A 72,089-nucleotide genomic window follows, 5' to 3' on the forward strand; every position below is an offset into this window, starting at 1 on the left:
GAAGGCTTGGAGTCTCACAGCCCCAGAGAGTCTACAGCCATCTAGTGGAGAAAAAGGAATACTGACAAGTTAACTCCAAAAAAATGAAGAATTATTTAATTGTTGGGATTTTCCGTACCAAATAAATAATTACATTGTTACTACAAATACTTAAAATGTGATGTGTTTTTTGGCAGTTGTTTGGCAAACAATTTGTAAACTGAGATGCTTTTGTTTTGAAAGTTTACAGGAAGTGTCACTCTGTGGAAGTTGTTGACGCTGGTGTCCTAACAGTTGTCAGGGGCAACACAAGCACCAGACGACGTTGGCAGGCAACGTTAACTCGCCGTTTTATTTTATTTTTATAAAAACGCTAGCTTAATTCCATATTTTGTCTGATACGTTTAGGACTGTTTCTATGTTGTATTAAATGTAGATTATTGTCACTGAGTGGAAATGCCACCAAAAGCTGCTAAAAGGGGTTCAGCTAAAAAGCCTGCTGCGTCTGGAGCAGCAAGTGTCAACAAGAACTGGGAGGCTGGTCTCGCCAAAGCACAGTTTGAAGAGGTTTGTTAGCTCATTAACTTATTTCCTCTGCTAAACTTAACGCTAGTGGTGTGTTAAAAAAAAGTGTCCGTCATCAAACAAAGTGGCTTCTTGAGGCTACACAAGTTAGCCATATTTTACTGTTAACAGTGTAGCTTGCTTATTTAGCTATGCTAATTTAATGTCCTCATTTTAGGTGGAAGAACAGATTTAAAACGGATATTCCTCGCAAAAATGTCGGCTGCGTAAATAAGGTCGCTGGGTCTTCTTGGGAAAAATATGTTGCCAAACATAACTTTACTTTCTTGGAAATTTATCAGATATGTAAAAAAAAAACCCACACACACATTTAAAACCGTAAGCTTTTATTTAGAAGGTCATATGCCGAAACCGGAAGTCTTAGTTTGAAATTCTATTCTTTCCAGTAAACCTTTCTTCACTGCAACTTCACCGTTTATTAGTTGTATTGTGATGTTGCAGCTTCCTCACGCTGCAAAATTGTAAGTTTTTCTGTGAGTAACGTTTAGATAGAAAAAGGGGAGAAGTGATGTGGCTGTTAACCTTGTAAGTGTATTTATATATGCTATCCTGTCATTCTAATGTCTTTTCCAGGAGTCATGGCAAACTTGTGTGTCTTTGGTGGTTGGGAGAAGTCCAGAGGAAGACAGACTGACCCATGCTATGTCTTTAGCCGTACAGAAACCACTACGCAAACTTTTCAACCTCTTGACCTTGGACAGCACTCTTGCTAAGGTGTTCTTAGTTGTGTTCAAGTTGTTTTTACTACTGACTGCTCTTGTATTTTTAGAACTCTAATTGCTGTCATACAGTAGGCTACTTAAATTGTCACAAAACAAACAGAACACTAATGTTGTTTACTTATTCATATCAAATTAAATTAACCTTGTAATGTCATTGAGTTATCACTCCAAACTCTTGTGTGTCTATGTAGCTTTCACATCTTAAAATCTTGTATAATCGGAAAGGTCCCATTTCCCACATTTTCTTCTACAATCATTACTTCCAAATTTGTAAACTGATTTTCGTCAAAATCACGTCATGTGTTGAGTATTCTAAAAATAATCTTCTCTTAGATCCCAGTATTTATTTTCTTATTTTTACTGATCTACTGCATGGAACATCCAAAAATAGTGTCAGTGAAGAACTAACACTTTCTATTGTGTCAAATAAAAATGTTCTCCTGTCCTCCCTTTTTGCAGATCCATGAATTAGGAAATCCTAAAGCAAAAAGGCCTGATGACATTCCCATGTTCTATGAGGTAGGTTTGGGAATCAGAGTTTTTTTAAATGTTGTCAGTCTTCTGATAGCCTTCTGATAGCCTTTAAAAAAACCTTGGTGTTTGTGTGCTTTATTCTTCATGTGCATTTATTTCTTTGTTCTCTGTGTGGTTTTTTTAATCTTGTGTAGGTTACAGAGCATGCTAAGGTTCTGCTGGATGCAGGACAGGAGATACCTTGTGACCTGATGGCAAAAATACTCAAGTTCCAGCTGCTACAGATCAAAGCCAACGATCAGCAGAGGAGGGAAGCCGAGCAGGTGAGTGTTTCTTCTGTGTATAATTCTTTGTGTTAATAATTATAATTAAGTATTTTCCTCAGGGTTCTTTTTGTGCGACTAAGTCATTTATGGGTGTTTAAGGCTGAGGAGAAGAAGGCAAAGGCTGGTCCTCCATCTGCCAGCAAGGAAAAAGGAGGGGCCAAGGTCTCTGATAAAAAGGGAAAGAGTCCACCCTCACCTGTATTACCTTCCAAAGAGAAGACCAAGCTCAAACGCAGGGATGATGTTGAGCCACCAAAGTTCTTAGGTAAAAATTCTAATTTAAACCCTGTGTGTGTGTGGGTTATCCGACTTCAAAAATCTACAATGCTAGGAAAAAACTGTCTTTCGCTGTGTTTTGTGTTATGTGTGTCTGGGCATAGATGACGAACCACAGGATGGTCCTCAACACTACATCCTGCTGCTGGGCTTCTACCAGCCCCACCTCATTGGGGCACTTGATGCTATAGGTGTACATGTAGCAAATGTCATTAAATTGTGTTCCGAGGACACACAAACTTCTGAGGGACCGCAGGGTCAACACGCATGTGAGGGCGGCAGTGAGCAGAGACCAGTTTTGGATGGAGGTAAAAAGGCTTCAGTATACTTAATGTGTACTTAATAAGGCACACATCACATCTTTATGATAGCTTTCACATGGATTCAAACTCAACCTTTATTTATTGTACGTTGCTATCAACATTACATTGTCCTTTCCTTTGTGTTTGCCAGAAGCAGAGGATCATGGTAGTATAGAGCTTGCTGCGCAGGCCAGTAAGTTGGATCTATTCTGGTCAGGTCTGAGACCAGTTTTGGACAGCGGGCCACCACATTCAAAGCTCCATGATGTGGTTCAGCTCAGCTGCACTATCCCAGATCTCTTACCTCCCTTCCACATACAAGAACCTGAGGCTGAGGTGAGTTATAGGCCTTGCAGATATCATGTATCATAGATCTATTCTCATTGAAGCCTACTCTGTGCAATCTAATCTTGCACTGTATTCTGGGACAGGACTGTGTGCATTTATTGAGTGTGGGTGTGTGATGTGTGGTTAGACTGGTATTAGGAGGGTTTGAAATGCGACCCTTATTATTTCATTGTTGATTTTCTTGTGTGTTGATATATATATATTCTGCTGTTTGTACATATTGTCTCACATTTTGGTATTCAGTTTTTGACCATTCTTTTCAACATCTCTGTCTTGTTATGCCTGCTAATCATCCGGCTTCACATTTCCTGTGATTTAATTTTGAATAAGAATCCTAATCTGTGATTTGGTCACTGTGTGTCCAGCTGGAGATAGGAAGCAGAATCTTTGAGTGTGTGGCCAATCTCATGTATGACTGTCTGGACTGGCGCAGGCAACATCAGCACTATCTAAACAGCATCAAACTCATCAGTGTACCTACTGCTGTGTTGGATACTGAGCCTACAGAGGTAACTACACAGAGGCAACCAACATTTATTTTTCATAGTTGAATAATCTGCAGATTCTTTTCCCAATCAATCAACTGATTGTTTTACAAATGTCTCAATTTCTCTCTCTTCCTCTAACATTTCTTGAGCAAAAGATGCTGACATAGCAGAGGATGGTTTCGATCCATCGACCTCTGGGTTATGGGCCCAGCACACTTCCGCTGCGCCACTCTGCTGTTGGCCATGGTTATTGGGCAGTCTGTCGTGATTGTAACATGAACTCTGTAAACCCTTTAAGTTGATCTTGTTTGGATTGGGATTGCAGTGACCATTTCCTTTTGTGAAGTTAAATGTTCATTGTAACCTTCGTTGCAGACTAATTGTCTGGTATCATGGAGACGAAGGAAAAAATAAATTTTATTTGTGAAATTCTTCACCATCATAGAGATTGTTACATTAAATTACAGCATGGTATATTATGACCTATCCCACAACATATACTGAGACCAAAGAATGGTTAGATCTCACCAAGTGTTGGAAAGCCCAGCAGTGACATCTAATGGACTAAAACAAAAGTGCCACATCCAGAATACCTGTCACCCCAGTCCTCTCTCATATACATATATACAAACAAACAAACAAACCAATTAAGCAATATCCTCTCTTTGGAGCCTGATTCTTTTGCTGAATCCTTCCTTATGGGTCGCCTCAACCAAAATAATTTAGAGTGGAAGTATTACCTCCACAATACCCAGTGAACTCAGTATTTTAGTGTCTGAATATTTATTTTTAAATACGTATTACTTTGTATGTGTGTTTCTTGTGCCAGGCTGTACCGACGCCTCTACCCATAACTCCACGTTCAAAGAAGAAATTGGTGCGAGAGGAAAGCCAACAAGATCAAGGTAAAAACGTCTTTAATAATTTATTGTGTGTGTGTGCGTGTGTGTGTGTGTGAGAGAGATTTAAAAGCTTAAGACTAGCAAGACAAACTAACCTTTTTCCTTTGTGTCCTCTTTGTGGACAGAGACCGAGCAGCCTCCTCACTTTACAGATGTTGATATGCGTTACTATAGCAACCTACTTGACCTGGTTCCCCCTGAAGCCTGCTCTGTACCTCTAATCATGCACTGTATGCTGGAACAGGTCTGTGTGCATACTGTGAGTGTGGGTGTATAGTATGTGATCAGACCAAGATTTATAAGGGAGAAATATATTTTGTAACAGATCCCTCATTATGTATGTGTGATATTAGTAATTTGTTTGAAATGTAGTCAGCAGAAGAGTGCTTTTGAGATTTGCATAAAGTTTTACTTAAACCCTCGGATTAAGGCCTATTTTATACAGTCTATGATTAAGGCACACACTTGGAAAGGGTTACTCTTTATATTTTGATTTTAGATATTCATACATCATGTAATGTGATTAAGGCTGATTAAAGGGTCATTTTTTCTTTAAAATGTGTCTACTATGACTGTGTTTGGGTGGTTTAATGCTTTGTGTGCACATTTGTTTGTTTAGGTGCAGTCCACAGTGTCCCGTGAGGCTGAGGAACCCAAACCTCACAGTGGTCCTGGGTTAGACTATCAGCTGCTCAGCTTCATGCTCCAAAGCTTCCTGCCTCTGGTGCACACCGAAGAAGAGAAAAGCCACATGTTAAATTACTTGCTGACTACAGCACAGAATGAAGAAGACAAGAAGGTACAGTAACTATACACTAATGCACATATAACAAAAATGGGATGGAAGTGGTCTTCATGTAAGCATTGGTGGTTCAGTGGTAGAATTCTCGCCTGCCACGCGGGAGGCCCGGGTTCGATTCCCGGCCAATGCAACACTGTTTTTTATGCAGGAGGGGGTGACAAACGGGGGTTGTGTTACTGGGGGCAGGGCCAGTCCTCTTGAACACAAGAGCCAATCAGGACTAGCTCCACTGTCACGTCAGAGTGCTGGTGCTGCAAAATGCACACAGTAGGGTGGGCTTAAATGTGACGTGGCCGGCTGGAGGAGGGTGTAATGCCTGCCTTCAAGAGGAAATGGATCTGCACTTTCTTTATCTGTTTTTGTAGTTCATCAGACAGCCCTAGAATGCATAAAGAGAATGCAACATGCTGTATATTTTATTGAAAAAGTTCCTGATTAACATCATGGTGCCTTTTTATGTTGTTTGCATTTCAAAAGGAAGTTGGTAGTCTAGCACAGAGAAGCCTGAGTAAAAAGAGGATAAGGAGTAGAAAATAGGCAGAGAATTAGAAGGGACATAGAAATAGGAGAGTTAGAGAGATCAAATGCAAAAGATAATTCACAACTTTTGTACGTGCAGTTTCAGTGGAGTTACAGGTCCTGTTAAAGGTTACTTACTATGTGGGCTGACTACAGAAGTAGCTGAAGATTGTTGAGAAATGCATTGAGGAAACCTTTAAAATTAAATTATCTGACTCCAACACAAAGTCCTCATCTGTTTTTCTGCACTGATCGTTTGATGGGGAAAGGATGAACAGGGGACGTCCAAGTTCTCAGTTTTACTTCATTTTATTACAATACGTCAAGAAATGTGCAGTTACAGGGTCTCTGGGTTCAATCTACACGTCCCTGACATCACATTAGGCTGGTCAGTTCATGGAGGTTGGACCAAGTATAATTTGCCTAAAACCCAGTTTTATAGCCTAACAATGTTTACTAAGAATGTAGGTTGAACTCTTCCAGAAGGTGCCGCCTCTCGATGTGTCGATTTGTCAGTTTTAATCAATACTGTGGACATGTCATGTCAAGCAGAGAAGACCGTTATCTTTCTGCTCAGCACACCATTTCCGTGACCTGAGCTGTTACCAAAACATTCAAAACACAACCTCCTGCCTTGTTATGACTTGCAGAGATATTATTGGAGACACATATTTTTCAATGTCTATATAAAATATAAAACATAAAATATATATTTTTGTGATTGTAGAATCTTACTCTAAGTAGGACAGAAAAAGTTAAGCAGATGGAATAAGTGTATTAATTATGGATGTATTTAGAGTAATCACAATTTTAAAACAATGTTAGCACGTGATCATTGTATCAAAGCATCTTGCATGCACAGGGAGGGCACACACAAACACACACACACACACACAGTGAATTATGCATGCATAGATAGTGATGTTCATCACACAGAGACAGACAACAGAGACAGAATCACAGATTATTCTAACAAGATAAGAAAAAAATGTTTGTAAAAGCAGCTCACAAAGGACAGGAGAGACATTTAGAACCTTTTATACCACATGATAGAATCGTCAAGGCTGTTGTCACTGCATTGAGTAGGTTCATGCACAAGCATGAAATGAAAACAAAAAGGCTTATAGAAATATACAATATTTATATTTATTAAAACAAATGTGAGGGTCTGTTTTGGGCTGCAGCTTTTAGTTATAGAACATTATGTAGAGCTCATAGTACATGATATATTAATTAGAAAATGATATATATATTTTTAATTTATAGATGATTTTATTGGCCTGATTTTCATTCATACTACCACATTAATTATTACTGTCCATCATCACTTTTGCTACAAATACATACGGCATAAGGCCAGTAGATGGTGCTATAAGACATTAGAGTAGGTGTACACTGAAATGTGCTGCAAAATGTTGAAAATAAATTACTGTAGAAGCTGGTAAACCATCAGTGAGATTGAACACTGGCTCTTGTGATTTCCTCAATATATTATAATGATATAATTATAGTCGGTTGTGCAGCCAGCACAAACCCCAGTGCCAGGAGTCACAGCAGGTTGGTGGCCAGCTGTAGCAATCACAAAGGACATTGACTTTCTCTGCTAGAGAGCCCACAAAAGTTTCTCAGGAGACTTTGAAAAAAAAAAAAGTCACCCATCTGTTTTTTTCCTTCATGTGTTAAGAAAAGTCTCTATCAATTCAGAGTTTTCTTTTTATTGTCTCTGACTCTGTTTTATTCTCTTTTGTGTCAGAGGCTCTTGGAAAACTTTGGAGCTGAAGAGATGCAAAAGAAGTCTGAGCACCCTCTGGTTATCAGGCATCATAACGAGAGGGCTCTGCGCTTGATGGACACCAGTGTAAGTAGATTTCTTTTTAATTTTTACAGTTGTGTATAATTGATTCTTTCTTGTTGACATATGGAATTTACCATTTTGGTTCTGAATAGACTATAATTTGTGTTATCCTGGTTGCATGCTGACCTTAGTCTTTTTGAAAAATGTTTATATACTGTGTGTTTGTGTGTGTGTATGTGTCCCTCTTAGGTGGTTCAGGGTTTTGATCCTGCCAAGGTGGAGTTGTCAATGCTGAAGCTGTCTCCAGTGTGGAAGCTGATCCACTCTGTGGCTCAGCAGATGAACAGTAACTCCTGCTGGATGGCAATCAAACAGCAGCTACAACACTACTGCACAGATGGTCAGAAACCAACTGTATACCTCAGCTCAGTATATTCATGGCTATTATTAATTTACTTATAGGTCTCAGATTCTTGGCAGTTTATTGTCAAGTTTTATGACTGTATTGATCCAAATAGGGAATTACTTATAGTTGGAAGTTGGCCAGTCTTGGGGGGGAAAAAGCTTCATTAGCTCAAAATGATATTATGATGTTGTGATATCCCACAGATGCTGTGTCATGGATGGAGGTGGAGCGTTTGATTCATCAGAGTGTATTTGAGAGTATGCCACTGACCAGGCTGGACCAAAAGGGTGTACTACTTAATGTTCCTGGACCACTGGGACCAATGGAACTAACAGAGCAGCAGGCATCCATAATAATCCCTTGGGACAACCCACTATCTTTCGCTAAACAGCAGCTTATTAAGCTACAGAATAAAGGTCTGTTACTACTTTGGTTAAATGAGTTACTGTGATGTTGTGACTTTGACTCACATATGGCACATGGTACAACTGACTTAAGAAACTTGCTTGCTTCTCCTAACTAACTGTATGTACAATAAGACACTGTACTCAACTTCAGTGCCATTACTCACAATGTATTTCTCATGTAGGTCCAGCATTTCTCACTGAAAACCCTGGTAACACAGAGGTATTGTTTATATTTTTAGTCCCCCATTTTTATGGCATAGTAAAAAATGAATGGCCATTTATTCTGTTTTTTCTCCCAATAATGTTGCATATTGCTTTTTCTCTAGCAGATCAGTGGGAGAGTGTGTAGTCAGCTGGACTTATCTGACATTCAGAGCTTGAGGCTGAGATCTCTGTTTGACTGGCACTATGCTGAACATCACAGTGCCTCTATCTTCCCACAGGTGACTTGACTAAACACCATGATAATCGTATTTCAGCTTTAAACCGTTGGATTGAAACCAAATATATTTTCAAGTTCTTTTTTTTTGTTTTACACTTACAATACATGGTTGTGCATAAAGTTGGAATAATTTTGTTTTCAGACACATTTCTCTGTTAATTGAGGTTTCATTGTTGATTGTTTCTTTGTGATATGTTTGGAAGAGATTGATTAATAAAGTTTTGAGAAGATATACACTTTATCTGTCAAAAATAAATCACATTTTCGCAAGCATTTCATGGAAAGAGGTAAAAAATATTTTATTCCAACTTTATGGATGGCTGTGTATATAATTTAATTTTTTTTATTTGTAGGTGCTTCAGTTGGCCTCGGAAGAATACCGCTGCCTGGACACCTTCAGAGGAAGTCACAACAACACACTGTACATATTTTGTCACAATCCAATGAGCCCTTCTCGTCAGTGCAAGGAGTTCTGGGATGTGGCCCTTCACACTGATGTCAAATTCAGGTCAGATTGCAAATTCACATTTTTCAGGTGTTTTCTTCCGGCATGACATGAAAATAATGTTTTTTCTGTGTTGGAAAACAAAAGAATATGTTTTTCATAAACAACATAATTAGAATTAGCAAATATGAACATTCTCAGTAGCAGCAAACTAGAGAAGCCAGATCCTCCTGACATTTTTGTTTATCAGCCTATAGCATAACGAGTGAAATAGTGTATATGTGTGGATGTGTTCCAGATACTTTAAATGTCATTGTTACCTTCTGATAGGAAGTACCTGGAGTATGTGGCAGATAACATTTCAGACTGGACAAAAGCAGAAGAATTAAAGAGAGAGGCAGTGAAACTCAGAAATGTCAGCCCTTTGGAGTCTCAGAAAGGTACTGTACCTTGTCAACATAAAGATCTGGTGATATGACTATACCTACCACTATATACATACAATATTTGTTTTGTTTTGGATCAGATGAAAATGCTACAGATTCTGCAGAGGAGGAAGACACTCTGGAACCAGTCATCAGAAAAGGCTCCCTTAAAGTCAGTAGTTCACCTGGTGATTTGGTTTGTGTATCTAAATGCATCCAGTCTTTATCTATAACTGCTTATACTTTGAGGGTCGCAGGGGACTAGAGCTCAGACAGGGTTCAATCTGGAGAGGTCAGCAATGGTACATTGATGACTACAGTGTGTGCATGATGTTATAGGCATGGAAGTTGGAACAGGAGCAGCTAAAGGACGAGGAGATGGCCAAGAATTCAAAGAAGGAGAATGCACCAAAAGGAAAGCAGCCATTAGAGGAAGCGAAGTCAACGGACAGCAAGAAAAGTAAAACTTTGTCTAGTGGCAAGAAGAGCAGAGCAGAGACAGCAGGCAGCTCAGCCAAGACTCCCACAGAGTCCATCACTACCACAGCACCCCCTGTTGAGGACAACAAAGAACTGCATCTGACAGAGGAGCCATTCAATGTAAAGGCACACACACAAAACCATTAATAAAAGAAGCATATGTCAGTTCTGGTATGTTGTTTCCAGTACCCCTAATCAGCCACTTTAGAGGCTAGTGTAGAAGGTAACTTAATCATTTATACCTGCAGATCTGGATGCTGAAAAATATACATAAAATAATAGTTTTGTGTGTCTATGTTTGATGTGAAGGGCTTCACAGGATACAGCATGGATGGAAAGCTGATTCATGTGTCAGGTCAGCTCCAATACCTCTTCCCCTCAGATGGAGGACATATCATTGTGGAGAGTATCAGCTATGTTGAAGGTATTGAGATAAAGTAGAAAATGTAGAAAATACTCTACATCTACATATAAACATAAGTGCAGCTCAGCTATTGTACACTGATACTCAGTGGTGATTTCAAAGTACACCCCTGCATTTTGTACCATTTCTCTCTAGGCTCCAGCCTAATGAAAGTGGCTGTAAAGAAGGATGGTCATCAGTTCTACACACACATCAACCAAGTTGTTGTTGATCCAGCAACACCTGCCTCTCAGCCCCATGACAAAGAAACCAATGGCAGAAAAGAAGATTTTAAAGGTAAAGTTGCTGATAATCCTTCAGACATCATGCCCGTCATTTTAAAATGATTTTATCCAGCCTTGCAAAATTTAAATGTAATTTCATGGATGATACTGATCAAATAACTGAGATGACCTGAGGGTGTATCTGCGTGTCTGTCCTTTTCAGAGACTGTGGAAATGAAAAGAATGAAACAGGGCTCCCTTTCAGCAGTGTTAGACAATGGAATCTACCTCTCATACAGTGTCTATGGCCCCACAGGAGAATACAGAGGTATTGCACTTAGTTAACTAGGTTTTAATTTGTATTTAGATATTTAAACCTTTACCTATATTTGGCACAACAGGTTAAATGTGCTTATGGACTGGTTCAACTGTAGTGCTCTGAATATTCTTATTATTATGTCTGGATTAAACCATGTTAAAATGTCTTCACAGTGCAGGCAGAATTTACTGTGCTTCTCTTTGATGATGTTCTAGTGAATCCCGAGGAAATGGAGCAAAGGGCCCCAGAGACCTCCACTGGTGTCCCCATCCCTCTCTCCTCCTCCACCCACCGTTCCAAGGGGACAGACCTGGATTCAGTTGCCTCCAAAACACACAGCCCAGCCAGCCACACGACTCCCCCAGAGACCCAGGTAACACATAAATTACATGCATGCACAAAAGAATACATACACAACATAGTAACCATGAAGAATTATTGTTGAATTGCTGGCAAACGTTAATATGAAATAGTAAAACCCATCTTGGGCCAAAAATACCTGTAGTTTTGAGCATTTGCTAATTGTGCTGTTAATATTACTGGGATATCATATGTACATTTTTGTTTATGATTATGTGTAGTCAAAGGTGTGTAAAGGCCAGCCTGCATTGCCATCAAGTCCATTCAACAGTCTCAACCTGTCGGTTCCTAATGGCCTGCTGCTGCAATTTCTGCGAGAGGATACACAAGGTCAGTGATGCACTCCTCCACAGATGTGTGTATCCCACACCCAAGCATTAGGGGATCTTGCCACTTTCTTTATAATCTAGCTGCAGACAGGAAGAAATGTTCCCTCTTTAAAATCTGACCAAAATATTCCATAACTGCTAAGACTCGTTCGAAAATATTTATAATCTATGTGTGTTTTTGTGTCCAGGAGTGTCGTCGGAAGAGCAGGGCATGTTAGTGAAACAGAGCTTTCCTCTTCACGGTAGGGAAGTTGTAGGGCAGCTTCCGGACCCTTCCCTCTCCAAAGAACTGTCTCGCATTGTCACCAGCCAGGGAGCTGTGATCCGATACATGAGAGACGGGTCCACAGAGGTGAACATATGAACACTTTTTCATATATTAAAGCATACATACAAACAAATGTATGACCTTTTATGAAAAAATAGAGACTAATTCAAATCACACATGTGCACTGCAGGTTCTGTTTGCAGATGGCTCAGTCAGCTTCAGCCAGGATTCTGGTCCGGTGTGGGTTCCTGACTCTGAAGTTGAGGACGAAAACATCTCTCAAGAAAATGAGGACATTAAGAAAGGTCAGAGTGAAGCACCACTGAATACAAACCGCCTTTTATTGAACATCCTTCACTGACAGACAGTTTCAAACTGTCTGCATATTTTGTGTGTGTGTGTATACAGAGCAGAGCTCAGAGAAGGAGGCTGATGCTCAAAGAGGGTGTTGGTTAACTACCACTCCTTCTGGAGCGCGCATCCACACTGTGGGGACCACACACAAACACATACCCATCGAGCCCATTCTCGCTTTCAAGGCTACGGACCCCATTACCCATGAGGTAACACTGCACTAGTACTTCTGACAGTACATGGTTACCAGTTGTTTCCACTATAGTTGTTTTTAAGGTTTCATAGTGAGTACGACACTTTTTTTTCGTGTTGAAACTTCAATTGTCTGAGTGTCTTAAAGTTTGTGATAGTCTGACAAAATAGGGAATTTGTCACATTTTAAAAAAGCTTGTTATTGCTTGGAATAATTTGTTTGGTATATTTTTTTGTGTCAGGTGATGCTGAGTCGGGAGGATCTGGTGGTTTCTGTTCAGAACCCAGACAGATCTTTAAGTGTAGAACATGCGGATGGAACCAGGATCACCAGTCTCAACCAAGAGAGACCACCAAGCACACCACAACATATACTGCTGCACACAGGTTACCAGCAAACAGTGCATACACATTGTGTTGAATACTTGACTCACATGCACACACATCAACCACACAGTCAGACATGCAGATGTACAGAAGTAGCAACAGACGGCACACAAGCATACAAAAATATGCACTTAATCTTCAAATTGAGTCGAAATATTTTCTCTGATCTGAGTCCCTGTGTCTGTTAACTTTATAGGGGAGCAGCCTGAGAGTGTGACCCTTAAATCAACTTCTGAATGTGCATGCGGCTGCATCGAGTGTGTGTGTGTCACTCGCTGTGCAGACAGCATTTATGACAATATGCACATCCAGGATAAGTGTGACAATGGAGGGGAGATTAGCGGGGACAGTGCAGGGAAAGCATGTGACAATGAGGGTGCTGGACATGCTCGTACAGAGCTGATTGAGCATGTGTGCCATGAAAGAGAAAGTAGTGTGTCTAGGAATGGTGATGAGAGTGTATTTGCAGACGATACTGTGTCTGAGAATGGTAAGAGGAGTGCATGTGACAGCGATAAGAGGAGTGTGTCTACAAAGGAGCGGGTGGTGTTGGTGGAGAAAGAAGGCTGTGCCACGGTGGTAATGTACCCAGAGCGACACATGGCTCACGTCTTCTTAGGAGATGGAACTGTCATCACTGGAAGCAATCAAGGAGCCTATCAGGTGGGGAGTTTACAGCAAATATCACATCTATGCTTTTAAGTGAAGGGTTTCTATGTGATTATAGCATTGTTCAAATTGGTCTAATTACTCATCTTAGTGCTGTCACTGTTGATATGGCCAAAAAGTGGCACCCAAGTTAGAGTCTTGTTTGTGTATCCAAGGTGTTCCCATCCAGTCTAGGACTCCTACAGATCCAAAGCGATGGGAAATGTCTGTATTCATCCGACCCACTTGTAACTCCCAGTCCAAAGGGTGGAACTCCCACAAACCAGCCAGGAAGCTACACCATGAGTCATACAGGCAAAGTGGCCTGTGACATTACAGACCCTGATGGGAACCACTTCCAGGTTAGGATTCTAAAAAGATGGGTTAGTTTGATGAGAGCAATGAGAGACACTGAGAGTTTATGAAAGAGACAGTTCTTCATAGTCTTAAAGAAGAAGGAAGATGTTAAGACAGTGTGTTATGTAAATACACCATTGGTCATTCAATGTTCTTCAAACTTTGTGTACATGTGTATTACAGGTGATGGAAGATGGACAGTTATCAGTGTTGAACTGTAGCCCTGCACCAAGCACACTTAAACACTATGAGGAGGACCTGGAGGAGGAGGACAGAGAAATGGCCAGGATTCATTTAAAACACAGAGAACATTGTCCCAGGTGAGCATACATGTGTTTTCTTATGTGCTGCATTTTTTATTTTTTATTGTTTAATGCTAGTCTGGGTAGTTTAATGCAGGAGATTGAAAATTGTTTTCAACTGTACTGTCAAATGTATTTTCTCTCTTAAAGGTCTTTTTTTTAAATTATAAAGCAGTTTCAGGTGCTATATAAATACTGTGAAAGTAAAAAAATGCTCAATCAACAGAGAAATAGACTCAGCTCATATTCAGGAACAAGCCGGCAGGACATCTGTAAGGTTGTGATGCCGCAACTTTACTATATATAGGATGAGTGCTGCTAAATTGCTGTTACAGTCATCCCCTGGCTGAAATGATGGTGCAGATATACCAAGAGCGCAGATGTGGAAGAACTAGCAACACTGACCAATCAGAGCAGACCAGGCTTAAAGAAACAGGGGGTGGGGGTGCTCAAAGAGTGCTAAAATTGGAGCATTTCAGAGAGAGGATGAATACATGTGGTTCAGCACAGACAGTATGAGAAAAAAGAAGTAGAATACTCAAAATACAAATATGAACCGGAAAATTAGCATATGACCCCTTTAATGTTGCTGTATGTACAAATTAAAATGTGCTCTGTATGAATACAAAGTCAGCAGTAAAGAGACAGTATTTAAACATTAAAGTTGTACTGCTTTTGTGGATAGCAGCATCACCTAAACTCTGTAAACGACATCTTGTGTTCCAGACTGTTTCTCGTGCATGAAGATGGCTCTGGTACTGAACTACTGAGTGCTCAAACCGCAGAGGAACTGCTCTACCAGGCGTACTCTGACCCTACCATAGCACTGCTTAAGGAACCACTGCCAGACACACAAGGTGCTGATGGATATCTACAGTTGAATATCAAAATCAGGAAACATAATACTCATAATGCAGAATTTTACAGGGGCTTATTCAATAACAGTTTCATTCTTGAGGTTCCCAGCAGCAGCAGAAAGAAAATCAGTGATGCAGCCTTTGTCAGTTATGCTTCCAGACTATGGAACACGCTGCCCATAGATATCAGAGGAGCAAGCTGGTTAGATATGTTTAAAAGAAAGCTTAAAACGTCTTTACCAGTGCATTTAAATAGTTTTGCACTTGCTCTCTGCAGCACTTTTCAATACTGATTTTATGACATTTTTATGTGATCCTATGCATTTATGTATTTGTTTTACACGTATATGTGATAACTTACATTTTATAGATTGAATGCTTTTAAAATGTTTTTAATAGGTTAATTTTATGTTCGTTCAATGTGAAGCACTTGGCGTTTTTGGGCCATTTGTTTAAACTTGGTGTTTAAAGAAGTTTGTGCTGCATTTCATGTAGGAAAGATGCAATACAAATACAGTGTATTATTATTATTTTATCTAGATACATTTTAGTTAAAAACAACATTTCACATTAAATGTTTATTAACTGGCAATTAAGTGGAATGCACTTTTCTCATTTAACTATCTTATCAAAAGCGTAATAAAGATAGGGAAAGCAATCTCAATTTCCAGACAATAATTACAATAAGTTTGTGTTTGTGCTTGTGATTGTGATTGTTTCAGATGAGTTTGGCATTACCATCCTAAAGCCCAGCCACCAGAGCGTGTGGTCCCAGTGGTTGCTGGGTAAACAGAATCCTGACATCACCCCTCCCAACCTCAGAAACCGTAGCTGGCAGGACTTCCCCAGAACAGAGGTACAGGCGTGAACACATACACATACAGTAGTGTTCAAAATAATAGCAGTCCAATGTGACTAACCACATTAATCCAGGTTTCTGCCGTTGACTATACAAACTCAAAACTATTTTGTACAAACTTTTTTGTTTCTAGGATTTAGCAATCCTGTGAATCACTAAAATAATATATTTGTTGTATGACCACAGTTTTTTTATAACTGCTTCACATCTGTGTGGCATGGAGTCAACCAACTTTTGGCACCTTTCAGCTGTTATTCCACTCCAAGATTCTTTAACAACATTCCACAATTCATTTACATTTCTTGGTTTTGCTTCAGAAACCGCATTTTTGATGTCACCCCACAAGTTCTCGATTGGATTAAGGTCCGGAAACAATTTTACTCTCATTAGTCCACAAAATGTTCCTCCATTTCTCTTTAGGCCAGTTGATGTGTTCTTCGGCAAATTGTAACCTCTTCTGCACATGCCTTTTTTTTAACAGAGGGACTTTGCGGGGGATTCTTGTAAATAGATTAGCTTCACACAGACGTCTTCTAACTGTCACAGCACTTCCAGGTAACTCCAGACTGTCTTTGATCATCCTGGAGCTGATCATTGGCTGAGCCTTTGCCATTCTGCTTATTCTTTCATCCATTTTGATGGTTGTCTTACGTTTTCTTCCATTTTAAAGCATTGGAGATCATTTTAGCTCAACAGCCTATAATTGTTTGCACCTCTTTATAAGTTTTCCCCTCTCCAATCAACTTTTTAATCAAAGTATGCTGTTCTTCTGAACAATGTCTTGAACGACCCATTTTCCTCAGGCTTTCAAAGAGAAATGCATGCAATGCAATGCTGGCTTCATCCTTAAATAGAGGCCACCTGATTCACACCTTGTTTTTTCCCAAAATTGATGACCTCACTGATTGAATGCCACACTGCTATATTTTTTAACACACCCCTTTCAACTAATTGCCCAATTGCACAGCCTTAAGAGCTGCATATCACGAATGCTGGGTCTTGGTGGTTTTCTGAGAATCTACTGCACCTACTGGTACCTTGTTTGCCATGTAGCAATAAAAATATACTAAAAACCTGGATTAATCTGGTTACTCACATTGGACTGCTATTATTTTAAACACTCCTGTATGTACACACAGACAACACACTCATGGCCAAACATTGACATTTTCCTCCCTCTGTCTTTCTCTCTATTCCAGAAGAAGAGCCCAGGTCCTCCATTAGGTACTGATATGGGACGAGGTTTGACTCTGAGAGAGAGTTCTGGTGGTTCTGCAACACAGCATCAACCTGTCAGGAGCTGCCCTAAAGTCCTGGAGTTGAGGGAGCTGCACCAGCACCGACCATTCACCACACCACTTAAAAATACTGTAGACACACGACTGAAGGTAAAACAAACCCATGTCTGTGGTAATATGACTCACTGTTTCATTCAGTCATTCTAACAGTGAAAGGCTTGCTTAAATACAGTTGAGGGGCACCATTATCTCTTATAATATAGATAGTGTTTGATTTGGTATGAAGGTCAAATTAACCGGAACAAGAACCCCCATGTGATGATAAAAATAAATAAATAAAAGATGAGTCTATACAACAATAAAATAGTAATAATAACATACATACATATATACAAAACATATTTGAATAAAATGTTACATGTTAACATGTTACTAAATGAATTAATATACGACCAGATATCAGATACCAGTTTTATTGTTATCAGACTCATGCATGAGCCTCTGAAAGATGCTTTCTGAAGCACTAAGTCATTGAATGAAAATTGTGTTGTTTCACTGTTTGAGAGCATTTGAGACAGGGTCAAACCCTCGGCACTGCATTTATATGGAATGATTAAATCTGAGAGGATGATGAAACAATTAGTCAAAATACAAGTTGTTTTAGTTCTCTCATTATTATTATTTTTTATTCCAATAAATATATAAAAATATCACTTTTAGACAGTCTCAGACAGTTTTCTGTTTTTCAATACTGTACTGGGACATTAGAGATTATGCCTGTATCAGAGGTATCGTACTGGTATTTAATGGGTGTTTTTGCCAATCTCTAATCTAAAAGTAAATACCAACACAACACCTCTGATACAAGCGTAATGTGATTTTTTTTTGTGAAGCAAAGGATTGAAACCTCTTGCTGCAATACTTCTGCTTTGAAACTATGTTGTATAGGCCACTTTGAGTGTGACATCACATTTTACATGATACAAACAAATGGTTAAACGTGCCTTTGACTGCAGGAGTACATCGAGAGTTTGATGGAGAGGGAGCAGCGATCAGAGGAGATCAAAGTCAAAGACCCTCGCACTGAGGAGGAGAGTGTTCATGCCAGTGATCTGCTCAATCTAGTCCTGGTCAGCATAGACACACACACACACACACACACACACAGTGCAATGCACAATTGGTATATTCTCATTTACTTTGACTGATAGAGTGCAGCAGAAAAGAAGATGTTATAATGATTGTCTTTCCCCAATGAAAACTATAATAGAAAAGTCTACAAACAATGAATACATTAATGTTAAACAACAATGTAAATTGTTTTCATTGTATTTTAAAGTCTTTTGCAGAAGAAGAGGATACAACTCACACGTCTGACAAGAGGACTTCCGGTGGGTATTACAAATCCATTGAAATAAAATTTCCATTTGCAGGTACCAGATTTTCTAACCACTGTTTTTTTTTTACTCAGACAAATTAAACTGAAATAATTTTGTGGGAATGTTTCCAGTCAGTTTTTCTCAAAATAAAATTGTCTCTAATACTGAGTGAACAGCAAGAAATAATGTGGCATGTGAGGGGTGGATGGGGTTATTGTCAGAGGATCAAAGTATTGTCTGAAATTGAAATTCTCAATTAACATACAATGAATTGTTAAATTGAAGTGAACATGACGGCAGTACTTGAGGATGTGAACTTCATATTCTGCAGTTAAAATTGAGTCCATGTAATGTAGTTTTGGATTGGTAAATGAACGTTTCTTCTTCCTTCTATATATATCCACAGTGGAGATAGCAAGTCTGTACAGTCAAGGAGTTGGAGCCCCAATAGAGCAGTCAGATGTTTCAGAAGACACCGCCACAGCAGCTAGTGACAGGTTGGAGAGATTAAAATGGCATGCATGATTGATCAGATAATATGATGCTAACCAGGTTTCCACATATTTAAATAAGCACATATTAATTTCCTCTTAAACCCATTCTGCTATCCAGTTTTACGCATGGAAAGGAATCCAAATGGACTGAAAGACTTGCACAGTACAGGTAAATATAGGTTTCTTCCCTACACTACTTTTTGAGTCTGTATAAAGTAAACTATTGACTACCTTGACATAAATTAGATTCCCCAGTTCTTAAGGACAAAAGAGTTAAAAGAGGGTACTGCCATAGGAACATTATATTTGCACTAGTAGCAATCAACTCATCTTTAAATCTGTGTGCATGTGTACGTCAGACAGGAGATGTGTGAGGAGCAGGCGTACAGAGAGGCTCTGAGGAAGAAGAACATCGTTCCTTTCTTCCACCCAGAAAATATTGTATTATACCAGGTATTTTATGTGTTCACTACCATAAATTATACATATATTTAAATATGTATTCTTAAATGAAAAGAGACACAGCACACACAACATGTTTTCCAGGATCTGCTGCGGCACCAAACACCAGACATGAGGAGGCTATCCATGGATCTTCCTCCGATCCCTAAGTCAGACAATCCTGACGCCTTCTTGAAAGATGCCCCCCAAGAGAACAGTAAGTTACTATACTGTCAGTATCCAGTAGAAGCTACTGTGCCTAGATGGAGCTAATTTGAAAGGGTGACCTGTTGGAGATTAAAACAATCAATTTTTAAACATTTAGAGGTGCATTAAAACCATCAACTGTAGATCAAGTAACAGGCATTCCATATAATATGCTGTGCTTTTGTCTGTCTCTGCAGCACCAAGACCCTTAAACCCAACACCTCCTCAGTCTACAAGGTAATGAAGAGGATGTTATAAACTGTGTTTAATTTTGCCCTTAGCTTGGTTCTTGTGAATCACAGAATATCTATTCACCTAAACTGCTAACTGTTTTAATGACATTTGCTGTTAAGACACAGCTTGACCTCTGCTGTTGTTTTGCTCTCAGTCATGCAGGAGGAAGTGACCAGATGCCTGAAAAAAGACCCACAAACCCCACGCCCAAGACTGCTGGTTTGTTCCCTACCTTCCTACTTTGCTTTATATTTAAATTAATTCCCTAATCAGCAACTTCAACAATAATGTGTGAAAAAGTGCAGTGCAGAGCAGAATGAAGTGAGAACTGCTATTTTCACATTAGCAAGAAGCATAATCAATCAGGAGCTACATCTGAATATTGCAGGGACACTTTGAGGGCATAGTCTGAATTCTATTTAAAGCATCATCAGACAAGAAAGTACATGAACCTGTCCCATTTCTTGGTGGCACGGTGCAAAAACCAACAGTTCAAGCAAAGCCTGCTTTTCTGGTCCCCGTAAGAGCCTTGATGTTTATCACCAAGAGTGATTATGATTTATTTACATATTTTCAAATAATTTCCAAGTTGTTTGTTATGTAGGTAAGGTGATTTGAGTGCTCCAAATGGCATGAATGGACAAATTATCATGTTTTTATGTGTATGTGTATGTGTCTGCGCTAGGTGACAGCAGTCTGAGAGGTTCATCTGGGCAATGTAAGTCAGTTCAAGTGGATGTGACTGGGAAGCTCAGGCGAACTAAAGTCAGACTACCAACCTCTATCCTCAGTTCTAAACCTCGAAGCGTACCAAATCAGCAGGTACTCAAACGTTCACATGACAAAAATGAATCTGTAATATACTAAGGGGAACAAATCACCTGTGTTTTATTCAATTCTAATTGCCTATTCTATTTTAAGTTCATTTAAACAAATAAAAATATACCTTATCAAGAAAAAGGACAATTCAGTTATTATTTACATTTAAGACAATGTAATATAATTAAAGAGTAGGTCATGTTTTCTTTTTTTTAAATGACATATTTTCATTGTACATTTTCCTGGGTTTGACATGTTTATCTATGAATATTAAACAGTATCCTGAAGTGACATCTAGAGGTGGTGATAAGCCACTGTAAAACATGTTGTAAAACATTCGATGGCTTCCCTTTGTTTCTGCTGTGCAGCCAATGATCAGTGATGTGACCCATTTTCCCTGACTATCCTTCTCAGTTACAGCTTCTGCAAAATATGGTCTCCTTTTCCATATCGGGACACCTACCTGTACCTTCTTTATTGTATCACTCTGTCACAGACATATTGTTCACACACGCTTTCACACAATAATGTGACTGTGTCACCCATTCCAGTTCCTGTCAGTGGAAGAGCCTGTTAGGAGAAAGTGTCGAACTATTTCTCTGACTGATCCAAATGTCATAGCGAGGGGATTCCAGCTGCTCCCGTCCAGTGTTGACTTTGGCACGCTGCAGGAGGGCACCTCCTCTGCCATTACTGTCATGATGAAGAACGTGGGTGTCGACACCTGCAGGTAAGAATGTGAATGGATGGAAGTGTGGATAAACGCATGCACAGGAAAAAATAGGTTTCAAAACCAGGAAATAATGAGAATAAACATCTGTTTTATTGCAGTCTTACCACTGGTTTTACATGTCCTTTAGTATGTCTGAAAGAAAAGAGAGCTGTGGATAGGTGGAGGCAATTTGTGGGTCACCTTCAAGTCCAAAGGGAAAACTTTGACCTGTAACTATTTGTGGTTTGTTTCAATCTCTCTCTGCAAGGTTCCATGTGAAACAGCCTCCTCCTGCTAAAGGCCTCCGGGTCATCTACAATCCTGGACCTGTAAGTTCCCAGCTAGTTGTGATAGCTAAATGTTCATATTTGAATTAGCCTTTTTTACGAGTTAACCTACATTGGGTTCATACATGTGTAGTATAATTGATATTTCTAAAGATATCTCCGAAAAGTTAAGTTGAGAAACTATTCTGTGTGTTTAGGTGGCTGCAGGTTTGCATGTTGAACTGCAGGTTCAGCTGTTTGCCATGTGTGCAGTCCAACCAGGAGAGGTAGAGCTAAAGAAGTACATCTGCCAGGATATCATCATCCACACTGAGACAGACATCCTCTACCTGCCTGTCACTGCCAATATCCTTTGAATGCTTCAAGAAGTATTTTGCTATACAGCTGTAGTTTAGTGAAGCAATATTTTTTAATCATCAGGTCTTTTGATACGACTCAATTATCAGCCAATATTCAGCCTGTTGCTCTGATGTTCTTACTAAATATTAAGGTGCAAATACTCAAATGTTGCCCTACCTTTATGTAGGTCATTTTTCAAGCCTTTTTTAAAAAGTTTTTTTGAAATAAATAGGCTCAGCACTGACATGTAGTTTAACAGGTGGAGACACTATAGAGATAATGAGGTTTCCTCAGAGGGAGGAAACAGTGAATTAATTAGTGTGTAATTGAAGACAACATGCAGTTGTTGTGAGATTCATCAAGTCTGAGTGGCTCAGCTAGGGCTGTATAGAAGAAACATATACAGTGAGGTTGGTCCTTAAATAATTTCACCCATCCTTCCTGAGAGGTTATATAACATTTGGCTCATGGACCACAACAAGAAAGGCTCCAGGGTCCGTCAACTGTCTTCCAGTCTACCAGTTGGACGGCAGGCCGTGCAGCCCCACAGAGGACCCGGTGCTCTTTTGACCGGTCCTTCATCAGACACTGGTCAGTATCGTGTGCAAATAAAACACAGAAATTTCACATGTGGATAGAAAGCAGTCACGATATCTGTACCAACTTTTGTTTGGTAATTTCAGGACGCCTTAATCACACCAACCCTTTGTGAGGAATACACATCACCAATCTCCTATAAGATTCACTTCATTCAAGCCCTCATCCTATTATCATCCTGTCACACTTCTCTCTTTTAGTCCACAACATATGAAATATATTAATGGATTTGTATTCTCTGCTCCAAATAAAATTGTTATCAACACTAAAATAATTGTAGCAAGTTCATTTTTGGCTTTTTTCAAAAACAGATTTGGTGTGTATGCTAGAGAAATGAAACCTGGCATCTATAAATAACAGTGCCCATTTTAATTCGGCTGAATTGGCAGGAGTGAGATGCGTGCCTGTGCGCGTGTCTATTTCAACAGGGGGGACTCGCGCCTGTGCGTGTGCTCAGGTGTATAGATGGGGGTGGGGATGTTGGTATATGACGTCAGCGGAGACCCAATGCAAGGTGCAACCATGGCCAAAAGTTGAATGACGACAATCCTCCTCCTCGCTGCCGTCGTATTTCGATGCCGTGCATTTATCCTCGACATTTTCCGCACAAACACAATATCGCGCTCATTAGGTTTGTGCTCACGAGTATCTTCCTTCATTTGTGCAGCTGCAGCTGGTGAAATCCTTGGCCCCGGTTGGCTCTTCTGCGCTGTCGGTCACGCGCGCACACGTGCACACAGGCACACACTCGTAGCTGAGCATCACAAGAGGCAGAAGCAGCGAAAACGGCTCGGTAGGGAGGGCGACGGGCTTTGACTTTGGATGCTTAGTCACATTTTGCCTTGACCAGAGAGGCCAGGGATGGAGCGGATAGAGGAGAAACACTGAGCGGGGCAAAGGGAAGAAGATACAGAAAGAAAGCAGAGGGTGCCGCTAAATCTGGAGTAGATGATGCTTATTTGCCGCAGGCCCCGCCATCGTGAAATTGGATACCGACTTGCGGCGGATGGGGTGACCGAGCTTGCTGCTCCGCCGGGGAGGTCCCTGCCTTCGGACGTTACCGGGGTGGGAGCTGCCTGTGCCCGGTTCTAAAGAAGGAAGGAGTGGCAAGAGGGAAAATGCAGACGGAGGAGGAGACGGCCACCGCAGAAGAGCCCATTTTGGAGGAAGGGTCAGGACGAGAGCAGGTAAGCAAGGACATTTTCTAAATGTTTCCGTCTGTCTCTACGTGTACACAGTTTTTAATGCGCGGATAGAAAGTCCAGTTAGTGTAAAGTTGCGCATATTCCTCCCCTTCAAGAACCACCATCTGTTTTTATATTATTGCTGGTCGTTCCCAAACGACCCATGACTTCTGCATCATGTATGACATACTGTGCAGACTCCTGGTCTTTCATTGACAAGAAATGTCTCTGCTGTTGTTAACGCGAAGAAGTCACGTTTTTCCTCAGAAGTCCTTCATGCTTTGTGTCAGAGCAAGGACACGGGACAGGACCTTGGCTTTAGTATGAATGGAGATTAGGCTGTGGTTTAGGTAAACAGAGAGGGGAGGGAACCCTAAATCCCTGTCTACACACAAAGCCCCGGTATTGATGTGATACGTCTCTCAACGCTGTATGATGTGTTGCTCCTGGGAGAGATGTTTTTTTTCCAGCATAGTAGAGTATGTCCATTTACCAGCTGACACAACTGAAATACACTAGAGGGTGACATCACAGTTTACCCACACACCCACCTTTCAGCCAAAATTACACTGACACAATGTGAATGGTGAGAACAGAGAATAACACCTCCAACCGGTGAGCTTATTTATTTTCACCAAACAGTGTTTCTTACAGGGACCTGCTATTTATAATGTAGGCTATGTCCACCCAGCAATGCAATTTGATTCAAGTTTGGCAAATTCCTTGATGACATACCAAACTCCTAAGCAGATATCACTGCCCTTATACACGTCTCCCCAAAAGTAAATCTACTATACCTCCTCTGATGTCCTTTTCTGTTTCCTGAACCATTATAATGTAAGTGCTTACACAGGGAAATGCCATCTAGTTCAAAGAGACACCATAAATCCATGTTTGAAAGGAAGTTTTATGTAGCATATAAGCTCTCCAACCGCTTCCTGTACTCCTTCAATACTTGAGAAGCACGTCATCTTTATAATGAAAAATCAACAAAAATAGAGTAGGCTTTGCATGATAAAACATTACGTAAGTCAGATGCCAGGAAAAAGTAACCATGGACACGCTGTCTTCTCACCACCATTCCCAATTGCACTATTTAACATGATGACGGTCTTAAACCCTTAGAGGAAGAGCGGAGTTGTGCATGCATGTAGTTAAATGCTATATAAAGACAGGGCTACTGCTAAGGAGGAAGTAACCAATATCTTTACCAGTGGATCAGATTGTTTGGTGGTACAAGGAGCAGTAGCGATGGGGTTCAAACTTGGTCACACCTTCCAAATGAGCTGTAGCACTCCAACTATTATTTTCATTTTCCTTTAATCAGACTTTTTTATTATTTGATTATTACTTGTCTATAAGATATCAAAAAAATATTTGAAATAAGCATCAAAATTTCCCTGAGCAGCAAATTCTCACATGATACATTCACATCCTAGGCCTTTTCCTTCTGGCAAACCTTAATTCACTGTTGATTGAATGGTCGATTAATTGACTAACAGTTTAAACTCAATGAGCTTTAAATGTCTTGCCCCCCTCAAGACATGAACCTCCTCTATTTCTTTAACAGACTATGGTTTTATATATTTCTTCCCTGTCTACTTTTTCATAACATATAAGTAGCCTAACCAGAGATTGCTAATAAAATTGACAGCATGAAGCATTTGGCAGTTGGCTTGTGGGAATTTAAAGACAGCAGCACGTAATATGTAGAGTCTTAAGCCCGTTAAATGATGCCTTTCACTTTATTCCAGCACTTATGTCTGTCTTTATCCATGCCTGCAGTGCAGACAGTGCAATGTAATGCAATGAATTCAGTCATGTGTTCTCTGCCTCCATTACTCTCTCTCATCTTGCCCTCTTGGTCTCCTTCCTGTTTTAGATTTGCCTGTCATGGAGTATACAGCTTTATCTTCCTCCCTCTTTCTCTTTGACTCTCCCTCTCTCAAACATTTGCGCACTCATGTCTCACCTAACTTTATTCACTCACTGTCAGTTTATTAATATTAAAATCACATGTTTGATTCATACATCTCTCTATGCACGTGTGTCCATTAGCCAAGAGGTCTGATGCATCACAACAAGCGATTGCTACCTTCTTTGCACGTTTCATCAATAACAATACGGCAATACTGCATTACATCAACAACTGTGCTCAGACAGAGGCAGGGACAAACAAATCTAGTGTAATGTGTGTGACACATGATGAAAGTGCCAAAAGAATAACAAGCTAAATTTAGAATCAATAAAAAAACATCTTGTAATGGGAGAGGGAAAAAAATCAAACCCTCATTTTGACAGAAATGTTATGCTTCTACTGATACCTTTTCAGCTGTCTATTTCAAAAGTATCTACTTTTGTGAAGCAGAATGCAGCACAATAATCATTTTATCTCAATTATCTTATTGAAAAGAAACATTCAAATAAAAGCCCAGCCCTGCTGTTGTTACATATTAGAAAAAGACAAACAACTGATAATTCCTACCACTGAGTCATACAAGTACTGTACAGTGCCTCGTCACCAACACACTGGACAAAAAAAAGGGTTTCCCCAAGAATCACTTCCACATAAGGAGAAGCCCATTTCTTATTTGAGAAATCCTACTTGTCATTTTCTATAGAATTGTGCAAACCTTAAATGAAAGTATGCATATACACAAAAATGAACATGTTGACTGTTAATGGGGAATAGCTATCAAATCCAGCGTGAAGGCAGGCTGCAATAATAAATGATAACAGTATTTTACAGCTGCCATCATGAAGCAAGCCAACAATGTGTACAACCGCGATTAGGTTTACTAACAGAAAATTTGTGTTCCATGAGATTAATAAGAATTGCTAAACAGGAGTGGGTGATATGAAGCATGGAGTATTATGGAACGGAGTGGACATATTATGTTGCTTTGCTGTGTTGTAGTGATGTTCAAAAGTAAAACACTTGATTTAAAATTGAACACTGACCAAGTTTTTGCCTGTTGTAAATCCCTGCTGACTCAAATGCAAAGCAATGCCTCTTTAAATAAGCCCTTCCATATTCATACCGTATGTTTAACTGTCAGCAGCAGATATTTCAGTGCTTATATTCAGTAAGGCAACATTGAAATGTTGCCATAAATATCACTCTGCTTTACACATGTTCAGAATTAATTGTTGATTACATAAAATTTAAATGTTAAACATGTTCTACCCTTGTCAGTGTGGGTTCTCTTCAGGTCCTCAGGCTTCCTCCCACAGTCCAAAGACATGCAGCTTAGGTTTAACTGGAGACTCTAAATTGCCCGTAGGGGTGAATGAGAGCTAGAATGGTTGTCTGTCTAAATGTGTCAGCCCTGTGAGAGTCTGGCAACCTGTCCAGTGTGTACCCCACCTCTCGCCCAATATCAGCTGGGATTGGCTCCTGCCCCCCCTTCGACCTGAGTTTGGATAAGTGGTTAAGGATAATGAACATTAAACATCAGAATGAGATTTACTTTCTAATATTTCTTAAAATTAACTCCTTATCTCCTAATTCTAGCTGGTAATAGGCTCTTGCTTTTGTCATGAGCAAAGTAAGTAAATGAGATATCATAATGTTCTAACAGTGTGACTTTTTTTTCGCCATATATTGGCAAAACATGAAATTACTGATCATACCGATGGAATGTAGAATTAGTAGATTTTGCATGCTGGAGTTGCTGAAGTTATTCCACTGTGAACATTTTCATCTACAGTAATTAGACTGATGTGGGCTAACATGCAAATTGACTTCTGCTTTCAATGATCCACATGTTACCTGCTGATTGGTGTTGGTGGATAATTAGTCTCAAATGAACACCGTCTAAAACAAATCATCTCTAATAGAGTAATAATATTTTATCAGAGTAAACGTATAATGAAACATTTTATTTCCTAACACACTAAGTGCTTGGGACTTATTTACTTTTGCAACATAAGTAGTAGAAACCTTGCTTCCTAAATTACTCCCTCCAAACGTGATGAAATTACATATAATTTTTAGCAGTGTACTGCAGGCATCAAAAGCACATTTTCCTGTCCTCACTTCCTCACTTCATTTGCCACCCACATGCGAGGATTGCTAATTATAGCTGCTCCAGTCACACCTAACCAGCTGAATCAGTATGTGCAGAAACACAGGGAGAGAGAGGAATACACGTTTTCTAATAGACACCTTTGTAAAGAAAAACACCCCTGCAAAGTGCTCCAATGTGAAAGAAAGTGCTTATGTGTAGGGGCAATTAGCTTTACATACAGTAGGCAGGACTGTAGACAGATGTTGCCCTAGCTAGCTCCACTATCGGAGCATAATGTTGACCCTTATGTGAGTGAAATAGTGAGAGTAAGACTCACATTTGACCTGTGCACACAGACGTTCAAAGAGCGAGCAACTATGCGGCTGAATTGCACAGTTATAGCACCATATTACAGCAAATGGTACAAGACCAGATTATAGCCCAATGATTGAATTCAGAGACATTTACTGGCCGAAGCAAATCCTATTAATGAAAAAGCTCTGTCGATTTCAGTTTATGTAGAGGCAGGAAATAACTACAGTATGCTCTGGATCTGCAGAATCCAAGCAATGTTCTGAAATGTGTCTTTGAAAACAACGGTGTGTTATACATGTCCAAAAAACAAAACCTGTGGTCAAGGATCGATGCCAGCTATGTGGGCTCTTCTTCAGACAGCTGTCTCTAGTGACTGTGGATGCCAAGGAATATATATAGAATATAGAGGCAGTATGACAAAGTATCAGCACTTTCAGCCCAGCAAAATCTTGCCGGATAAATGATGTGTTTTATGCAAATGCAGGCACCGAATTTAAGTTATTAATGAAACATTAATGAAGAATTTGTCATGTAAGTACCACCCTGCATCAACCCCTTTCAAAAGAGCTTGCAAGAAGGGCGGTCTAAACTTCAAGTATGACAAAAATGAAAGCTGACACCCTCCAGACTAGGCTATATAGATTTCTTTTCATAATGATTTCAAGGAGAGTGAGCTTTGCCTTTGATCTGTTACAGCCAAGCCTCAACACAGGCAGCTGCAACAGAAAGAGAATCATGACACGACCAAAAAGCTGTCGAATTATGCACCAGGAGGTGTGTTATAGAAACTACTTATTGGGCCAAAAGTGCATCCCCATTTTCACCAGTTCACTGCCTCTGTTCACCAGTATTATATAGTGATCACATCTTATAGAACAATTCCTCAAATCAGATCATAGCTTGACTGTCACACAGTGACAAGATGTGGCTTTTTTTCAATATATATTTTTTGCTGTTTTTGTATGTATTAGCAGCCTGAATGTATTTCCCATGTCAAAGACCCATTTAGAGTGAATCTTGTGTTTTGGATATTATTATTGTCTTATTCTCTGTGTGTAGGTGTTTTGGTGTGTAGGTGTTTTTGTTTAGGTGCTAGCCCTAACCCTGCCCCTGCTGGCTGGGCTGCCTGCTCACGTCCACCATAACCTTGAGGGACACCATAGAAAATTCCCTTAAAAATGTTTGACATTTTGGAGATTTCTGCAAGAATTGCATTTTTTGGCAATTGAATGGCAAGCATTTTGCTCACAACCCCCCTTACTGTCAATATACTTGGAAAAGTCATATATCCTCTGAAAGCTCTAAGTCTCTAGTTTGTGGTTGTAAAGTGTCATGAGGCTGTGCTTAACCTAGAGGTCATTTTATACAGTGAGGTCAAGTTTGAAAAGATGCTCACATTACAATGAAATGCTACTATGGGGACTAACATCAACCAGCAATTTCAAGACAGTTTATGAACCACATATACATTAATATTGCAATGCAATAAGGAAAAATAACACATACTCCATACTTCATGTGAAAACCTACTTTTTTGCTACAAACCCAAAGAGATTAGAATAAAGTTGGCTACTCTACCAATACTGATAGAACCCACTTTTATCCAGAGGTCAAGGGACCCCTTTGAAAATGGCCATGTCATTTTTTACCTTGCCAAAATGTAGTCTAACTTTGGAGTGTTATTCAGCGCCCCTTCCTTCCTCAGCATTAAAACTGAGCCTGCTGCAGTCTCGTAAAGACAGTATGTCGGGTGGGATCACCAGCATTCCCACCGGTCTCAGAGAGTTGACCAGGTATTGGCCGTGTCATATCCAGTCCACATTAAATACAGGTTCTTTTCAAATTTCTAAATGGTACAGCAGATACCCTGAGTTGGGGTATTGGAATTGACATCTGGTAGGGATGCCATGGTGAGGACATTTTCCCACCGGTTAATAAACTTAGATAACACCGGACATTTGACAAAATATTATATTCCTCGATTGGGTTCAAATCTGAAATATTGCTAAATAGGTGTTTTTGTTCTTTGCTTTGAACCTAGCACGCCATAAGTGAAATCTGACTCCTGCGACACTGCTGTGATTGTGCTGCTGCTGTTGAATGGAGGACACACTTTGAGTTCTAATTGACTCGAGTGCAGCAGCTGTAACCCCAGTGCGGATCATGGCCACTCTAGACATGCTTGTATTTCACAAATTTGAGTTTTTTTATGTGATGAATCTCGGCATTTATATAATAAACTAAATGGGGGTTATTTCTATTAAAGTAATGAAAGCAAAACAACAGTCAGGATGGTCCAGTAATGTAATGTGTGTATGCCTGAACAAACTGAAGATAAAAGTTGGATCAACGCATCCCAAAGATAATAATATATAATAATTACAATGGCATAGGAAGGGTTGGTGGTAGCTTTTCTTATTTTTGTGTTGCTTCTGCTCCATAATAGTCAGTCTCTTGAACAAAACAGTCCAGTCTGCTGTTTACAATGCAGTTTGATTTTGCACTATGTATGCATTGTTGATGGGTGTGTAACTTGATGTTCAATGAGCTACTATGCAATAATCAAAATGAACCCTCAGTCTGATTTAGCAGTCCTATTACTGTAAACTGCTAGCGTCATTTAGAGCTGATGATGGAATGAGAGCTGATATTTCCTCGTGCTCTACATAAAAAAACTTTACCCTGGACTTTACTTTGTGTGGTATCATTGTATGCCCACTAGTTTAAGAGCATCCCCAGGCTCTGTCTCTCAGTGTGAATGTTTTAGCAGGTCTGGTCTTTACCTATGGGAGAGAGAACTGCTCGTAGTGGCAAATAGTGATTGACATAAGTGCATACAGGAATAATTTGACTCCTGTCTTGGGGCTGATTTTCCTCTCACTGGGCACACAACAGCTGCAAAGGCTTGATGAAAATGTCAGTCGAAACCCATGCTGTTTTTGTTTTATTGCGAGAATATTCTCTTTTTTTGGCAACATTCATTTGCACAAGGTAAGACGAAAAAGGACAGGGGAGAATTGGAGCCAGCAAGACAAAATGAGACGGACAGTCAGGGAGGGGAGGAGAGGAAGGAGAAGCATGGATTTTGGCAGCAGAGTCCTCTGGAGAAAGGTGCAGTCTGTCACGGCTGCCTTCTCTTTAGTCTCTTCTCCTCTCCCTCTATCTTATTTTGCTGCCTTTCATACTTGCATTCATGAAAAGTTCATGACCGTTTCTCTGTCTCTCACGCTCCCCTCCCTCCCTCTCTCTACACTACACTTTTAGCCCAATCAATCCACTTAGAGACAGACTTTCAGAGAGGATGTAACAGAGGGGTGAGGACGAAGGGGAGGAGAGACTGAGGTTGGGATTGGCGAGTAAATGCTTAGGAGGTGGGAGGGAAGATTCGGGGAAGGAGAAAGACGATTACGTAAGGAAAGGAAAGACGTTGTGGAGCGAAAAGGCAAACAGAAAGCAAAAACATGTGCAGTTGGATGTTTTGGGGGCTTCTGCAGAGTGCTGCTGGACTGGTGAAGTGTGGGTGCCCTTCACGCTGCCTTCACCTACTTGCCCTTGACGTACAGTAGTAAAAAAAAAGAAAGGCAGTGTGTGTCGCAGCCAGCCAAATATGCTAGTGGATGGCAAATTGTGGCTGCATTGAAGGAGTGAGAGATAAGGGGTGGGTGGGGGCGTATGTGCTGACAGGACAGGCAGACTTGGCTGAGAGGAGGAGAGGACACTGGTGTCATCCCATCTTTTTTTTTGTCATCTGATTTGTTGCTCTTTTGCCTTGTCGCATACAGCAGAGGGAGAGCATAACAACATGGAGAGGACACATGCACAAATAACACACGAAACTGCTCAGGTGTGTGTTAACTGTTTCCCTCTCTCTTTTTATGTTTCTGTGATATAAAACATACATAATACACAAGCTTTTTTTTCCTTTTGGCACACATCCTTTATCCGCCCTCCTTCATCCACACACACAAGAATTGAAGCAGCAGTGTTATGCTGCTGATGTCGGATTGGAGTCAGTTAGCTAGAGAACCGTCTAGAAGTATCGTTCTCATCTAAATTATTCACATACTCTTTGCTGCCTGCATTACAATGCTGAGAAGGTGCATGTTGGCGTGTGCGTGGATAGAAAGAGTTGACGAGAAAGAAGAAGGGCACATTAGACCATCAATGTCTGTGTATTAATGCTTGTGTGTATGTTTGAGTGCACTGTAATATGATGTCTTCACAGTGCAAGTGAGGCTGTGTCGAAGTGTGCACTTAGAGAGGGGCATAAACTGTGTGTGTGTGTGTGTGTGTGTGTGTGTGTGTGTGTGTGAGAGTGTGTGTGAGAGTGTGAGTGTGTGTGTGTGCTTCCTACACTTCCAGCACTTATCCTATGATGAGTAAGGGGTGGTTTAATGCATTCCTTAGTTCAAGACCTCAGCTTACACACTTGAAATACAATACTGTTTACCAAACAGGAAGGTTATGATTATTAAAAACTCACTGTGAGGTCACCAGGTATTCATAATCAATGTTGCTCCTTAACAAACATTTTCTATTATGGTCATAGCTTCAATCATTTTCACCTGTCAGGCATGATTAAATATTAACATTGTGATACTGTATTATTTATTATAATCTTGACTGTCAACATGAGAATGCAGAAACTTGCATCAAACACGTTACAGGTCTCTTATAGCCTTAGAATTGGACCGAATTTTTAAAACGTAAAGACTGACTGTAAAAGATATTTACTAAGGGATTTAGTAGCTTTAAGCAGACTCTTTCTGCAAGGAAAAATCAAAGAAATAACAACAATCGGTACCCAAGTAACTCAACAAGTATCATTTAAAATAAGGCAAATTGTTGACCGCTTAAACAGGCAAATTCACAAAGAATGAATACACAGATAGCACCTTAAACTGATCACAAAAGATAATGCACTATTGATATTGCAGGTGCCAAGAACACAGCAGACAGTAAGGTTTAGCCGAGTATTTGGTACAGATAATATCCTTTTTATGATTTGAGTATAATCTGTCAATATCCAGACCTTTGATAAAAGAAAAACCTGTTGGGTAGCTGCGTTCTGTAAATAATAATCTTGTTCTTATGATCCAAAGTGTTGATTTGAAGCTCAGTTCTGAGGGTTTTCTATAAATAGTTTTCTAATAAATAATAAATATGGAAGGTTATATTAATTTCAGATCAACTAATTATTTTAGCCACACCCACTTCTGGTTTAAATCCTGCCCATTTGAAGTATGGATATAGATGCAGATAATTATTGGTTGAACAGATACAGACACAGATACAGATAATGGTGTGCTCGCTCATCCCTTGATGGCAGAACAATAGCAGAAAGCAAAGGGAAAATTACATTTTTAGACTGTGAGCTACAGATCCTGATTAAAGAGGTGCAGAGGCACTTTTCAAAACTTTAAACAAATAAGAGAAACCATATTTGGGATTTATTATCCCAGGGCTGCTGGTGCTTTCAAATGCACACCTCCAGAATGTAAATGAAGATGACATGATTTGAAGCGAAGGACAAAATAAGAAATATTATTCAATGCCACTCTTATAAAAGTGCTTCAGTTTCAGATCTCTGAAGACACTAATCATTTTCCTGTAACTGCATGTGGCTATAAGCAGTTGCAAACTGAACTGTTTTTGCTGTGAGGTTCATTTTCATAGAAAGAAGCCCAGGGGGCTTTAAACTAAATGCTCACAAAGACAGTGCCAACATGGTGATGTTAAGCAGATGTATTGTTAACCATGTTTACTATCTATTAACGCCTTACACTTGCTAATACAGAATAAAGTACTTAATACCAAATAATGCAAGTAAGTTGTTGTGAGGATGATGGGAACATTCTATTTGGTCATAAGCCAAAATACCGGACAAATGTATATTTTGACCTAGCGATTGCACTGGGAAAGAAGCCATGGTGATCACCAAAGTCATTTGAATTCATCATGTGAGGCATATGATTGTCTGTCCCAAATTTCATTGCAGTCCATCCAATATTTGTTGAAGAGTCAGGGGATCACCACAGTCATTAGGACCATGAATGTCAAAATGTGCAAAATTTGTGCAAAATGTGCAAAATATTATGGCAATCCAACTAGTGGTGGCAGATATATATATATATATATATATAGTAGATTGACTCAAATTAATTTTGATAGAGTGTCCCTAAAGTAAACATTTTCTTATCTTTCAAAATTTCTCATTGGTTTTCTTTTTATTATTGGTTTCCTCAGTGTGCGGTCAGTAGCATCTTAACATCTGCCTCTGTCTCCACAGCAACGGCCGGTCCAACAGTCTCTGGCGTCCTCCCTGTGCCGGGAGTCCCATTGGAAGTGCCTCCTCCTGACCCTCCTCATGTACGGCTGCTTTGCCACGCTGGCCTGGTGCGCTCTCTGCCGCGTCCCTGTCCTCGGCTCCTCCTCCATAACTCTCGGCGGTGACGATGGCGCCACCTCCGCGGCCTACTATAATGACATCCCCCACCTGGAGAGTCCGTGCTCTAGCGGCTACGTCTACATCCCCCTGGCCTTCCTTGCCATGCTGTATGTGGTTTACTTGGTCGAGTGCTGGCACTGCTTCTCCAAGACGGCAATGTTGGCTAATGCTGAATTCCAGGTCTGTGTAGAAACCAGTTTAAGCATCAAATTTTCTTTTAGTATTTAGCAAGGGGGTCTAATAGCTTGAAAAATGTCTGAACTCAACAGCCAACAGCCTGTACTGCTGCAGCAGGATTCTAGGAATGACCTTGAGCTAGACGGCAGAATGTGTTTACTCACTGACACTTGTTCAGTGTGATGGTGTCAGCAAAATGCTTTCAAGTAAAGTTGTTGCTGCTCAGGAAAAATACAGCATATGTTTGATTTGGTTTAGTCGAAAATTTTTACATGTTACGATGCAAGAACACGATGTTGCTCTCAATTTCTGACTTTCCTGAAATAAAACCTGCCCAGTCATATGGAAATGAGCTGACCCGGGGTATCAGTCTATCTTTTGTCTACCCTGGTCTGCTCTGTCTGTTATCAGGAATTCCAGGAGCACATTACTCCGAAAGCACAGTGGTTACTGTTTTTCACATTAGGCCAGACTGTCAATGGCATATTTCCAATGATTGAGACGGCTCTAAATGGAGATTAAAAGACAAATCATAACACGATATACTAGCTTTGGCAGGGCCTGACTTGCACCAGATTGCAAAGACTTAGCCCTGCTTCATGCAAATAATAGGAACTGAATTGTTCTGCTTGTGCCGAAAGAAGTGCTCAGGCAATGACGCATTTTTATATTTTAATATATTGTTAGTCCTCATTTTAACAGGCTTGCTTGGATGGAAATTTTTTGGCCAAAATTGGCTACAGAATAAACATTTTTCAAGTCAGGTCAGATGTAGGAATTCCCTTTTAATGTGTAATAAAAAAATGTTTTCAATATTCGGTCACGCTTTATATTAAGGTCCTTGTAATAACCATTAATTAACTAGTAATAAGGCCCTAGTAAGTCCTTACAAGATGCTTATTAACATTATTGTGTGTTTATAAGCTTATATAAGTGTTAATAATGGCATTACAAACACCCATGACCCACCCATTATGCCTTTGCCATGCCTTTATTAATCTTATTTTGTTTGCTTATTGATATTAAAATATACTTTATTGCTCATCTATTACAAGTTAACTATAAGTTAACTATGCTTTTTGCAACTACCAGATCTAAAACGAGAACAATGCCTTATTACTTGTTAATTAATGGTTATCAAGGACCTTATTATAAAGCGTTACCCATTATTCCTTCATTCTGTGACAGGAAGTGTACGAGCGTGTGCAGAGACTTCAGCAGGCCACACCCTGCATTTGGTGGAAGGCCATTAGCTATCACTACGTGAGGCGGACCAGGCAGGTGACAAGATACCGAAACGGAGACGCATATACGACCACGCAGGTGAAGAGAACCTTTCTTGTCATGAACACTTTCTCTCTCTCCATTCTTTTTATATTGTTCATAGCTACACTGTAAAACTTTAATTTATAATAATAACTGCTATGCTAATCTTAATTTCTCCTAGTGAAATATTGCGGGGCTGTGTGCAAACAGCTGTGTGCAGTAAGAAAAATATCATTCTATTTAGTAACCATGCTTTATTGTTGATGAAACATATGAAATGTCTTCAAACTTTAAAATTTCTTCCCAATAATGTGATTCTTTTTTTCTTCTCCTTCCTCTTCTCCTTCCTTCTCCCTCATTCTCCCCTCCGTCATGCTCCTTCCTTCCACCTATTCCCTGCTCCGTCCTTCCTCAGGTGTATCACGAGCGGGTGAACACGCACGCCTCCAGTTCAGAGTTTGACTACGCGCGATATGGTGTCAAAGACGTATCAAAGGAGCTGCTGGACCTGCAGCTGCACCCTGCTGTTCGCCTCCGCTTCACCAAGTGTTTCAGGTTAGACACTAACCACATCTGATCAAAAGACATGGAGGGGAAGGTTATTACTTTGGGGGTTAAGTGAGTTATTAACTCATGTTTGTGTTCTTTAGCTTCTCCAGTGCACGTGCTGAAGCTGCCTACCTCACCCAGGTAAGATATGATATCAGAAAATAACTTATTAATGATAGTTTCTGTTCGGTTTCAACAATTTAACTCAACTGAATGTTTTATCCATAAAATTTGAAAAGATAAGAACAAATGCCCAGACCAAGTGCACAGATTACAAGGTAGAACAATAACAAATTTTGTACTAATTTTTTTAAACAATCAGTGTTTGATTTTAGACCAAGATAAACCAAAGCAGGGTTCTTATTTCCAGACGGCAACCATTGATTTGATCTGTCGCTGGCAGATTAAACTGTAGCTGGCTGGCTAATTAACAAACATTAGCCCCCTGGGTTTGTTGAAAACACCTTCTCAGTCTGACTTTTGTTTACAGCCAACTTTTTTTCTTTTTTCTAGGATAGAGAGAACTCTATATAAGGTTTTTAAATGTACACTGGCAAGCAAAATGTTAGCTTCCTCATCAGCTTATCATCAGTGTTATAATTAGTTAAACTCTCTCTCAAAAGTAATTGACTTACTTTACTTAAACTATTACTACACGGTTGCTGATAAAGTTGGAATAAAATATTTTTTTACAGCTTTCCATGAAATGATTGTGACAATTTGATATATCATTGACAAATTAAGTGTATATCTTCTCAAAACTTTATTAATGAATCTCTTCCAAACATATCATGATGAAAATGAAACCTCAATTAAGGATTGTGTCTGAAAACAAAATTATTCCAATTTTATGACCAATCATGTACTGCTACTGCTAAAAGTAACTTTTGTTTTATGCTTTAATTCTCTTATTATTGCACAAATAGCTATTATTGTTGTTGTGGCACAAGCCTGCACTGATAACCGGATCAATAAATATATATAATAATATTCTATATTGCATTGTAAGACAGGTACAACCCTGATTCAAAAAAAGTTGCAAACAAAAACAGAATGCATCAAATTAAGAATTCAGCTTTACAAAAAACAAAAGTTTTGAACATCAAATATATTGTCTTCAATCTTCAGGCTGTGTTTTTGTTTATGATCAAGGCAAAAAAACTAAAATGATTAAGTAATAAAGATTAAATTTCAGTAAATATAGTTGCATTTTTAATTTGAAAAAAACAAGCAAACAAAAAAAACAATTAACATTTCTGCGTACCACTAAAAGTAGTGGAATAACATAGTCCCAACACTGCTGATGATCTATGTAGAAGACATGTTCAGTCCAGTTCTCACTGACCAGGTCTGGCCTCCACCTGTGGGCTAATAAAACATAGTGGATCTGCCAGTTGTAAATGGCCATACTAACATTAACTGGGACCCAACAAACTAACTTAGTTATTTAAATCAATGCTCATTTGGTTTGGAAGTGATGCTCCGTCATTTGTTTTGGCGCTAATTCTTCCATGTTCTCTTACTTCAAGCGAGCTCGCTTCTTCGGGGAAAACGAGGGACTTGACGACTACATGGAGGCCAGGGAAGGGATGCACCTGAAGAATGTGGATTTCCGCGAACACATCCTGGCGTTCCCAGATCCTACTCACCAGCCCTGGTTTTCTAGGCACAGGGTGTTCTGGCTGGCTTCTGCTTTCCTCCTGTCATGGCCGCTGCGGGTCGTTTCAGAGTATCGCACAGCATATGTCCACTACCATGTGGAGAAGCTGTTCGGAGAGGACGAGGATGGCGGGGGAGGAGGGCCAGGCGGAGGAGGAAGAGGGGATGGGGTCGAAGGAGGGACTGAGAACGGAATCCACCCAGGAGGAATCGGGATTGGGATCGGTCTAAATGGGACAAGTTACAGAGCCATATCGCGGGTCAACACGGTGGACATGACAGAATTGGAGTGGCACATCCGCTGTAACCAACAGATGGTCCCGAGCTACTCTGAAGCCCTCCTAATGGACTTAGGAGACATAAGTGGGGGGTCAAACCCTACCGCTTCTACACCCATCTCTGGGCCTACAGTCTCCACCCCCAGCCAGGGCCCCAACCCACCTCCTCTAGCTCTGCCTGTTGTTTTCAACTCTGCTTACCTCCTCCAAAGCTGCCCCCGATGTCGGAGGACCACATCAAGTTCCAGTCTTCCTTCCAGGCTAAGGGCCCCTATGGGAACCACAGCCCTCCTGAACGCTACCGTGGCAGGCATCAGGGCAGCAGGGCAGGGAGGTGGGGGTATAGGAGGAAGGTTAGTGCTCAGTCGAAGTGGATTCTCTCTAGGGAGACTTGGAGGAGGGCGCCAGAACAGTCTGTTTCATTCAAGAAGCATGGGAGGAGGGCTGGGAGGAAGTAGGGAAGATGGAGGAGGAAGTGGAGGCGGAGGAGGTAGTGGAGGAGGAGGAGGAGGAGTAGGAGGTGGTGGTGGAGGATTCCTTGGGTTAGGTTCCAGACAGGACAACGAGGAGACCAGAGGAGTGCTAGAAGGAGAAGGGGATGACGACGAAGAAGAGGAGCAGGAGGAGGAGGAGAGGAGAGTGGAACAGGGAAGAGGAGAAGGAGAGAGAGATGAAGAAGCAGAGCAAGAAAGCGGAGGGGGAGTCGAAGTCAGGGAGGGTGATGGAGGAGGGAGGGACCGTCCTCCATCATACCAGGACGCATTCTTCTTTCCCGTCCTCATTATACACGGAGAGGAGAGCTGCCACGCTGGCGACGACATGTGACGATCAGAAAACAAACACATTAAGAGCAAGAATGTCTGGGCAGAGGCCGAGGGAGATGAAAGAACGCACTGAACACAAAGGAAAGATCAGAGAACATTGAATTAGGGAAAATGAGATATGATAGACATGACGAGTAAATGAAATGAGAACAGAATGAGGTTGAAAGAAAAGAGATGGTTGACGGCATAGCAACCACAGAAAGAAGAAAGGATTCACAACAGAACAAAGCATAAGAGGTAAGAACAGCTGCGACAGACAGAATTACAAAGGAAAGAGAGGAAAAAGGCGGCAGTGATGATGGATAGACGAATGATGGAGTCGAAAGGGAATGGAAATGTACTGTACAAGGGGTGGAGAGTATACAGGAGAAAGCCAGGAAACGCACAGGTTCAGAAGGAGATGAGAGCTGATAGGGAGCGCAACTGCAGGATAATATGAAGTCTAAGTGAAAAAATCTTTGCAATTGTGGACTTTGCTTCACAGATTGTGAGAAAGAGAGGGACCAATTGGATACTTTGTAGGACAGAAACAGAAAGACTGAAAACACGGGAATGTCTATTTCCAGATATATCTATGCAAGAGCAGGAGTGGGAGGAGAAACGAGTCTAAAGATGGCAGGTTAGAGAGGAGCGGAGAGACTCCAAACCAGCTGAGTGGTAGTAGGTATTTAAAAAAAAAAAAAGAAACAACAGTGGAGGAATTGCGAAAAAGGCATTTTGAACACTTGAAACAAAAATTCGAACACATAGGTGGAATACAAATTCGGCTCATTAAAAAGATGAAATGCAGAAAGAGGAAAGAATTCCCTTAATATTTCAGATGACAGAGGAAAGGAGAAGTAGATGGAGGTAAACATGACATTTGGCAAGGTGAAAAAAATGGCAAGAGAGGAGAGTTAAAAATCCAGGAGTATCGGAGCGCAGCACAGAAACAATAGACAAAGCAGCAGTAGAATATAAAACTGACCAAGACAGAGCAGATCACCCTATATTGTGTTTTCTATTTGACAGAGTTATCAATAGGATTTACTCAAGAGGAGGAGAAAATAGATATAAAGGATTAATCACACAGACAAAACACCATCCGAGCAGCTATTCTGACCAGGAAATCAAATAACATTCAAACAGGTCCCAGTCCTTTTCATGTCTTTTTAAGCTTTGCTACACAACTTCACACAGCAACTGGCAAGCAACCGTAATCGTAATAAAAGAGGAGAAACATTGATTTCCTCCCTCCTCTTCATGCATCCTCTTACTCCTCACTTCACCATTAGCTTCCGCACCACTTTCTATCCATTACTGATATGGAGCTGATAGAAAAAACTCTTCTTCCGGCTCCTCTTTTCTCATGTTCCCATCTGCTCTCCTCCCTCCATTTTGTCACCTCTTCTATTCTTTCAACACCTCTCTGCCCTCAAAACACATGCACTGCTTTTTTGAATCACGACAAGTTAGGTGCAACATCTTTTTTTGCAATAAGCAGATGTTGTGTTACAAGTGAAGTGAGAGTGTGTTGTACCCAAAATACATCCACTGCATCCAACATTAACCTCTCCCTCTTTTATTCCTCTGCCATCTTCTCTCTTCCGCTCCTCCCTTTCCTCTTTTTAAAGTGGTGGTTATGTGATACACCTCTCCCTGCTCCTCAGATCAGATTTCATCTCGGCTCACTCCACAAATCACATCTCCTCTAGGCGCAGGTTTCTCCTCTAGGATCATATTTTATGAACCAGATATTTCCCAGTTATATGAAGTTTTTTATGACCTCTCGCTATGTCTGTATATTGTCAAAGAAACAGAATGAGCAAATAATGTGGGCAATTTGATCAGTGAATTTACCCAATGCATAGAGGAGCAAAATATGTCCTTTTAAAGATATTAAAAAGCTGCTATCACAGGGTGTGATTTTCACACAAAGAGGAAAATGTTAAGAAAATTTCCACCAGGTGTACCTGTGTAGTTGCTCTAGTGCTCTAGTTTGTACCCAAAGATCAGCTTGCTCAATATGAAGAAAAAAATAACAATAACCAGTAAATCTTTTTCCAATATTAATGTACTATATACCACAATACTGTATGGCATGAAAAATCACCTCTTTATCTCATTTATGTCCGTAATATTGGACTGCATGGGAAGTAAAACTTGAGCTGTTGAGCTCAGCTGGCATACAATATCAAAATAAAACCAACAAAATGATCACCAGGATCAGTAACGCCCAGCCCTGTGATAGAATACATCTGGCCAGATTGTGCCATGCTGCTGCCTCCTCCTCTTGAAGAAACACATGCAAATAAGTAACAGTGCTCTCTGAAACATCGCCTCACTATAAATTGTGTAAAAGTTAGCTGGCATAGAGATGCATGTATCTTAATAACAGCTATTGTGCAGGAGCGACGAATAGCTATGTAGCAAATATTTTTGCCATTGCAAAATGCAGTGTCAAAAAGGCAGTGATCCATGATCAATCAGCATCATATTTTTAGATACATGTAGACAAAAATCCATAGGGATTAACCTACTTTGATAGTTGGTATGTTTTAGTGGAGGTCCCAGGGGAGACAATTGGCACAGACAACTTAACTCTCAGTGCATATAGTTTTCAAAGCACACTAAACCTGCTACAGTAGCAAGAAGCAGTTAGAGTAGTTAGCTGAACATTTCTTAACCTTTCCTGCATAGTGCCCTTCAAAGGTCACTTCAGCCACTTTGTGATGTTGGAAGGGTCTCCCTCGTTCTCTATCTGCTTATGTCGGACATTATACTGAAAAGCACACTTAAAGAATACAGTTGGAGAGAAATCTGTTGAAAACAGAGCAAAAATAAAGCTTGATACATTTCAGGAACGGTCGAGACATGTTAATGAACGTGCACACAAATATGGATACTGTAAACATCCAACATGGTTTCAGCAGAGACAGCAGGGAACGTTCTTTCAATGAAACTTTCTGGAAGGATTAAGTAGAGCACGGGTGCTGGCCTGGTTTGGTGTACGGGACACACATTCACACACACACACACCGATTCTGGCTCACGGATCTTCGCTAGCTTTGGGGGACATCAAGCTGAAGTGGGCACAAGGAAACAAATGGACAGAGTAATTAACAGAAGACAATTGACGGAGAAAATTGACAGCAACAAAGACAAGTGCTTCTATATGAGTGGACAAGTGGAAAATGACAAAGATGTGCTTAAACAGCCACTGAAAGGAAGAAAATGTGAGATTAAAAGACAATTATTTTTACAGCTATTTACCATTATCTCAGTCTCTTGACTTGTGGATAAAATCGTCTCCATTAATGTCCCCTAACAAAAAGAAGCACTAAAAAGCACTGACCACACTTCTGTGTTTATTTGATTGAGTTGCTTACACAAATTTCCGATCACAGCGTTTGTTATTTGTCCGTATAACCAGTCAGCCATTCACTATAAAATAATGTAGTGAGATCCAATTCAAAATCTGATTGCTTTTACATTTGTACCGAAATACTTTGCCATCAAAAACAAGTGATTTGCTACTTTTATACCATCTGCATACTTGAGTAGACATTATTTCAGGTTGTTTAAGTGATGTCTAAAATCCAAATGCCTTTGTAAGCTTCAGAAATGTTCTCATGTCTTTTTTTATTTTGTTTTTTTTATTTTTGTAAGACAGACAACGATCTTGGCTTCTCAATGAGCTTTCATCGCCGAGGCCTCCGATTCTGAATTGTGTAGGGCATTTGGACTCAGTTATACTTTCTTGCAAGTCTAGTTTATTTATGTATTTATTTAAAACAGAAAATTGTATTTCACTCATATGTGTTGTGACTGGATATTTATACTGTGTTTTATTATATCAGAGTGTCAAAAGTGTGTCCTCAGCCGCTTCAGGTGTGCCAAGAGAACTTTGTGCCCATGATGTCTTACACAAACGCACACACTCATGCGCGCTTGCATGTTTAGCCACAGCAGTAAAGCAGCCATTATAACAGCTTATTTTAGACTAGAGTGACATTAATCCAATACCCATAATAGGCCCACACATGCAGAGTCTTAACACAAACATGCACACACACACTGAAAGCATGGAACTGTCCTGCAATGTTGCCTTTGTGTCCAACGCTGCCAACTTTTTTGCTCAGGATTTCAGTTTATGCTGCATTCCTGTGTCAACACAAGCTGTCTTTCACACATCCATCATGCCAAAGCAAACAACAAAAAACAAAAATAAAGCATCACAGAGAAAATGCCTGAGCTCACACACATGCACATAGACAATAGCAGCTTGTACAGGGGTCCACACAATGTGCAATAGTATGCTCTGTACTGGTGGAGTGCTACAGCACCAAACATTTGCACGAAATGACAAAAGGGTGGGTTTACTTAGGAGCAAAAATAATAGATGTCTATCAAGTAGAGCCCAACCAATAGGAACTTTAAAAAGCCAATACGGATTTGAGAGGGGGAAAAATTATTGATATTTCAGCTGATATATTGCATTTTTGAACTGCAATGAAAATAGATCTGTGTTTTCGATGTGGACTGTGCAGTGGTTTTGCACTATGACTATGCAAAGGCTGCTTCCTTAAACAAATAACTACATCAAGGAATATTTCACATTATATGCGTTATACGTACAAATTTATTTAATTACCAACCAATTCTAGAATGAAAACTGATTTTAAAAAATGAATAAAAGTACAGTAATTAGCTAAATAAATGTTTTTCAGAATCCATAAATTGCAAAGAATAAGAAATAGCCAATACCATTTGTAAATCACCTCAAGCTTGGTTTTCTGCATTATATGTTCTGTAAAAAAAAGATATTGGCACACCTCAAACAACATATAGGTTGATTAATTGGTCGGGCTCTACTATAAAGTGATCTTAATCGGCAAAATGCCCAGGTGCAGCTCATGTAAATCCACCTAGAATGTGTCTTATACATTGTGGTATGTTTGGTCGGGTTTTTGTCCACTAGGTGGAAGCAAAGCCTTATATATTGTGACAACACAGAGATGTGGTACTGTATTTAGAGGGTAATCCAACAGGGTAGAAAACAGCTGCTGTCCTGCTCTTTGTAACATGTTCCCCATCTGCACACACTCAGTCAGTGATGTAATTTGTCTTTGGCAGCTGATTAAAAGCACCTGCTGTGGCATCACTGAATGTGGGCAGATGTGCAACAAACCTGAAAGTTTAAACCTGCAGAGAGCAGTGCAGTCCTGTGTGATTGTGCATTTATCTTCACTGATTTTATTATTTTCCTTTAACTGTGACTGAATGTGTTGCAAAGCAATATTACCCATATCCCTGCTTTGTGGCTGAACTTGTAGATGTTGCTCAGCAGCTTTCTGAACGTATAACCACAAGCAATGGGAGCTTCAGTCATTAAAGTGACAGCACTGTTAGATAAAGGCGTTTGCATTTTCTGACTGAGCCTCCATTTCAACTGCGTAACTCATTATCTGTTGCTCTATAAGACACAAACTACAAATAAAATGACAGAGAGGAAGGTGGTTTGGTTTGTGCTCAATATTTTTACCACTCTAAAATACACATGTTTTTTGTGCCCATGCATAGTTTGTTTGTTTTGCGTGGGCACAAATTTCTGCTCTCATGTTCCACCTTTTTATCAACATCATCACTTGACTATCTTATAAAATTCTCTAGCAATTATGACCGATGTATTGTTGTCAATACTGTTACTGTTTCTCTTGTGGTCATGGGATGATTCAAGTAGTCATACCGAGTTTGTCAAACACTGTAAAAAAACATGTTGAGAATTAGTTTGACTTGAAATCACATGAATTCCAGCTGCATTTTGACTTTTGATTTCCAGAAGCACTTGGGTTAGTCTAATGTGGATACTACAAACTATCAGGTAACAAATAGAAGCTGGTGACTATGTTTAACACAAAGTTAATGTCATTGATATGAAGTAAAATTGACCAAAAACAGAATTCAGGGTATTCGTTTGACCTCTGGCCTCAGACACTTTAATGTAAATCTGTATATCCCTCAGAACTAAAAAATAGCAGCCAAGATTACTGTCTGGTATTATCCACAGACACTTTTCTTTGCTGCCCTTTTCATAATGAATAACAGAAGTTTTTTCATTGTGCAAAAACTAATGTAGCTATACTGAGCCTTGTATCTGTGTGATACATGTATCACAATCCTTTGTTTTTGCACTGGAATAATGAGCAGCTGTGTGTCGTTGCTGTCCTTCATGCAACAACATGATGACTGTATGTAAAAACTCCAACGCTGATAATCACATTATTCTCTATGGCTGTAATGTGTCAGTCAGAGCTTTACTATGTGAGGAAATTTACAGCTATTAATCGCTTTGTATTGCCAATGTGTGAACGAATTGTAATGCAACTTAAAATGAAGACCTTCCCCAACTTTCTCGGTTGCCTCTTACAGTCTGTTGACTGATTTCAGTGTAAAAGAGTTGCCTTGTCTTTCTTTAGCTTCCTTTCAGCACCAAGACTGTGCAGCACTAGCTTGCTTGCTAATGTTGTCGCCAGCAAAATACTGTCTGATTGGATATGTTAGTTGGCTATCTTAGTCCATGATACTAACATGATTTTATCCAATGATTTAGCAGTAAAAAATAAAATAATATATATGCAAGGATTGATTTCTACTAGCCAAAAGGGATGCAAGGCAGGGGCGGCCAACTAGCTAACTGAAACCTAAGCTAAGGTTAGCCAGCTAACTTTGTGTGTCTCGTTACGTAATTACCTCACTTCTGGTAGTTACGTCAGCTGTGTAACTACCTCACTTCCAACCGACAGTTGCTTGCATTTATTTAACTCTTTTGTAACATGCTAACCATGTACTTTTTGCCTCAAGTAAGTAGATTTGTTACCTAAACCTAAATAAACTGTGTTTAACATACTACACTAATTTAGGAAATGCTCCAGTGGGTAGTATTGGAGAGTAAAACCAAAAACCTATGTCGTCATATGGTTTGGAAGACTTGTTCATCATGTCACTGTTTTTGGCTGATGCCCAGGATGCTTGCTCATATGTCGTGTGAGCATCGGGATACTCACTGCAGTTAACTTAATGGCCACCTGTGCCATTTATAACAAGACTTTTCTGAGAATTCCACATAATATCTTTAAGGTATCACATTAGTGTCAGTATTATTAGCCTACTGATATACAGTGTCTGTGTCAAGGGTAATTTTATGATCAGGGTCAGATTATAGCTGGTGTCAATTTTTAAAATAATTGGAGATGATTGGAGTGAGAGATGTATGATGGAGTGCTTAAAAATGTGCTGTGTCACCTGATTGTTAGTTGAGTATCACCATTGGACAATAAAGCTATTAAAAGCTATATTCATCTTTAAACCTTGACTCCAAAACTTGTGACTTAGCTTGTCAGTTTAGCAAGAGCTGCATATCTCTCAGTTCCAGAGATGATCACGTCTCATGACACTTCAGGATGCTCTTTTTTTTTTTCTCCCTGCAAAATATTTAATGCTGCTGGATTACCTGTGTGCTGTCAAACAAATGAACTGTTACCACAATGTAGTTGTTATGTACATGCAGCCTCTATGGAGTTCAAACAATAATGTCACATACAATGCATTATTGTCTTACACAGTGACATGTAAAGCCAGGAATGGGCTTTCTGTTCAAGCACCGTCGAGCAAAATGTCCTCAGTATTTAAGCTAATTAATATGTAACTGATAATGAGATTGTCAATATCACACCAGATTATAGCTGTTGTCACTGGCCTGTTTAAGATAATGTAATTATTTCGTTTGAGTGGATGATGACAGTGAAGGTAATGGAGCTGGTGGCAATAACACTGTTAACTGATGCGGTCCTGGCGATGATGATGGCAATTAATTATCATGGAAGATACAAATAAAGTCAATCTGCTTGGTATACCAGGATTTGGTCTTGTGGGATTTTTTTGGTTTCTTGAGTTTTTGCTGCTTGCTGAAGCAGTTTGTTTGCTAATATTATTAGATAACAGGATATGAATGAAAACACATTATTAAAGAACTGATTCTGCTGTTTCATTTTTAACAATTCTGTTGAATGTGTTCATTAGTGATACGCTTTAGACAACTAGAGTGTTTTCTCTAGAGTAAAACAATTATTGATAATGAGAATAATTGAACTGATTTGCTCTTAAAGTGGCACTCCATTGATTTCACACATCAAACCGTGTTCTTGTTTTGTTGCAGTCCTGTCCCTGCATTCTTAATTACATTTCAAGGGAAACGCATATTCTACCATATCATGTTTTTTTAATGTATTTAATATACATTTCTAATCAAAGGGAGGTTTCACCCAGCAAACAAACACAGGACTTTGACCCATGAGACAACTGACCAAAAGTCACTGTTAACTTATTTTAACCTATTTCTAATACATAATAAACTTAAGTTATCTAACACAGGTTTTTTTTTTTTAACCCAAACCATGACCTTTTACTAAAGCTAACCAATTGCTTTTTTTTCTTTCTTCATTTCACGTTAACAAGAGTTATGTATGTGACTACGGTTCTATGAAATTTGGGTAATAGAAACAAATACATAGTCGTCCATAAAGTTGGAATAAAATATTTTTTTTACCTACATGAAATGAGACAATGTGATTTATTATTGTCAAATAAAGTGCATATCTTCTCAAACCTTTATTAATCAATCTCTTCCAAACATATCACAATGACAGTGAAACCACAACTAACAGAGGATTGTGACTTTATGGGCGAAGATGTAGAACCATTGTTTCAAACTGCAACCGTAATCAGTGAGAAAATACACTTAGATCATATCGTAATTAGGCATGCGGTTTTGTTGTATGGGAGCTGAACTTTTAGGGGGCAGGGTTGCAGCTGGAGTACCCCTAGGAAGTGCTGTTACGCTGCATTCCCCAGCTGCCACGATGGTGCAGAGATGCTGAGAGCAAGGATGCAGAAGACTTGGAAACACTGACCAATCAAAGCAGACAGGAGGGGGCTTAAAGAGACAGAGCATTTAGATGCCCCATAAAAAACAGGTATATTCAAACAAACAGTATGAGAAAAAAAATCTGAATTTTGAAGCATTTAAGCATGTTTTAGTAGAAACCCAAAATACAAGTATGAACATGACTCCTTTAACATCTTAGTTCTAATTTGTCATATCATATTTCAACAAACACAAGTTGCATTATGGGAGGTGTAGGATCCAGGATGTTTTGGAGCTTGACTTCCTAGTTTTGAGATTGAATCAGGAATATTAGGTACCACAGTTCAACCTTTCTCAGTCTAGTAAGTTCATCTGCTGCATAATAGATCCTCAGCAAGGTTGTCCTATTTGTGCCATTGATGATCCTGGCCCAGCAGTGTGCTGTCATTGTGTCCTTGTGTTGATAGTTATGGTGACTCATATATCGGCAAGCATCAATCTCAGGTTGGTCTACTGCACATACAATATTCATAAAATGTTATTACAACTCCTGTACCATTCACAGACTGTAATATATCAAATATATTGTTTGTGTTTTCGTAATGGCATGTCTGCTCCTCTGTTTTTCTCTGTTTGTGCTGTGTATATGTGTTTAGGGAGCACTTTCATCATGTTAAACTGATTTAAGGTAGATTACGTCTCCCCACACGGGCTTCTCTGTATTTGTTTGCACCCTTTATCATCTTCATAGAATTTCTTACACTTCTGAGAACACTAACTCAGGAGGGAGAGGAGTTCAAAAGCACTACTCTGCTGCATTTAAAGTATCTGTTTACCCCCAGCACTGTACATCCGAGCTCTCCTTGTCGTGCATTTGTCATCTTATTTGTATTCTATAGGTATTGACATGAAAGTACTTCAGCGAAAGTTTATGTCAACTCACTTATGTAGGGAGTCAGGAGGTAGGAATTTTACTAGATTTTACACATCCCGTGGGACTGTCTCCAAGCTTTGCTGTTCGTCTGTTCTTTCTTCGAAAAAAAATCAAACAATAAATCTGATCTTTTTGAAAGCAGTACACACCAGACATGAATTGTTTCAGACTTTGCATCCTCTGTAAACAAAACTTCACATACAATTTTCCGCTGCAATGTAGGACTGATGCAAGGAAACTAATGGTTGCATCTGATCTCACAGTGCAGGCTGGTCGGTTAGACACTAGAGGGCAGCAAAGCGTTTGCATTTGGGACTGCTTGTTTCTTGATTAGGTAAATAAAGTCTCCCTGCATTTGAAATCCACCAAGTAACTTCCATTTACCATTTAAAACATTCGCATATCCAGAGATTCTGGAGTTTTCTAGGAGGTCAAATGCTTGTAAGAATTTGTAAGTTGTTTCTTGAATTTTGAGTCAAATATTAAATTATTATCAAATATCCAACGATAAATTGTGATTTAAAGCAGGGCCTTTTTTTTATAAAGTGACTGTCCCTTTAATACTTGTCTGGAGGAGTACTTTTATTAGTTATGCTGCTAAAGATTGATCCTAATTGGATTGATGTGTTTTCTGGACACAGCTGGACTAGCATCTTAAATGAGTCTCAGAAATGCCTTATGGTAGCTGGATTCATTTAAGTCCATGATTTATCTGCAGATTAATCATACCTTCTTTTATGTACAAGACTTTCATGGGCCATTCATGTTAACGTATTCATCAGAATGCATTATTCCATCTTAGCTTGGGTGCCACTTGGGTGAGAGTCTAGAGCCATTTTAAGTCCTGTTCAAAGTAATAGTAGAAGTGAAGCTCTGGTTCTATATCAAGCCATTTGTAATATCAAACAAAGAACTGAGGAAATAATTGGAAATACATTATATAATATCTCTGGCAAGATCCCTGTCCAGCACTGATAATATAATCATGAAAATAATTGGAGGCAACTGTTATAATAAGTGATTCATTTGATCAGAATATTAACGCAGCGGTCTCCCTTTATGATTGGTTACAACAGTGGCAGATCTGTCTACCTGCCATCCATCATGACAGCAATATAAACACACTTTCTCTATATGTGTTGGCACTGTTTCCCTCCTTTCACTGCTATCAGCTGCATGTGTTGACAGTCTTCCTGATGCTTGATGTTCCTCCACATATCTGACTTTGTTGTCTCAGTCTCGCTGAGCTCCTAGCTGCACCTGCGGCAGTTTGCCCAGCTTCTTCTCCTGGACTGGGAGGAAGACACAAAGGAAACCCGTTTACTGTTCGAGGTAAGCGCTCTGGAGGGGGGGCCGGATATGGAAACAGTACACTGTAAAAATTATTAGGGTGGTTTAACTTAAAAACGTAATCAATGATCATGTATTATTTAGACTTGATACTCTGAGTTTAAACAACTAACTATATTACATTATACATTCAAGAAAACTTGCGTTCTCTTGTCAAATGAACTTACAATTCCATACAATGTCAACTCACAAAGTTAAGTTATTGACTAGTTTAATTAATGATCATTTGTTGTTTAAACTTGATACTCTGAGTTAGAACAACTAACTATATTACATTGCCTAATGAAGAAAACTTGCATTCTCTTGTCAAAGAAAGTGAAGAAAGGCGTGATGTTAAAACACAAGTCTATTGATTTTTTTTTGGTAATTTGCTGGTGTACAGCAGTGTCTCCTCTTGTAAAATGTTTAATTATATTTACATTGTAATCAGCATTTCCATTGTGGGATAGTTCTTGACTGAGCAGAGCAGCTAAGACTCCTTCGACCACTTGGTGGCGCAGTAGTTCCACAGCTTTAAACAAAACTGCTTAAACTCAGTTTAAATCAGACAAAAATATGAAAACCACCGAAGCTCCACATCAAGGCTACAGCACTTGATTTCTCAGAAATACCCAAAAGACAAAAAGGATTAGCAGACATTTGGAAAAGTTTATATGAATAAAGCTCACTTATAATTGGTAAAATTAAGCTCCGTTTTACAGGCCTGGATCCATAACAGTACTCAGTAAATGGGGGGAAAATGTATATGTGTGTGTGTGTGTGTGTGTGTGTGTGTGTGTGAGAGAAAAACTCACCTACAGTATCCTCTGTGAATAATGTAATTTATAGACTTGGGCAAGGGGGGATCAGAATATATGTCTGAAATTTATAGTGCAGCGCCTGAGAGGGCTTTTAATGAAAATGGGAATTAATTGCGTTAAATCTCTCAGTGGTGAATGTTAAGCAGAGCATTTAGAGTTTGGGGAATGTTCTTGAATTTCCAGAGGCGGACTTTCAACTGGATGAGAAAAAAAAAGGTAATTGACACAAATGAGTCCTGAATTTAAAGCCATGATGTTGGATATGAGTCAAACTGATTTTCAGAAACATTCTGCTGTTGAAGGGATACATTTTTCTTACTTTCTTTACTCTGAAGCTTTATTCAAAATGCATTCAGCGCATTAGGTAGCAGCTGAATTAGTACGGAGTCACAGAACAGCAGTCAATTCTGGAAAAAGAAGAGAAACGAGAGGAGCAATGGAGAGGAAAAAAGGGGTTGGATGGAGAATCGTACTTTTAGCCTCTCTCTCTCACACACACACACACACACACACACACACACACACACACAAACACAGACTGGCAGCAGCCTGCTGTGGAGACTCTTGCTGAGTGGGGCTGAAGTCACTGGAGCAAAGGATGAGGTGGAAGGAAGGGAGGGAAGGATTGAGGAAGTGAAAAAGTGAGGAATACATAACAAATCTAAACTGGCATAACTGGACATCCTTTAGCTCACCCCAAAATAACACACTGATCTCTCCCTCCTCTTCATCCCTTCTGTCTGCTGCTCTGCTTTGCTTACATGTTTTCCCTCTGACCCCCCTAACGTCACTCCTCTTGCTTTCCTCGATTACATCCCTGTCTTCCTTTCCTTCCCTCTTTTTTCTTTCCTACCTCATAAAAATTCATTCTTCCCTGTATTCTATAACTCTACCGAATAGTATTTTGCATCCATACTGGCATTCATGCATTTATTCTCATCCTCAAGCTCAGTAGTGGTACTATCCCCTCCACCCACCCCCAATTCTCTCCTCTCCCCCTCCCTCCTCCTCTCTCCTCTCCTCCTGCAGGCCCCCCCGGTCTACCTCTCCTCTCTGTCTAATAATAGCCATAATGTGTTATGAGTATGCGGTCTGTCTTGCTCGCAGCAGCTCTGCACTCCCCTGTCCTCTCCTCTCTTTCTCTCTCTCCCCCGTTTTCACTCCTGCAGCTAGTATGTTGTCTTTCTCGCCTCCCTTCCATCTCCCACTTCTCTTCTCACATTTCCTTTCCTTGTTTTCCCATGTGATCTTAATTTTAGCTGTTGCTGGTGTTATCTCATCCCCTTTCCTTTCATTTCCCCCCATTCCTTCACGCTCTTCTTCCTCCCGTTTCCGTACGGACATGGTGTGAACATATGCTTTCTTCCTCACCACTCCCACTCTTTGGCATCTTTTTCTTCTATCACTCTTTCATCCTGAGTCTTCTTCTCCTCTGTTTGCTCTCCTGCTTGCGTAGGAAGGCTCTTTTTTGCCGTGCAAGTATGTGGTCCTCAATTCCCCACCGAACATCTATCCCTCTCTTTTTTCTCTCTGTCGTTCAGTCTCTATCACATACACCTCCCCTCCCTTTTGTGGTTTTCTGCAGGAGTGTGTACTATGCAGGCTGTCTGCCTTTTCTCCCTATTTTCCTCCCTCATTCTTGCTGTCCTCTCTTCCTCAAAACCTTGCAAGTCTGTTCCATTATATTTCTGCATATGTTGTATTTGTGTCCATTCATGTATCTGCTGATGTGTGCATTCTTTTTTGGAAGTGTGTGTGTGCATATTCACCTTGCTATCTTGCCTGTCTGGTTTTGTGTTTCCAAAATGTTAATGCCATTGCACCACTCAACACTGAGAAGTACACACACACACAAAAGCAAAGGCATTTTCTGGTTAAATTCTCAGTGTTACCATGTGAACCTCATTAAGGCAGATAGAGTATGAAAGAACGGAGCAGACCCAGAGCAACGGGAAGGGATGCTGGATGTCTTCCTTTTCACACAATCAGACAGGCATGCAGACAGACAGATGGGCTCTCAGACAGACGCAGACGTGCTGTGACAAACATGACAGACTGGAGCCCCCAAATAAAGTAAGAGAAAACTGAAGCCTGTGAATAGTCTTAAATATCTCCTTTGTTAACATCATTTTTGTACTTGTTTGGTAAACTGCGACAATATGCAGCTGGGACCTGCCACTCACCGATAATAACATGTCATCCCCTCCCATCCTGACATTCTGTTGATGACAACAAATAGCAGCCTATTAATTCAAATGAACACCACTGTACTCAGCATAACCTTTGAAATGGTAAAATTAGAAGTTGCCAGTTTTGCACAATAAACCCTAGAGCCTGTTAAAATTGGATGACAGCCAAATTAATCTTTTATTAACCCCTTTAAAATTGTAAGACCCCCTGTCTTACAATTTATGCTGATTATTATGGATAAGCACAACTGAGCTGACCTTGATTTAAGTATTCAAAATATTTAATCTCCCTTTAGTTTTATTCCATAAAAAATACACCTCTAGCCCAGTATCTATTATCCTGTCCCCTGTTATGAACTAGAACTGTAATTTTTTGGGGGGCACACAGCTATTTTCTGCTGTTTTGAAGGTCACAGAAACCAAAATGTATCATCAAAATGTAGAGTTAAAAAAAATCTGCACTCATCTTGAAACTCATTAACTTTTTGGCTAGGGCAATATTTCACTTTTATAGGCTCAAAAGTAATTAAAAAAACGGTCAGTGGAGTAAATATTATAAAAATGTGTTAATGTGTTAATAGTAGGGTTGCAAAATTTCGGGAATTTTCAAAGTTGGTAACTTTCCACAGAATATATGGGAATAAACTGTGAATTTACAAAATTGAAGGTTGGCCCTTTACGGAACTTAAATATAGTCTGGGGAAATATAATTTAGCATGAACTTAACTAAAACAACCAGATTTCATGCAAGTACACTTGAATATCCCTGCTATTCCTCAATCACATGCACATAGCACACTGCTTCCTGCAGGGCTACCAAGACCACGCCCCCCAGAAAGGCCACGCCCCCTACATGCACTGTCCATTCCTCCATTCAATTCAACATTTATGTAATTCACATACATGTAATTCATTTTTGAATGGCAGTGGTTGGGGGGGGGGGGTATCCACGGCAACGAGTCAAGAAAGTTATAAATAACGTATATAACGTTATATAGATAGAAAAGAGGACGTTTACCGGTTTGGTCTCATAACTTGGACTAACAGACACTCCAAGGAGTCGCTGCTCAGTTTTCTGAGGTCAGTAACATACATTTTGTTTTTGTTTTTTGCTAGCCAAAACTAACATCCCAGTTAATACTCCAATTAATGCTAACATGTTAGCAGCGGCTTCTCTCAGTCGGGTTGCCGGTGTAGAGAGGCGTGTAGTCAGTGTCGTCAGATCCCTCTCGCTCCTCCACAGTCCAAATATGGTCTGCTCAGCGTATCAGGAACATAACGGAGACGCAAGATGGCGACGAGTGTGTAACGCTGAACTCGAAGCTTCCAACGGACAGTCCAGAAACCAATGGGTGACGTCACGGTGACTACGGCCATTATTTATATACAGTCTATGGTGCCAGCCAGCCCCAGTCTCCCCAACTCACATTTTCAGCAAACTAGAGTATTTTAAGACTACAATAGAGAATGGAGCGTCATTTAAAAGCTTATTCAAGCAGATACATGTGGCGAACCCTCAACGGTGCAACCTATGTTGAACGTACCTGTGAAAGGGGGTGGTTTATTAAAAGTTCCTATACCACTGTCCGTGTAAGACGTAGAAGTCCCACTTGTCCTGGAAAAGTTTAATTAAGTCACAATAAAACGATTTTGGGCTTATTAAAAAGTAACAATGTTTCCTACTGCTCCTGCTGGAGACATGTGGCTTTGTTTACGGATCGCTTTTAGACCTTTGCTCTCCTAATTTGATGAAACTGCATCACTTGCACCAGGTAAGCGCTGTATGTGGTTTTTATTGGTGTCTTGAAAATTTGAAATTTTTGAAAAAAAATGTTGTCGCTTCTTTTTTAAATAGCTTTTTTTTTTACATACAGTTGGTTCACATTAGTCACCATATCAGATTTTCACTACACCAGAAGTCACTATAATGATATAACCGCTATATCTGTAACAATGCTATCAGTCAAATTTATATTTAACTTTGTTCATTGTGTATTTTGTGTCTTTTGGTAAATTAATTACACTCAACATAGGTAGGTGGGGAGAGAGTCTGTAACTATATCGGTTTTAAAGCGTGAAAAAGAACAATTACACTGAACGGATCATGAAAAGGCAACCAAAATTTACACAATAAACGTTGGGCAATTGGGCAATTAGTTGAAAGGGAAAAAAACAGGTGTGAATCAGGTGGCCTCTATTTAAGGATGAAGCCAGCACTTGTTGAACATGCATTTCTTTTTGAAAGCCTGAGGAAAATGGGTCGTTCAAGACATTGTTCAGAAGAACAGCGTACTTTGATTAAAAAGATGATTGGAGAGGGGAAAACTTATAAAGAGGTGCAAACAATTATAGGCTGTTCAGCTGAAATGATCTCCAGTGCTTTAAAATGGAGAGCAAAACCAGAGACACGTGGCAGAAAACGTAAGACAACCATCAAAATGGATGGAAGAATAAGCAGAATGGCAAAGGCTCAGCCAATGATCAGCTCCAGGATGATCAAAGACAGTCTGGAGTTACCTGGAAGTGCTGTGACAGTTAGAAGTCGTCTGTGTGAAGCTAATCTATTTACAAGAATCCCCCACAAAGTCCCTCTGTTAAAAAAAAGGCATGTGCAGATGAGATTACAATCTGCCAAAGAACACATCAACTGGCCTAAAGAGAAATGGAGGAACATTTTGTGGACTGATGAGAGTAAAATTGTTCTTTTTGGGTCCAAGGGCCGCAGACAGTTTGTGAGACGAGCCCCAAACTCTGAATTGAAGCCACAGTACACAGTGAAGACAGTGAAGCATCATGATATGGGCATGTTTCTCCTACTATGGTGTTGGGCCTATTTATCACATACCAGGGATCATGGATCAGTTTGATATGTCAGAATACTTGAAGAGGTCATGTTGCCTTATGCTGAAGAGGACATGCCCTTGAAATGGGTGTTTCAACAAGACAATGACCCCAGACACACTAGTAAATGAGCAAAATCTTGGTTCCAAACCAACAACATTGATGTTATGGAGTGGACCTTAATCCAATTGAGAACTTGTGGGGTGACATCAAAAATGCTGTTTCTGAAGCAAAACCAAGAAATGTAAATGAATTGTGGAATGTTGTTAAAGAATCTTGGAGTGTAATAACAGCTGAAAGGTGCCACAAGTTGGTTGACTCCATGCCACACAGATGTGAAGCAGTTATAAAAAACTGTGGTCATAAAACTAAATTAGTTTAGTGGTGACAGGATTGCTAAATACTATGGAAAAAAAAAGTTTGTACAAAATAGTTTTGTGTTTGTAAAGTCAACGGCAGACACTGCTATATTTTTGAACACACCACTTTCAACTAATTGCCCAATTGCACAGCCTTAAGAGCTGCATATTACGAATGCTGGGTCTTGTTGGTTTTCTGAGAATCTGCTGCAACTACTGGTATGTTGTTTGCCATGTAGCAATAAAAAATATACTAAAACCCCTTAAATGATTGTGACAATGTTATTCTTTACAGCTGAAGTGTATATCTCAAAAATGTATTAATCAATCTCTTCCAAAAAAATCACAATGAAAATGAAATTAACAGAGGATTGGTCTAAAAAGAAAATTATCCCAACTTTATGGGTGACCAGATTATTCCAACTTTATGGGTGACCAGATATTATCATATGTTAATGATTAAAATATCAGTATTTAATTTAACACTCCACAAAACTTCAACATGAGAGCACATCCCAGTTTGAAGCAATGTGTTTGATGCTTTGTGCTACATGTTTAGCCCCACTTATTGTCCATGATTATCCTTTGAGGGTTGTCTGATTTTGTTTTTTAAATACTTTTTCTTCCATAAAACATGAATTTATAACTCTGAGTATGCATAATCTGCTGCATCGCTGATGTGTCTTTGCCTGTTGCTACATTTCAAGTGGATTATTGTCACTCTCCAGTCTCAGCTGTTCTAACCTTGATGCATCCTTGAGAGCGGTGATGAGTCTAGAATGTGCATGAGTGGCTAAATTAGTTATAAATTCTGAACATTTTCTGCGTGACCTACTTTGACCGCGTTCAGGCTGACAACTTGTGTGCACTGCTACATGCACTTATGAAGTACTGTATTCAGAAGCGCCTTAATATTACTATCGGCCCTGAGGCTATGAACGTCTTCCCTCCCTTCTCAATATGCCACGGCATCATTAATTCAGAACACCTCATCAATGAACTGCGTCAGACAAATAATGAAGTCCCCTCCTAATCACTCAACAGAATATCAAACTCATCAATATAAGACAATATGTCAACAATTAGTCAAGACAAGCTTGGATATCAGTCTGTGTGCACAGCGGATACACAAGATCAGTCTTGCCAGAAGCAAATTTGTATTTTCCAGTATTCTCTTTTAGATTTTAGGTAGTTAAAAATATTGAGCCTTTTTTCAGTTTGTTTGCCAAAAACAAGCAATAGATACAGTATGTGAGAGAGTAGAATAAAATGTCCCTGAGCTGCATGCTGTCGTAGTCGTGCTTGTTTGATGTTTAGTGTTGTTCATGGTGCTGATGATGCAGCTGTCACAATGTTTCTGTTTTATAACTGACTAAAGCCTCGGACTGTTTCTGTAGGAAGTTTTAATAGTGGGGAGTGACCGCATGACTTAAGCATATTTGCTATTCTTATAAAGTACAGGCTGAACTATTGGGTCGCAATTAACTCATGAACCTAATTTTGTGTCATCATTTCATTGTAGTCATATAACATTTAAACCTACATAATAATGAAGTTGAATCCATTGTTAAAAAGTCAGAAAAAATTACTTTCTTCTGGTCTGTACTGATCACTGCAATGCACGTAAACCTCTATGACTCTCAGTAGCCCATATTGTTCATGGTGGCAGTGATACAAATGAATAACATTAAAATGTTTATAATAAACATATTCCAACATTCTTTTAAGGTCACAAGGCCCTTTGTACTTGGTCGGAGACTCAGGACTCAGGTAAGCCCATGCATTAAGGCGCCTTTGACTGCATCTGTTTCAATTTCCGTACTCTTCTCCCTCTTTTTCTCTATCATGCTTGCTGCTGCACTGCTCACCTGTAATATTTGCAAGGCGTATGAAATTTCATAAACTCCACCCCATGCCTGTTGCCTCTGGGCATCTGCCTTTAGGATCTATTTTCCCTGGGGAGAGGGGTTATTATTGTTGGTTTCCAATCTTTACTGCGCTTGGTGTGGTCTGACAGGGAGGTTTTGAGGTCACAGTTTAGACGACTGGCTCGGTTAAAGAAAAGCTAATTCCTTTTCCCCCTCTGCACCTCTCTCTTTCTGCATGAATGAACACGATGTAGATTGTTTATTATTATAATGTTAGCAATGCACTCAGCAGTTATGATCGGTATGTTTACTGGAACCTTGTTTTGCATGACCGTTTTGTTGTTAATTGCTTGTCGTTGATCAGTTAATTAGCATAGTTTTCTCTGCATGGAGGCTGTATTTGTGTTTGGTAGTGTGGTCAATTTGGTATGTTGTAATTGCACCTTGCTGCATGTGTTCATGCTGATATAGGCAATGGAGTTCCATTGGTTTGATACTGTTAGGTATCTTTTAGTGACATTTTCCATTGCGATATAGCTCTAAAGTACACTTTCATTCATCATCAGAGGGAGGTTGAAAGTGTGTGTGTGTGTGTGTGTGTGTGTGTGCATCAAAGAGTAATGTTAGTGTCTGTTAGGAAACATTACATGATGTCTTTTATTTTTATTTTTCAATTATTTTTGACATATCTGGAGTGAGTGATAACAAGGTTATAATACAAGTTTTGGATTTTTCATTAGTTTTAGTTTTAATTTCGTTGTGAATTTTTGTTTTCAAATTCAGTTAGTTTTGATTAGTTTTTAGAGTGAGTTTGCTATTTTTTATTAGTTTTAATTTTTTTGAAAATAGTTTTAGTTTAACTTTTTGGTAGTTTAAGTTTTTTTGTAGTGGGGTATTTGTTGAGAGCGAGATTCAAAAAGGTCACAATAAATTATTCCTTTATTTCCTTTGCCTTATCCATCTCAGCACCAATAAGGTTATTATCTTTTACAGCTCCTGGGGCCTCATGTATCAACGTTTCGTACGCACAAAAACATTGGCCCTCATTTATCAAACGAGCGTACGTCAGGAAGTGAGCGTAAAGTGGGCGTAAGATCATTTCTACGCAAGCCTCGGCATTTATCAATATGGACGTGAGCGGAGGGTACGATCAGATCTCACGTCTTCTCTCAGCTTGTGTACGCAAATTTGAGTCAGCGTGAAGTCCACGTCTGAGTCTGAGAATTGATCTTAGACTATTGTATCGATTACTGGAGCTGATAAAACTCTTTGGTGTTTTGATTTTTAATGGTAACAAAGCAAAACATGTTTAGACTACATAATTTATCATTAAAAAAATCTTTGAAAATAAATACACTCTGCGACCGTGAATTTCTTTCATCAGAAAACCAGCTGAGTCTATAAAATGCTGTTGTCTTCTGTTATTTACCGTTATTATTATTATTATTATTATTATTATTATTATTATTATTATTAACAACAATATTTGGATATTATATAGATTATTAGGCTTTATATATCAAGATGTATAAATTAATTAGGCCTACTCAAACCTCGCCGGGAGTTTAATGGTCTTCTGCTGACAGCAGCACTGATTTCCTTCTTTTTCACTTTTTATGCTGCCAAACAAAACCAGTTTGTTGTGTTGCAGCTGTTGGACGTCAGCATTTCACTTTCTGCCTCTGAGAAATTCCTCTTCTTTTGGAATTAAAACTTACTTTAAAACATTGTTTACCTCCTTCAACCTAAAAGCTGTGAAAACGTCTAAGTCCGTGCTCCAAATGTAAAATATTCACTGAACTTGTTTGAGTTTATAACTATAACTTTTATTTCATAAACCTCTGTCGCTACGTATTTCTTTATATTATCTTATATATAAGTATATTATTATATTACTTTATTATTATTTTTTACTTTATATGTTATTTCTTTTTTTATATCTATATTACCCCTATTGTTATTTGTAACGGTGCACTTTGCTAATAAAGCTGACTGTAGAGGGTGAAAAAATCCTCTTTTTGGCCGTATTGCGTCCTTCGGTGTCGTAAAGTAGAGGCGAGCCATCTGAATCGGGTATATATTAGGCCGTGGTATTTAAATTCCACTTGTTTCGAGCCGCCACATTTATTAACAGCCGATCATTTTTACGCTGTGATTGGCGAGATCCGATCGTTTGATAAATATCAAGTGAACCCTGTCGTAAGATGAAATATACACTCAGATCTGCGCTCGTTTGATAAATGAGGGCCATTGTGTATGCTGTTTTTCCCGCACACGCCACATGTAAATCCAATCCCGTATGTGATGTTTAATTGGGACAACAAGTTAAGTGTGGCTTATAAACTGATGCGTAAAAATGATATTGGCACGCATTACGCGCTGGCAGCTCTAACGGCTATGCCTAAATTCAATAATGGTGGCGTTTAGAAGGAGCGTGTGTTGAGGGACCCTTCTGCCATGGTGCAGGTCTCTGATCCGGCTGCATTAACAACCTTGTTGCTAATCCCAGACCTGAGACACCAAAAAGTACATTTTCCTGCCTCCACCCCGGAGATCACTTGCATGTGCATGTGCACTCAGTTCCACACTGGTTGGGATGTATCAAGTAAAGGTGCGCTGAACCTGCCGTAAGCACAGTTTCATACATGTGGAGGTGAGTTTGCGTACGTACTTTTCTAGATATGGGAGTACGCCATCTTTGATACATGAGGCCCCAGGTGAGTGGGCAGATTGCTGGTCAGGGGATGGGCTTGAAATGGTAACTGCATGCTGGTAGTCTAGGGAAACCAACATGAATGAGAGACCAGTCATTCTGTCTGCTAAGAACTAGATGTTCCTGTTTCGTTAATCCATCTATGGTCCGTATGCCACAGAAAAATTACTCTTACTTATTTAGATTTTTCCAGAGTACATTTGCCTGATCACAGATGGACTGAGTGGTGCTGCTTGTCCATTTACAGTGTATCAATATTTTAGCAGCAAATGTCATAACCTGCCACTTTCTATTGAGCTCGTTTAAAAGCAGTCCCAGCACATGTATACATTTATGTATTTATGGAGATAAATCTTTGAACTGTTACATATTCCTACACAAGCACCGCATTTGTGTGTCGCTTCCTTTGATGAGCAATTTCAGCCAACTCTGGGTCGTTCCTGTGGGGCCTGCACAGGTGCATTATTTTGGTTTATTTATCAGTACTAGTGCAGTGCCCGTATAGTGGGAGATTAAGTAGATTTTTCAATTATGACCAAATGAGGTTGTGTGTGAAAGTAGTGTTAATATACAAGGTGTATATTGGGTAATATCATATCATCCCTGGATTATAGTAATGCAACATAAGAAGTGAATAAAGCTAAATCTCCGCTTAGCATGCTAATCGTGAATAACAGAATTTGCACATTACATGCAGACCAAGAAACTCCATAAAACACCTACTTTTCATAAGGTACGCACACCATCCAGCACATACACATTAAACATTGATATTCGCCGGAAACTATTTGAATATTTTTGGAAAATCAATTCTGTTGCGCACTTTAAAACTCCAAAAGATAGGTAGGCTAAATGGACTTACAGATGAGATGAATCAGGCGTGGAAATCCAGAGTGAATTGGGTTACTGACCTGGGGCCTCATGTATCAACGCTGCATACGCACAAAAACATTGCATACGCGTTTTTTTCTGCACACGTCACATGTATGAAAAGTAAACTTGCCGTGAGAATGTGCAGACCGATCCGCAACCTTTAGAGGTACTGTGAGAATGTGCGGTGGCACCGCAAACTTTTGTTTGGCAGAAAATACTGTCTTTTATTCTCTATTAAAATGTGTTTCATTTCTAAACTCAAACTACACACAACTGGCATTATTTTTTATAGTTTATAGCTCTCGTAAAATGGAGGGAAAATGCCGTTTTCCACCATCCATAACCCTTTCTAAATATGAGGGGATAAATGATTTTTTTTCATCTATTATCATATTTTAGACTTCACCTGCGTACTGCTGCTTACTTGTGCAATGATAGTATGTTGAAGTCTATATGTTTTTATGTTAAGATTGTATATTTTCTTAAGTTTATATATTCTGCTATATACCGAATTTCCCTCCAGGGATCAATAAAGTACTTGTGACTTGTACTTGTGATTATGGAGCGCACACATTTTTCACAGTTAACCTGCTTTAATTACTGTGTCAAAGTGCCGATCGCCGACCGTTTCCCCTTTGGTTGAACATGGAGATGTTCACACTGCAGGTATACAGCGATCTATGACACATCTATGGTTGGTGGCTCGTGCATGTGCGCTCAGTTCCACACTGGTTGGGATGTATTAAGGAACCTGGCGTAAGAACAGTTTGATACATGTGGAGGTGAGTTTGTGTATGTACTTTTCTATTTTTTCAGAGTACGCCATCATTCAGTATGAAAGCTACGCACTCTTTGATACATGAGGCCCCATGTGTAGCCCTATCACACAATGGGGTGGAGCTCCCCTAAAAGGCGTCAGATCGGAAACAGTGCAATGCCACAACACGTCCTACGTAAATAATGATATTTTGAAAAATTAATTCAAAAATCTTCAAAATCGAGGATGCACACCTTCGTGCCATGCACAAGTCACATGTGAAATCTTAGGTCATTCTGACTAACTAACTAACACAAACACACACACACAAACAAACACAGAGACACTTCTTGCTTTTATAGATATAGATATATTCTGTGTCCTTGCTGCAAACTAACCCACGTCTGGACTTTTCATGAACCTCTTTTGCTACTAAGGTCTTTATGACTGATTTCATTTCAAATTGGCATTTTGCCCAATTTGAAGTTTTATATTTAAAAGCTGTCTCTGTATCTCTTAGTTTAATCTACCTCCAGTGTTTTTATTTTTTCTGTTATAGAGGTGAGAAAGTTTGAATAGCGTCGTCTAAAGATATTGAAAATTCAGATGAGTTTGAGGCTCATCTCTGTTTAACAAACAAGGCATCTTTATGCTGAGCAACATGGGGTGCTGCAAAGTATTGATTTTATTCAGAGTGAATGTCTAATTGGAAATTGGGCAGATTAAACACCCCGTGGTCTTTGCAGTGTTTGCAGCTCTGTTAAATATCCAGTAACGTATAGGTTCTTCACTTTCTTATAGACATTTCCAGACATTGGGGCTGCCAATTCTAAGCACATAAAACAGCTCTGGAATGGCCATCATTTTTATAGAAGCCGTTTTCCCCTCGAGGAAGAAGTTGAGTCCTTTCCACCTTTCAAACAGACTTTTCATTTTCTCAGAGATGGAGCCAGAGTTTGCTTTCAATATGGTCTTTCTAACAGGGGGAAATGTGATGCCAAGGTAATGCCATGCTGTCAAAACTCAATATAAAGACACCCTAATTGGGCTCCGATCACAAAGAAGGGCTGAATGAATTCAGACATATTGTCTGAAGTTTGTTTAAGGTGACCCCGGGTTCTGTAGCTTAAGGCGCCTTACAGAAATGTGCTGTGCTTCCTTGGCAACGCAAGGTATTGTTTACACAATATTTTAGGATACTGCTGGGGTTGACATGCTTTTCTCTTGTTCCCTAGTTGCATATATTACTCTGATTTGCATTGCAATCTGTCTGCTAAAAGGTCACACATTTTTTAGAAATATGAGGTTTGCAGCCATCTAATATCGTGTTGTCAGCATCTAATGTATTGCAGTTTCTATCTGCATCTGTTAACTCACAGTGATTATGGCACTGAATACAACTACACTATTTAATATGTGTATTCAAATAACAAAAAACATTGAAAGTACTAAAATTGAAGCAACAATGTGATTTAATGTCAGTGTTGTGAGTCAGGTGTCAGAATTCAGTAGCTTTCCTGCGGCTGCCAGTGAACAGGGAGAATACTTTCAAGATTTGAGTGGCATCAAAACATTTAATATCAAGAAAAATTTTAGCAAAACTCAATATTCTTTTATTAAAATTTTTCCAACCCTAAATGTGAATACACTAAAAGTAGTTGTTTTATGAATGCATCAGATTTCATTACAACTAATTTCTCTGCCCCCTTAATCCCCCTTTATAAAGACTTGGGGGTTGTGGGCAGTGGATTTTTAGGGGGCGATAGCAGGTCAACAATAAATGCCACATAGAAGTGGTGTAAACCATCTGAAAACTGGGAACGTGACAGAATCTTGAGATGCAGCTCGGCACTGTCTAACAAGGTGTCCTAGTCATAAATCTAAAATATAATTATAAAATAAACTAGTCAATTGATCAATTAATAAAAACCTACTTCAGAAACCTATACATAAATGTTCTGAACCCTTATATACCTTAACTATGTCCCATAAGTTGTTGCTGTGCATTAGGCAATTTTCAATAAAAATGGTCAAAAACCTTCCAGAATATTACATCACTACACCAAGACCTTGAGAACACCATAGAAGAACCCATGCTGTGATTTGGTTTCTAAAATTTTATACATTTTGGAGATTTCTGATTGGATGATGAGCACTTCTTTTCGTAAATTGATGAGAGACCCCCTTATTGTCAGTACAATACATAGGAAAGCCATACATCTTCTGAATGCTCTATAGATCTAGATGGTGGTCGTAAAGTTTCATGAGGCTGTGATTATCCTAGAGGTCACAGCAGCTCATTTTATAAACTGAGTTTCAAGAAATGTTCTCACTACAATGAAGTGGATAAGATGGGGACTAACATAATCAAACATGAATATGATTGGATACACAAGAGTCTAAACTTCCCACTGATATTCAATTCATGCAATTAAAAGGCTGTTTAGAGACCCCAGTATGCAGAAATATTTAAATACACTAGGCGAAAATACATGCCTTAAACTGCATGTTACCATCATTAAACATGCATATATGTAGACTGGTGGCTACCCATAGAGCCCATTCTCAAGATATCATGGTATGGTTGGCACCATTGGATTCCTTAGATCTTCTAGCTTCCTATGAGGGGCTCCTGAGGGGTTAATAATGGATTAATAGCTCTTAGTTTGCACTGTAGCAGCAGGCTTTACCCAAGCAGTTCCCTTCAGTTTCTCCTGGGGGATCTCCAGGTGCTCCCATTTAGAGGAAGCCTGCTGTAAATACTACAGGGTCTATTATGCTCTGTTTAAACCTGAATACAGAGCATCCCCCTACCATCAGTGTTGATTATTATTCTGAGAAAGTACAGCATGTTGCAAAGAGATGATGCTGTGCTTTGACTGTGTGGTTACTGAGTAAATGAAGAATTGACAGGAAACCAATAACTGACTTATCATTGTTAGGGCTTTGGAGCAGCATTTATGCTTTCAGTCTTTTGTAATTACTGTGTTTGCACTCTTTCTGCTGTTTGCTGATGTTTGTTTGATGGATTTTACACTTTGTAATTCACACTGAATGCATCAGTGTTCATGCATAGCAAATAAGAAAGACTCATCAAGTAAAAAGAATGCAAAGATCCAACCAAGCAGCGGCACTGACATTTTTTCTTTTTTCTTTCAAAAAGCAACATGACCAAAAGCAAGGATGGTCTTTACATTAAGCTGTAGACATTTAATTATAGAGAGGACAGCACATCTTCATTACCTAGTCCTACTTCCTGTACAGTGATCAATGAGAAATGTGCTGCTGGTGGCTCAGGGTGGCTTTTACCAGGACAGAATGCAGCATATTTAAATGCAGCTTAAAATAAGTCAGTGACAATTAATCAAATGTTTTTTTTAGAGCTCCAGTGCTCTTCGAATGTGAATTTTCATTTTCTTAATCTTTCCAGATCCCCATTTGATTGAAACACATTAGGTCTGTTCTCTGTTTGATTCATGCAGCTGTCCAATCATATTAAAACCAAGTTGGTGAGCATCCAAAGTAAACAATTAGAAGATTGCTAGTAATATTGGAGAAATGCACACATCACAAAGTTTATACTCATTGTCACTGAGCCCAAGAGGATGTAAATCCAAATAAGTATTAAATTAACAGCAATGATAAATGAAGAAAATAAACCCATTTGAAGAGGTTGATTGCTAAAAGCAGATTATTCTTTATCAAGGTGTTACTTCCCGTCTGGTAGCTGTTACAGCCCAACAGCTATGCCTGCTATATTAATTGATTTTATTTAGTATTCAGGTGGCTGATGGTAATGATAGCTAACAAATTTTAAGTCATAGCCTGGGAGAGTATTTGATCCAGTCTGATCAAATCTCTGATGTTTTTGGAAGGTTTAGAAATTCTCTGCAGCAGGGGATGAATATCAATCTTTGTCTGCTTGATCCTCAGAGAAAAAGCAGAACAAACACAGCAACAGAGCGCAATACCAAACAGCATCAATGTATCCTTGGAGTCCAATGTCTGTGTATATGAAGTAACTTTTCAGAGCAGATGAATGATTATATATTCTGTCTTCCCTGCTCAACACAATTGCATCATTCTCTGCTACGCCTAGCAGACATCAGGAGAAACAATATTGACAGTGTTTTGGGGGCCAGAGTAATGGAAAGCTGTCTTAGATGTATTCCCATTATGCAGTTGCAATATGTGTGCAAATGCATCATATTTAAATGTGATAATGTGGCCAATCAGATGCTCTTCTAGTGCATATTTATATGGATTTGATGCTTTTTTTGCTTCTTCTGAAATGTATGTAAATGTTCTATATTTTGAGATGATACAACTGCATATTTTTGCTGTTTTTATGGATTGTGGGAGAAACCCTGCATTGCAGAATCAGAATTGTTTTTTATTGCCAATGTTTTCACATACAAGGACATTTCTGTGTTGTATTGGTGCATAACAAGACACAAAGTATTAAAATATTGATATAGATTAAGGTAAGTACTTCAGCAGCCTAAATAGACAGCAACTTAAATAGGAAAGTCAACATGCTAAAATTATTTGAATTTATTTATTTTGAGGTAAGGGGAAAGAGCTGTGCAAACAGGAGTGTGCAAGTACATTAGAAATATTTGCAATGTGCAATATAAGGTCAGGTTGCTGTGCATACATTATTGTAACATATAGAGGATGGAGGGGGAGAGTCAGTAGGGGTCTCTGGCCTTGTTGACTCAACGAAATCACAAAAGCTTTGCGAGTCTTTTGCGGCCAGGGCATATATCGATTGCAAGTAATGCACATTTCACAGTGCTATCAGCAGCCACAATCCATTCTTTGTGAATTCACCCCTCAGTGTTCAACGTAGATCCGGAAAAAATATATTGTTTTGTTGCTTAATGTCAATTCAATGCGTGATTGCTTCTTCCTCAATATTTCACAAGTGAAAATGTATCATCTCTTAAAGTCATTGAACACACCAGCATATTCTCGTTCTATGAACTGGTTAATAGGATTCCTTATAAAAACTTATGCAATGTAGGATCTCAACGAAATGATGGTTTTAAACCCATAATGCATCTGTGGTCTGTATGCTGAATAAACACACATCATTTCCTAGCATACCTACATAATTCAGTGCATTTTTTCCCTGGGACGGCTAAGAAATTCCTTGCATGAGAATCAGTCAGACACCTTATACAAACCAGTCACATGTTTTTTTAGTAGGACTCTATCACACCTCAAGGTGCTTGTTGTGTTGTTTTGTAATGTAACGCCTGCTGCAGCAGCATGTCTTTAAGCAGAGCCTTGCAGGAAAAAAAGACAAATGGAAAGTGATTAAAGGAGAGCAGAAAGGTGAGCAGACAAAGAGATGGATAACAAGCGAAGGGACAGGATGACAAACAGAAAGCAGAGTGTGTGAGAGCCAGAGAGACCGTGTGTCACCTTTAGCTATTCAGAAGATTACACCACTTCTCTCAGACTCACTGTTTTGTTGACATCTCATTTGTATATTGAAGGTAAAGCTGGTCCAGATATAGACCCCTGAATCTGTGTATAAACAACAAACCTGCCCTGGCCTGATCAGGGCACTCCATTTTGTTGTCTTCTCTCCTTCCTCACCTACCTGTTATGTACTATCTCATGTCTTACCCTTAAGTTTGCAGTACCTTCCCCTCCTCCTCTCCCCATTTTCATTCCCTAACAACGCAGATCCTCCCACACACTCTTTATTTGCAATTGAAAACAACTTTACTTTGCGTACTGTATGCCAAGTGGAGAAGTGCACAAACTGTATGTGAAAACAGTGTAAACATGCAGTGTCTTTGTATCCCAAAATCTGACTTTAAGAAGAGAATTGTAACAGTAAAATTTAGGATAATTTCTCTCAAAATACACAACAAAAATATTTTTACATGAATTATTCACTAGGCTGTGATTTACAATTACTTTCTGATGTCTCATCTGATTTTGCTGTGTTTCTCCAGAAGTTAGAGGAACTTAAGAGGGTAAAGGGCACCGAATGAATCACACCATGTTTTTTCACCATGAATAAAATGACAGAGATCTCTATGTTTTGATTGAAACATTTGGAATTATGTAAGTGCACACAAAATAGGTATTTAAATCTTATATGCAATAATCTTACATATTATACCTTTTTAAAATTGCTACATGTAGTGAAGAAATATGATTTTTAACAGCTATAATAAAGTGAACCTTTTCCATCTGAGAAAGCTACCTTCAGAGTGAGATGAAAATGTGCCCCTTCAAAAAATTGTGAGGGAACAAGTGGAACTGACATAAGCCATCATGACATTGTAATCGGATTACATCTATACTGTTCAACAGAAACAGTATAGAAACTGCAATGTTTTGTCACACTTTCCCTCTGAGTGTTTGCAGATTTTTTTTTAATTTGTAATTTCATCGTCCACGTGCCCCCAAAAATCAACCTTCATGCAACCTCAGCCTCACTTGCTAATATTTGTTTTTTCTCACCACTGTTATCATTATTTCATTTTTCTTCTACCCTTACTGCTCCCTTCTTCCCCAAGAAGAAAGATGATGAATAAAAACAAGATTTCATCATTCTCAACTCAATATATAGGACTAGTTGGGAGAATATGCATGTGTCTCTGTATATGTGTCCACATGAATACCTCACCAAGGGGACCATGCAGCAGTTATATCACCATTATATTTAGTTACAGCTTTGAATGTGCATTTTATAATGTGAAAGCATAAATGCAAAACTATAAGTAAATGCTAGCTTTATATGTGATTACAGAGTATGCATGGGTGGCACATGTAGGCTATTTTAAGTCAGGCATTTACTCAGAGTGCGTATGTGTGCGCATGTAACGCCATGTTTGCATGAGCACTGTGAGCACAAACCAAGTGGAAATGACAGTAATTAACTAAACGAGCTGCATCTGCACCTGAGGGGGAGAGATAGAGAGACATACGAAATGTGACGCTGCTACTGTAAGAAAAGAGAAATGGAAGTGAAAGGGTGTAAAAAAAGGAAGCGGGGTATGAGAGGGGTGGCTTTCAAGGAAGACTGTGAGAAGGGTAGGTGAAGAGATGTGAAAATTAGACGGAGATGGATCTGGGGAGAGACCAATTTCATCAAGCTGCCACAAAAACAATAAAAACAGCAGAAATATATGCTCTTTTTCACGTCTGTCGTATTTATCAATTTCCTCTCCTCTCCTCTCCTGTGAGGAGAGGGAGGCCTTCAGGCCCAGTAACCCAGAGGAAGTGAGCCCTCCCCAGGTTTGCAGAACTATAGGAGCCCTGAAGCTCAAGCTCGAGGGCTCACTGATTCAGAAAAGCTTAACGTATCACAGCCTTAAGTGACCTAGAAAAAAAACTTGTCAAATGGAAATAATTCCTCCTACAGTGGTACAGTGTAATTTTTCCTGACATGGCAGTCTATGTATTCAAGTGGAGACATCAGCAGTGGAATGCACTGGCCATTCCTTTTTAATGGTAACTCCAGCAGACACCCCTCTGTACTCCAGGTTACACCATGCGGCTGCTTCAAAGACCAGTGTTGATAGTTCAGCTGTTTCTTCGCTTTTGATGATCTGCACTGCTGATACAGTTGAGATTTAGCTCCTTTTATTATACACACATAATAATTAAAGTTTCAAAGTTTTTTTTTTTTATCAGAAAAAGTTAGAAATGAACACACTGTTACACAAAATATCATTATGTTCTGAAATGAGTATCTGCACAAGTTGCTCCAGTTGCACCATGCAGCTCCAGAGGTGAATGCTGAGGTTCTGCAAAAAAAAATGTAACTCTTAGTAATCTTTGCTGCTCATACATTTGAGATTATTACTTTGGGAAATTGAGGTGCAGCACAAGAGGAAAAATAACAAGAGCCCTTAATGATTAATTGAACTTGCAGCAATATTCAATCATGATGTTGCAACATAGTGTAACATTGAGGGGGAGAAAATGACTTCACCTTTCTGTCTACACAGGAAGAGCAGGCTCTGTATTGAAGTGTAGGTCACCTGTGTTACTGAGGAAACAAACAATCTGTAGTTATGCATGTAAAATGGAGAATAATGGACTTGAAATGTAAAAACAGGCTTTTGGTTGCTTTTATGTGTGTAAAATGTGAGTAAAACAAGCTGTACAGACAGCTGGATTGATTAAAAGCGAAGCGTATCTGTTCCATCAGGCGTGTTTGAGATGGGCCAATGACTAACGCAGCTAAAAGGCTCCCTGTGTAGAAACACCATTACAGCTTTCATAAAGATGTGTATGATGTAAAGGTGTGTTCACATGACCCCTACTGTAGCCAGAACCACTTTGTTCCCTTCAACAGATATGCACATAGTGATGCAATGGAAGCGAAGATGGTTATCTTTACCTTGTAATGTTAAAAATGTCTTTGTTAACCGCTGATAGATTTATTCTCAGTTTTTGTGGAGGATGTACTGATTGTCTGGATCCATTCTGACAAGAAAACAATGCTGGAGGAAGCACTGAATCAGTGTGATCATTTGGGAATTTTGAGCGTAGACATTGACTAAATTAAAAATGGCTATTGGCACAAATCATTATCTCTACTCCGTCTGCTAAATCCCATCAGTATATCACTTGTAGAGGCAGTGAGGACTAGCGAATCAGATTTATGGTGAGGTATGAGTAATGCCAACACATTCTAGAAAAGATACTGACAGAAGCAATAATAGAGATCATTATCCAAAACAAACTCCCACTCGTGCTGTCTTACATGTTTCGATACTAACTTGAGTGTTTACGGTGGTGTAATGACTTTTCATGTGCTGAATGAGTGTGTGTTTCAGGAGATGAGAATATTATGTTGCATGCACACGGCTGGAGATGGACTTATTTAAAGGATGTTCTTTTAAGGGGGCTTTAGCTAATATCTCACACTCACCAAATCTCAAATGGCAACCCAAGAAAAATCAAACAAGAAAGCAAATTCTTGCAAAGAGACAGGGAATGCTTATGCAATGTGTGCCAGGATAGTGTGGTTTCATGATTCAGACGATTACATCCTGTTCTCTCCTGTGAGAATATGCAGCTCATC

At 39.4% G+C, this 72,089-nt stretch overlaps 2 protein-coding genes and 1 non-coding gene across 6 annotated transcripts; all 3 read left to right on the forward strand.

The window, feature by feature from the left end:
• The first annotated feature begins 268 nt into the window (after nucleotides 1–268).
• spag17 (sperm associated antigen 17) lies at nucleotides 269–22,991 on the forward strand. 4 transcript variants are annotated; one of them, XM_059355484.1, is made up of 49 exons: nucleotides 269–546; nucleotides 1,138–1,278; nucleotides 1,746–1,805; nucleotides 1,955–2,083; nucleotides 2,186–2,351; nucleotides 2,467–2,670; nucleotides 2,816–3,000; nucleotides 3,378–3,521; nucleotides 4,330–4,405; nucleotides 4,528–4,661; nucleotides 5,022–5,201; nucleotides 7,477–7,581; nucleotides 7,768–7,918; nucleotides 8,128–8,340; nucleotides 8,514–8,551; nucleotides 8,658–8,774; nucleotides 9,127–9,281; nucleotides 9,549–9,658; nucleotides 9,745–9,815; nucleotides 9,983–10,243; nucleotides 10,433–10,547; nucleotides 10,683–10,823; nucleotides 10,974–11,078; nucleotides 11,285–11,442; nucleotides 11,651–11,759; nucleotides 11,947–12,110; nucleotides 12,217–12,331; nucleotides 12,435–12,589; nucleotides 12,815–12,959; nucleotides 13,156–13,622; nucleotides 13,784–13,969; nucleotides 14,148–14,284; nucleotides 14,993–15,123; nucleotides 15,846–15,979; nucleotides 17,182–17,370; nucleotides 18,237–18,350; nucleotides 18,560–18,611; nucleotides 19,006–19,096; nucleotides 19,212–19,262; nucleotides 19,453–19,546; nucleotides 19,640–19,751; nucleotides 19,939–19,978; nucleotides 20,130–20,194; nucleotides 20,661–20,797; nucleotides 21,346–21,524; nucleotides 21,775–21,835; nucleotides 21,991–22,138; nucleotides 22,565–22,723; nucleotides 22,816–22,991. In XM_059355484.1, exons 1-49 carry the CDS (start codon nucleotides 436–438, stop codon nucleotides 22,842–22,844), a joined length of 6,534 nt encoding a protein of 2,177 aa, XP_059211467.1. In that variant the 5' UTR covers nucleotides 269–435; the 3' UTR covers nucleotides 22,845–22,991. The 4 variants fall into 4 exon arrangements, with proteins under 4 accessions (XP_059211467.1, XP_059211469.1, XP_059211470.1 ...); XM_059355486.1 differs by having other exon boundaries at nucleotides 8,661–8,774; XM_059355487.1 differs by having other exon boundaries at nucleotides 4,528–4,646.
• Nucleotides 5,264–5,334, forward strand: trnag-gcc (transfer RNA glycine (anticodon GCC)). The gene has a single exon. It is a non-coding gene; the product is annotated as a tRNA-Gly (tRNA).
• A 621-nt stretch (nucleotides 22,992–23,612) lies between the features above and the next one.
• On the forward strand, nucleotides 23,613–47,339 carry LOC131989595 (transmembrane protein 151A). The gene is made up of 6 exons (XM_059354866.1): nucleotides 23,613–23,916; nucleotides 34,528–34,866; nucleotides 36,052–36,186; nucleotides 36,545–36,684; nucleotides 36,780–36,819; nucleotides 38,208–47,339. Exons 1-6 carry the CDS (start codon nucleotides 23,848–23,850, stop codon nucleotides 39,438–39,440), a joined length of 1,956 nt encoding a protein of 651 aa, XP_059210849.1. The 5' UTR covers nucleotides 23,613–23,847; the 3' UTR covers nucleotides 39,441–47,339.
• Nucleotides 47,340–72,089: the final 24,750 nt, after the last annotated feature.

The sequence above is a fragment of the Centropristis striata genome, chromosome 17, assembly GCF_030273125.1.
Source record: "Centropristis striata isolate RG_2023a ecotype Rhode Island chromosome 17, C.striata_1.0, whole genome shotgun sequence".
In the NCBI taxonomy this organism is placed as follows: domain Eukaryota; kingdom Metazoa; phylum Chordata; class Actinopteri; order Perciformes; family Serranidae; genus Centropristis; species Centropristis striata.

What these genes read in the sequence shown, in the direction of transcription:
- LOC131989595 (XM_059354866.1), top strand. Translation starts at nt 23,848, where the DNA reads ATGCAGACGGAGGAGGAGACGGCCACCGCAGAAGAGCCCATTTTGGAG. An exon ending in AAGGGTCAGGACGAGAGCAG is followed by an intron (nt 23,917 to 34,527) that starts GTAAGCAAGGAC and finishes CTGTCTCCACAG; the next exon opens with CAACGGCCGGTCCAACAGTC. An exon ending in ACGCATATACGACCACGCAG is followed by an intron (nt 36,187 to 36,544) that starts GTGAAGAGAACC and finishes GTCCTTCCTCAG; the next exon opens with GTGTATCACGAGCGGGTGAA.
- spag17 (XM_059355484.1), top strand. Translation starts at nt 436, where the DNA reads ATGCCACCAAAAGCTGCTAAAAGGGGTTCAGCTAAAAAGCCTGCTGCG. An exon ending in AAATGAGGACATTAAGAAAG is followed by an intron (nt 12,332 to 12,434) that starts GTCAGAGTGAAG and finishes GTGTGTATACAG; the next exon opens with AGCAGAGCTCAGAGAAGGAG. An exon ending in GAAAGACTTGCACAGTACAG is followed by an intron (nt 19,263 to 19,452) that starts GTAAATATAGGT and finishes TGTGTACGTCAG; the next exon opens with ACAGGAGATGTGTGAGGAGC.